Raw genomic sequence first — 72,089 nt, 5'->3', positions numbered from 1 at the left:
CATAAATGGGTTTAAACGAACCTAATCGGCAGGAGTACTAGGTAGTTTTCGGCGTGGATTAAGAAATTTTGGGTATGTTTTTGCTATTTTTTGTACAATAGATTCTTCCTAGGGCTGGTTGAAAGTGGTAGTTTTTTGCTAAATACTCTACATATTGTAAGTAGGAGTGAAAGTTAATCTTTGGAAGCCAATAAGCAAGGCTAGTTACATAGTGCATATGTGTACATGATTGAAAGTAAATATCAACCATGAGTGACTAATATCTTGATGGAAAACTCGAAACTATGGAATACTAGGAAAAAATGCATGGTTGGGAATACTAGCAATGCTCATGTCCGTTGCAACAAATCATAATTAGAATAATACTTATTAACAAACTTGGTACAAAACAATCTAATTTTGATATACATATGTCACTAGAGATATATTATGTTTCAATTAGAATATATTCCTTGGGATGTTTTGGTGAGGTCAGGGATGGATGTGGTTTGTTTTAAGATACTAATTATGGGTTTTTCTGCAAATTGGTAGACAAGTGAGATGTTGGTGAGAAAATGCAACAACTTACCTCACAATCGTTAGATGTAGATCTAATGGTCAGAAACGACGGATGGCAGACACACCAGCATCACCAACTTAGTCTTGTGTAGGAGTACTAGCAAGATCCGTGCATTGCACGGAACATCAAGATGCTTTTTTTTATAAAACACTTGTTGTGATTGACCCTTGCGGGAGTAATCCCATGTGTAAAAACTAATGATATCTCGAGAAATATGAGATAAGGTGAAGAGGAGTGGGGTGTGGTGGTGGTTGGTGGTCGGACTGAGAGGAGGCATGGGGATTGACGACGCCGGCAGCGGCCACCAGGCCAGTTTGTTCCAGAGGCTTCCTTTCTTAATTGCTCAACAATGAGGTTTGTTGGAGATAAGGATGAACGAGGGAAGGCCTTGTCTACAAATGTGGAGAGGGGTGCGGGTATCTTTTAGTTTAATTTCCATCCGTCGGATATAGATCGGACGGTCTATATTGCAAGATGGCACACGTACCATCATCACCAACTCGGGTTTTTATAAGAGAAGAAATATAAGTATGGAGATACAAACGTATTATCGATACTTGCTTCGGTAAACTAGCATCTACATTCTATTCAAAGTCTCGGCATGTGGGGCCTTAGCACAATGACTTCTCGACTGTGTAAAACGAAGATTTTCCCGTCGCCGACAAGGAGGGGGTGACGGCGGCGCGCTTTTTGGCTTGCTCTAGTCCTAGTAGTCATACTAGGTGGTCTAAGCACGTGTAGATTTATTCTTTTTCACGTCTCGTGTTCGCCGTACTGCCACTACTGTTAATGAATAGACGGTAAGTTATTCACGGGGAAACCCTTGTTGAGCGTGTTTGCGAGAGAGAGAGAGAGACAGTGTGCGTGTGTGATATGTTAGAGACTGAGGCAATGATAACAGATTCTTTGTGTCTATGTGTGTGGAGGATAGAGAGAGACATGTACATGGGGCTTTGTGTTGTGTAACATGGAGACACATATACACAATTAGAGAGTGAGTGTGTGAGATACACATGCGGACATGAGGAGAGATGAGGATCCAGATAAATGGGTGTTTGTGCGTGTCTGTGTGTGTTTGTGCACGCATTTGTGTGTGAGAGGGAGAGAGTGTATGTGGAGTAGAGAGACCACTTATGATGTAAACCTAGTATAAGGGAACGGGGAATGGTGTGACATGTGTAGTAGAGAGATAGCACGGGTGCGGGGGGGAGCAGACTATTTGGAAGAGACATCGAGTGTGTGTGTGGGAGAGGGGTGTGAGAGAGAGAAAGAGAGAGCTAGCGACGGAGAGAGAGAGAGGAAGAGAGGGGGCGAGAGGGGTCGTTTGTGTCCATAAATGGCGTATAGATAGGGAGACAATGTTGATATTGTCCGAAATTGGCCTATGAACGGAGACACAAGGGAAGCGAGTCATCGTGTGTGTGATAGGGACTTCATGAGAGATCAAGAATAGATGGTGTAGAGAACAATGTGCGAAATCGAGAACGATTATACATTAGGGAGCTATGCAAAGAGTCACGACATATATGTATATAGGGAAGGAGCTGGGGCGGGTCCGCATGTGGGAGAGATAGAAAGAGGATAGTGGTGCACAAGGAGACAAAGTGTGCTTGTTTGCAGTGGAGGTGGTGTGTGAGGTGAGTGCGCGAGAACCACATAACTAGGGAGATAGACGTTTGGGGGCGATGTTTTGTGTGTATGGGAAATATACACTCTACATAGTGCGTGTGCTTGGGTAAGAGAGATAGCGGGAGACCTAGAGAGTGAGGGAAGAGATGTGTGCATGCCCGAGACTCCGAGAGACAAAGTGATAGAGACCTATGTTGGGGTCCGGACTTTACAAGAGAGAGGGGTGTTAATGTGCTCGTGTGTTGGTGTTTGGGGGAGATAACGACTTCTCTATGTGTGTGTGTGTGTGTGGTGGTGGGGGGGGTTGACTTCAGATAAAGAGTGAGGTGTTTATATTTGAGGGACTTTAGCGTAATTGAGATATTGTGCACTCATGGTTGATCAATTTGTTTCACAGTTTGTACTATGAGATAACGATACTTTTGAACATGCGTGATATACCTTGATGTACCAGAATTACAAACCTAAGATTGGAATTTTGGAATTCGACTCCATCATTAGCTTTTGTAATTCATTTAAACGGAGGTACATTTTTTAAGCCGGGATTTCGTGATTTCAAATTCATATATCAAACCTAGAGATATACACATACGGCATGTTCAAACTTTATAATCATCCACTTTATTCATACACATACACATTTTTGCTTTTGTCATCATATTTAGGATAAACACATTTGGAATTTCATTTGAATTGGACCGTATGATGGTATTTGCTTGTAGTAGCTCAATGATCCATATTTGAATTGAATGGACAATCTAAGTTTCGAGTTGGAGACATTGATTTTCAAAACTTGCACATTTTTTTTGCGTGCAAAACAAACAAATTGTCGGCCATGATATCATAGTCGGCCGTATGAGAGCAGAATACTTATAATTTTAGGCACCAAAAGCTTTCAAACTTCCCGCTCACATCGAAATATCACGCGTCCGAAAGTTTAGCCCTGCGATATTCCTGTTTTACCCCTGCCACATGAACGGAAAAGGGCTGCTTTGGTAACTCCATTGTTTTCCCCTCTTTGCCCCCAACATTCTTCCCCAGAGCCCCTCCCCTTCCCCTCCCCGACCCCCCCAACCACGGCAAGCCGCCGAATCTAGTCCTCCGCCGCAGCGGTGGACCTCACACCCCGCCGGATCTACCTTCCGCACCTTGGAACCCCCAACTGCCAACTCACCACTTCACCGGAGCCGCTTCAGCGACTGGCTTGTCCAGCGCTCCAGATCTCCTTGACCGCCATCATGGTCCACCACACCGGATATGCTTAACCGGCGCCCTCGTCCACCACAGCGTAGGCCCTTCACTGACTCCCTCGTCCGCCCCTTCGCTGGCCCTTCATACAAGCCCTCGTCCGCCGCAACAGATCCGCCTCACCGAAAGCACTGTACAACGCGCCCGCTGAAGCCTTCGTCCACTGCACCGGACCTGCTCCACGGACGCCATATTCAACTCCACCAGCCCTGCTTTACCGACGCTGCAGCCTCATCAGGTTATTTCGATTTTTACTCCTTCGTTTTTTCTCTTTATCGTGCAACCGTTCACTTACCACAGATGAGCTTTCTTGTATGTCGACAGGCGCCGCAACCGTAGCACCGGGGCCGCTTCAGCGACGGCGACAGCCGGCCCAAACTCAACCGCAACACGAGCACCATCGATGATCCTTAGCTATCAAGTATGACAACGATACCCATAGGCCGCCGAGAATCAGGTACTATTATCCAACGGCCGGCGCCTACGTTCACTTTCCTAGCATAAGCACCGCACCTTTGAATTTCTTTAGGGAATCATTCAGTTTTTCATGAGACACGTTATTCTGCTTGCACCTGTAGGGCCATACTTCTGGCAGTGAACATGTTACATGTTCTAAATTACATACCAGTGCACATATAGTTACTATGCTTTAGTTTTGTTCTGATGCCGCCCATTGTTTCCATCAGACTGCTTAATGTTCTCTATGCTTAATTACACATCAGCAAACTAGCATGTGGTTCCACTGCTTTTTGTTCAATTTACCCTACATTTTCTGATGCTAGCTATTACATCACTGCTCAGAGCCTCTGTTCATTACTTGTTTGTGTGTTCTTGATCTTCCCAAGTTGCATGACTAATTTGATGCTTCTATTAATTATGGAGCTGCCAACCCCATCAAGCAAAATATTTGTTCTTTTGGGGCTGGCACCTCGAACAAGCATAAAAATAGAGGGAAGCAGATATATTGTCGTGTATGCACACACCCTTCTTTCATTAGTTTAGATGAACCATTGATGATCAATTCGGACCAGTGCATGCAATTAAAATTAATTTACCTAAATAGATGGTGCAGAATAAACTACAACAACTAGATTTGCAACCACGGGATGCTGTCGATATCTTCAAAGAACATTGCAACAGCAGCTAGGCTTCACAGCAACATATGGTAAGCCAATGTGTTTTAGTACATGTGAAATGTAATGCGAGTGGGTTGCTTTCTTGGCTTGTGCCCACAACGTGTAATCCTACCGAATTACAAATAGTTCAGTTGTCTACTTTGCTGTATTGCTTGATTCGAATGCTTATTTGTTGTTATGCTATACCTGAGTTGGCCAATATGTCAGCAATGCCTGCTGTACTATCGTAAAGAAATGCATGCCTATTTCATTTGAGTCCTTAACTTTTCCTCTCAACTTCATCACAAGACTGTCTTCGTAGTTTATATGAGGCCACACTGTTAAGTGCTTTCTCAGATTATTTCAACTGCTTAGATGCCTTGGCAACTTAAATATAGCGGTTGTACACTCCCTTTCAACTAGGGATGTCAACTGGGTCCCGTTTAATCCCGATTAAAGTCCACTAGTGGTATGATAGTTCAAAAGAGTTTTTGTTTTTTTGAGGAAAATGAACTAGCGAGGTAGCAAAAACTAACTAGATGCGACTGGCGGATGTCGTTTATTTGCCACTTACATCCCTAGTTTCATCTTACCATTTTAATTTCTTTTCGGCTAATGCTGCTTCGAACCATTTAAATATAGTTTGCCATGCTCGGCAATAATTCGTCCGTCGTTTACCATGTAAGCTTACTGCCTGCATCATACGATAACTATCTCTTACTGATGTCCAGCAAAAACCTTTCAGGATGCCGTTCACACTAGGACACAATGTACAACCCTAGAATCTATTTGTGGAAGCAGTGCGCCATCCATGTTACCAGATGGTAGCAGTTCAGAGGCAACACCGCCGGAGAGCAGTCCGAGCACAGATATTATAGTGCTTGAGGCTCTACTAGAGGCAGAAAGAGATGGTGTGGCTGCCATGAATGAGGTAATCTTTATCTTGAGGCTGGAAATTACGGAATTAGTGGCACACATTATGCAAGCAACTGAAGAATTGGAGGAAGTAAGAATGTTGCATTTGAAGACGGAGGAGGCCCTGCTGTTTCTGCTATCTGAAGCCCAAGGTAATCCCGGTTCTTCTTTAGATACTAGTTGAAATTGTCATTAGATTATTGTACTTGCATGTTGTGTCATGTCTCTGAATGGATTATGTTGCAAGACCCCCTATTTTGTCCATGTGTTGTAATGATCCGAATTTTTTCGGCGAGGTAATCCTCAGTACTTGTATGATTGACATAAGGTGAACAGTTTTTCGTGTGAGCATATTGTATTGGATGAAATAACTGTTTGACTCAGAGTGTATCCAACCTACTGAATTCAAAGATCACGGCATTTCTAAATCATAATCATATATAAAGGTGGAATAAATCTTTGTTGTGGTTTTGAAGAAATAAATAACAAAACGTATAATTATCTATGGATATTCGTAATCGAATACAAATTGGATTTGAATTTAGTATGCCAGGTCCCAGGGCAAACATGAATGCTAATTCTCCGAAGTTTTGAACGAAGCGGCTAAACACCCACTATAATTTGTGGGCTGCCCGAAGCAAGTGTTTGTGAGATGGAAATTACTGTCTACCCCTGACACTTGACATCCTTATCGACCGGATTTACACTGCTGTCGATAGGGGTAGACTAGTAACTTTAATCAGACGTGACATGACGGCCTCTGAGCCCATTCAGACACAGTGGGCGCCAAACATGGGCGGCAAAACACATTTGATTCAAGCTCGTCTGAAAGACATGTGTCTCTTCCTCCATTTCCCCATTCATACACGGTGGGCGGCAAAAGAAACTCTCCTCATCCGAAATTGATGTAGGCTAATATTTTAAATAGGGGCAGATGTGTAACTTCCATCAGACGTGACACAACCGTCCTACCTGTCAGCCCCGTTCATACACCGTGGGCGCCAACCGTGGGCGGCAACACACCCTCTCCTCGCCTGAAATAGTTACCGGCAAATATTTGGGAGATGCGAGATTACCAACCTATCCCCAACCGACGCGATGTCCGAAATATTAAACGGGGGATAAGTTCGTAACTTTCCCCCATTTCAGAGAAGCGCGTCCCAAAGTTTGAGATCCCCCCTCCCCTCCATTTCCCCATTCATACACCATCGGCGGCACGACAACCTCCGCACTGCGGCCAGCCTCCTCCGTCCGCCACCCCATCCTCCACCTTGCCGGAGCCGCTACCCCTACCCCGTCGTCCACTTCAAGAGATGAACGTCTCTCATCCACGACGTTGGACCAGGATCCTTTCATCGCCTCCTCTCGCTTCATCGGCGCCGTCGTCCACCTTGCCGTTGCCGCTCCTATGACCGCCTCGTCCACGGCAACAGGATATATCCCCCGACCCGGCCGTCTGCCGTCTAAAGTCTTCTTCCCCGCCACCGACAGCCATCGCACCCGCAGCATCCTCAACGTATCAGCATAGGCCTACACGGCGTCGCAAGAGAGGTGGTACTCTTCCATATGTGCTTAAGTTATTGATCTCACCCAGAAAATAGATCGTAATTTGTTTACTATACTTTTCTTGTCCGTACCAAATCGTAGTGGCTAGTTGAAAGCAAACATTGGTTGCGAAGTAGCTTTGTCCGGTTTGCACCTTCAGATCCGCCATGGCACGGGCACTATACTCGTAAAGCTTATGGTTTTCCCCCTTTATATTCACTACCATCATCGTAGGTGCTTCGTGTCGTGCTAGCACTGCTCCTCAAGACCTCAACCCAAAGCTTACGTGTTGAAATACGAATCTGATATGATGCTCATATCACTAAAACAGAGAACGTTTAATTGGTCACCTAATGTTCCTATATTCGTTTCGAAAAGCATGTGCGCCACCCACTGGTCCAGCTAGTTCCACTTTCCTGATTTTTCTCTTGATGCTTAGGGCTTTCCCCTTTTATCTACTCTACTATGATCTGCGTAGGTTCTTTCTGTCGTACTAGCATTACTGCACCCTTCAAGCTAAACAACACAACACTCAGAATTCGAAAGCTTAGTTGTTCAAATATGATTGTGATATGATACTGATATTAGCTAACCGACAGATTTAATTGGTTAGCTAAAGGTCCCACTTGAGTTTCCAAATGCATGTCGCGACATATAGAGAGACAACATAATTGCATTTCTTTGTCACTTGTTGACCGTACTTTCTTGTCCATACCAAATCTTAGTTGTTATTTCAAAGCAAACATCAGTTGCTAACTACCCTTTGCGCGGTTTGCAGCTTCAGATCTGCCATCCCACTGCCACGGTCAACACTGTACTCATCATGCTTATGTTTTCCCCATTTTATGATGACTACAATCAGCCTACGTGGTTCGTGTCGTAATACCACAGCTCCACCCATCGAGCTAAACCAGCTTAGTTGTACAAATTCATATCTGATATTATTGCTGATATTAGTAAAACTGAGAGATGTTTAATTGGTTCGCTAAATGTTCCTACTTTAGTTTCGAAATGCATGTGAGCCACATATGGAGAGACCGGAAAGAACAGTATTTCTCTGTGCGCTCTGGTTCATCATGGGTGGCCAACCGACATTGTATTGAAAGACTTCTAATATCTTCAATCTGCTTGCTCTTCTGCTCTTCTTTAAGATGATACTCTTCTCTTGTGGTCGACTGGTCAGGTCGAGTTGCTCTCCCTTAGTACATTTTGAATCTGTCAGGTCAGGTCGACTTGTTCTTCTTTACTACATGTTGAAGCTATCATCTGCGAAGTATCATCACTTCTGGAGCTCCCATATTTTGAGTAGTAGGCCACATTATATTAATGCACACAACAAATTACAGCATGCACGGCATCTTTTAAAAGAATTGCAGAGATAGCTCAAAGGGGTTTACAGGGAGGTAGTATTGGATTAGAATCACTTCTGCATTACAAAGAAAATCTCACTTGTTTTTATGTTTTCATGCATGTCAGATATTGAACATTATCAAAATGAATATGAGAATGGGCGCACGAGAGGAATATTGCGGAACGATCCACTGGCTAACAAACTTGGCATGGTGGAGGATGGCCTATCTTATTCACCCATCAAGGTGCTTGCTCTAACTTTGCAAAGTTGTATTGGTCGCACATGTTTTGCATCTGACCTCTTGCATTACTTCTACTTTGTTACACCATCTGCTTAGTTTAAGCATCATATATGAGTATATGCCATACCTATCCATTTTCTGTACCTATTCCATGTGTCGTCACACTATGTTTTTCCAGTCAAATGTTGTTCTTTCGTAATAGATGTCCAAAATGAAGAGGGTGAGTGCAGATCCTCAAGGAGTACAAACTAGGTATTTGGAAAAGGTAGTGATACCTGTTAAATCAGATAGATCAGCAGCCACAGAAAACACAGGCCCAACTGTACCACACTTTACCCCTACTCCAGTGGCCAAACCCCTATTAGAACTGCTGGGAGCCCAGCGTCAGGTACTGTCTATGATATCAATTCAAAATTTGAACTCCTAAATTTCTGCTTGTGCCTTACCTTCTCTCTTGTATGAAAACTAATTTCAGATGAATCTCCTTTCTCAAAGGATCATACGATATCAAAACAATAATGGGCTCTGCATTGTTCTTGTCAGTACCTCTCTCCCTTTTGCCTTGTAACGCTGTACTTAATTAATTGCTATTTGATTATGTATCATCAGTCTGCACCTGAGCTTCATTACCTCTATTTCTTCAAATATTATTTGATCTATATTTACTCTTTGCAAAATGTAGAATAATGGCAACGCTTATAAAGAATTTTCTTTGGGGAATTTATTGAATTATCCTTCCATCAACATGGAGAAGGGCTTTGTCCAGCCCGTGTTAACATGTAATGTAAGTTCATCCTTCTCAAGCCTTCAAACTTTGTTCTAGTATAGATTTGCATAGGCATCATTCCCTCCACTGCTGTTTGCTTTGCTGTTTACATCTGATTGGATGTTTGCAACAACTACCACTTTCAAATTGTAGTTGTAAAAACATGTTCCTTATGCAGAACAGATCCATTTATTTGCTTATATAATTGTGAAACCTGTTACGTGTCTCCTTGTTTCTCTTTCAGACTTGTATCTCTTATGCTAGGCAGAACTTTAGGGAAGATAGTGAGCCAAACCATCTTGAGGACAGCGAGATGACCCCAAGGTCCTGTCTTGATGAAGACAGTGAGTTGAAGCTACTCACCAGCAGGTGTGAGACAACCTCTGTGCAGTCGCTGCCTCAATCAGTTCGACTTCTTCAGTCTCAACTTAAAGCGGAAAGGCTTGCTTCAGCTCAGCTCCGACTTGAAGTCAAAGATGCAATGAAGATGTCAGAGGACTGTCGTGCGCACCATCATGCCTTAAATCTAGTGTTGATGCATCTATCATTGACACAACTGAGGTCTACTCAACTTCTTCAGCTGTTTGGGGGGCCCGACATGGCCAGGCCTAGTGCCTTCTGAAGTGCTCTCAGTTTTGTATATTCTTTTGTCGGCGCGTTTATTTGCACTGGTGGCGAACTTTGATGCCCAGTGGATGTAATATGTGTGATAGCCGTGATAGCCTAGCGTAAGTTTCTTGCTTACTTATTTCCTTGTTGTCTTGTTTATTTGTTTGCTTGTAGTCATTGCAGTTCTTTTTCCGCGGTTTGCTAGTGGCTGCAATAACCTATTTTTTTAAAACTAGGCCACAATAACCATGGGCAAATATTTACTGTAGTGAAACTGGGCCTCCTACGGGCCGTAGAAACAGTGGGCCTTCTACGGGCCGTAGAAACAATGGGCCTTCTACGGGCCGTATTATCAATGGGCCTTATACGGGCAGTATGATCGATTGGCCAAACATGGGCCAATAACAGGCCGCATTATGGCCGTAAACGGGCTAGAGTTGGAATCGTCCATTCATGGGCCGACCATAACGGGCCATCGTTAATAGGCCGTATTTGATGACGCTATGAAAACGGCCCAACATATTAACGGACCACAAACGGGCCGACTGTAACCACGGGCTGAATTTGGCCTACAAGCAGAAAATGATAGTAACGGGCCGTAAGTGAACAAATGCTGGAAATGAGCCCAAGAATAAATGGGCTCTGAGAAGGCCGAAAGATAATATGGGCTGGAAATGGGCCAACGGAATAACGGGCCGTTAATGGGTATAAAGTGATAGACTGTTCATTACAGGCCAGTTTCACCACGGGCCGTTAATGGGTGTAAAGTGATACACTGTTCATTACGGGCCAGTTTCACCACGGGCCGTTAATAGGCCAAGAGTTACATAGGGCCTCATATGGGCCGAAAGACGTCATGGGACATACATGGGCCAGAAGTGAAAACGGGCTGGAACCATATTGGGTGGCCCAGATGACGCTACTGGGCCTAATTCGGATAGGGCGTAACGGGCCTTGGGTTAGCGGGTTGTAAATGGGCTATATGCGAACAGACCGTTAACAGGCTTTACATGGGCCAGCCCGCCACCTTTTGACCAAGTCAAACGGGCCGGCCTTTTCACAGGAATGGGCCTCTGTTGGGCCATGCCACGTGTTGACGTATCATAGGCGCCTTCTGTCCAATGAGTGGATGACATCTGTCCCAACGATGAGCCGACACGTGTGTCCTCCAGCCAATGATGATTTTACACGTGGAAAATCCCCATTGGTCGGGGCTGTTAACGGGTTATCGGATCCAAAACCCGACCCGATAGCTTAACGGCGTTCCGTTATGGTGGATGCCACGTGTCGGTCACCCTTGACGAAAGCACTTCTGTGACGCGGGATTTATCGTCATGGAAGTGCACACTTCCATGATAATAATTTTGGTAATGTCATGGAACACTTCTACGACAAGACAGGTATGACTATCTTGATTCTGTCATAAAATCGTCATGGATGTACATGCATGATAGAAAATGCGACCTACTGTGACAAACACGTATCATCACGGAAGTGTATTTTTTTTGTAGTGATAGGCCTTGCCTCAGTTCCATGTAACCCCTTGTACAAAGCCATGCGCAGACCCTAAGCAACAGAGAAATAAATGAAGCGCTGGGGGCCCCCGACAAGTTGCATGCATGCATAAGCATTTCATGAGCATTGCATATGCATATAGATAAGATCGCATCTTGCATCATTTCCATCTGCATAATACTGCAGGTTCCTGCCATGATCATGGCCTCTACAGGAAGTTGGAAAGATGAACCAATAGTGCAATCTCCGGCAAGCCAAATAGATAAGTTCGATCTCTTGTCCATACGTGTTCTGTAAGCAAATACTTGTGCATAAGAAAACCTCGCTGCTTTTTCAAACTTAGGTGCTCCCGTCACTTGACACGAACATTGCTTCGGTCAGGATAGTCGCAGTGGCCTTTGATGAAAAAAGATTGGTGGGGGGCTGGTCCCTCATCGCAATTTTCACCTGGTAGGCTTAGTCCCCGGTAGCAAAATAAAGGGTACCAGCAGGATAGCCTACCGGGGGAAACTTGTTTATTTAAAATATAGAGGCATTCCACCTCTGCATGGACATATACATGCACGAGTCCCCGGCAAGGTTCATCTTTTTCATTAATATGCTGATCAAACGAGTACAAACCTTACATGACACTAACATGGATACAAGAGATTACATTATTTGAACTAAAATTTGGCAAGTGCCTACAGATTAAAGATTGAAAAAAGATAAGTGCCCCGTAATGCCCTTTCTTGTCCCTCTCCTCCTTGGCACGGCGGTAGAAGGCAAAGGGGGCAAAAGGAGTGCCTGGGCAGAAGCCCAGCCTGACCTCATCGGGCTCCAGGAGAGGTAGCCTTGCGGGGATGGGAGGATACCGGCGGACGCATCGACGGAGAGCATGGCGGAGGCGGCCCGTCAACCGCCACCACCAGGGCCAGCAGGACGCGGCAGGGCTAACAGAGCTACAGCCCGTGAGGAAGCCTGCCGGGGTCCAGCTGGAAGGCTGCTGGAGGAAGCCGGGAGGCATCATCCCCACCTCTGCATCCAACTCCCCGGCAAATCACCTTGCCAGGAAGGAGATGCCGGTGCAGATGATGGTGCTGCCACCTGATGAAGATGGTGCGGGCGACACTCAGCCGGAGTCAGAGTTGTTTCCCTCCCGGTCGCTGCCATCGTCAGCACCGTCGCTGTCCTCCTCATCGCTTTCGCTCGAGGAGGAGCTTTAGTCGTCGGTTGAGCTCTTCGCGCAGCAGCCTAAACGAGGTCCCGAGCGCCAAAAAATCTTGGCGGAAAGCAGGCCGCTCTCCATTAATTTAAACTGGAGAACGTGCCCCTCCGACAAGCTATGGGCTCGAGCAAAGGTCTTCCAGCCACGGCGGAGGTACATAACATGAGGAGCAGGGAAGTCAACATCTACCCACATGTCGCCATTCCCACAGCCCCTCATGTGCAGCCTCAGCGCGCGCGGCTGTTTGAGCTCCATTGCCCGTGCAAATGGAGTAGGGAGGCGAAGATGGCCGCATGAAGGCTTGTACAGCCTGATGACGAACTCCTAGGGCTGGTCTCCGACGTGGCCTTTCATCGGAGGAGGAGCCTCCGGTGGGGGCACGGCCAGAGCGCCGCCCCGTCCTCGTCCTCCTCGAGCACCATGACAACCACGACCTCGCCCCCTCCCTCCTCCTCTCACGGCGGTTCCACCACCGTGTGGTCCGGAGGAGGAGGGATGCGCTGTCGAGCAGAAGCCCTCGTCGCTGTCGCTAGAGTACCACCGCGCCCTCGTCCCCTCACCATGGCGAGCGAAGAAAGATTGAGGAGGGGGAGGAAGAAGTGTGTGTAAGCAAAACACCACTCCTTCCCCCTTTTATAGAGGGACGGGGCAGGGGCTGGCCTCTCGCTCAGGGAGCGGTCGCCCCGCTCCCCCAATACGGCCTCCTTGCGCCTTCAGTGACTCAGGGAATCAGAGCTGACCCTCTGCTCCAACCAACGACGCTTGGTTCTGCCATGGCACTCGCCCCCGCGCTCTCCGCATCCACCACCTACCCTACCCGATGCATGAAGTACACATGGCAGGTGCGCATGAAGCAGGGAGCAAGTGGGATGGCAGTTTCCGCTCCGTGATCGTGGGACGTGGGAAATCCGCTACCATGATCTGAGTTTTTCTGTAATGTTGCACACGACGCATGGGAAAAACTGAAACTGGCCCGAGCTCAAGATTAATGAAGAAGCAAAGAATATCTCAAGGGGCCAGCCGCTTCCACGCCCCTACATGTGCACTTATTAGGGCCTACCCCGACGACGCTCTACAGCACATTTGGGACAGGCCCGGGGGCTTCTGTCAGTGCAACAAACCCTGGGTCTGTTGCCTAGACCATGCACAGGCACAAGAACATGATTACAACACAAAGTCCAGAAAGAAGCACAAGGAATCAGTTCTTCAAAGGACCAATGTGCAGCACAAGAAGACTAAGACTAGCCCGAGAAGCAAGATATTACTAAGGGAAAAGCCTCCCTTGTCGGGCAGGCGAACCTGGCAAGGACGAGGTCACCCTCGGAAGCAAGCCTCCAGGTCGGCCCGGTAGGCTTGCCGAGGCCTACAAAAGCATAACCACCTCACCACACCACCTCCTCACGACGCACGTCGTCGGTCGGTGCGGTGTCAAGCTCCAAAGTGATTAAGTGGCTGCTATTCACCACATGGCAGCCACTTCCTACAGGAAATACCCCCAAGGAACACCCGTCCTGCGACGAGTCGAGCGAGCAGCTGCGAAGCTGGCAAAACAGCCCAGCAAGGCCTGCCGGGCAAGCTATGATCTGACGTTGAGCGACACATTTAATGTGCTCTGTCAGCCTGCAGAGTTAGGTATGATAGCACTGTTTGTTATCTAATCAGTGCATTATGACTGATTTCCACTATGGTGACTGATAACCCACAGGTATAGGGGATCGCAACAATTTTCGAGGGTAGAGTATTCAACCCAAATTTATTGATTCGACACAAGGGGAGCCAAAGAATATTCTCAAGTATTAGCAGCTGAGTTGTCAATTCAACCACACCTGGATAACTTAATATCTGCAGCAAAGTATTTAGTAGCAAAGTAATATGGAAGTAACGGTAACGGTAGCAAAAGTAATATTTTTGGGTTTTGTAGTGATTGTAACATTAGCAACGGAAAATTAAATAAGCGGAGAACAATATGTGAAAAGCTCATAGGCATTGGATCGGTGATGGAGAATTATGCCGGATGCGGTTCATCCTGTAACAGTCATAACATAGGGTGACACAGAACTAGCTCCAATTCATCAATGTAATGTAGGCATGTATTCCGAATATAGTCATACGTGCTTATGGAAAAGAACTTGCATGACATCTTTTGTCCTACCCTCCCGTGGCAGCGGGGTCCTAGCGGAAACTAAGGGATATTAAGGCCTCCTTTTAATAGAGTACCAGACCAAAGCATTAACACATAGTGAATACATGAACTCCTCAAACTATGGTTATCACCGGGAGTGGTCCCGATTATTGTCACTTCGGGGTTGCCGGATCATAACACATAGTAGGTGACTATAGACTTGCAAGATAGGATCAAGAACTCACATATATTCATGAAAACATAATAGGTTCAGATCTGAAATCATGGCACTCGGGCCCTAGTGACAAGCATTCATCATAGCAAAGCCATAGCAACATCAATCTCAGAACATAGTGGATACTAGGGATCAAACCCCAACAAAACTAACTCGATTACATGATAAATCTCATCCAACCCATCACCGTCCAGCAAGCCTACGATGGAATTACTCACGCACGGCGGTGAGCATCATGAAATTGGTGATGGAGGATGGTTCATGATGACGACAGCGACGGATTCCCCTCTCCGGAGCCCCGAACGGACTCCAGATCGGCCCTCCCGAGAGGTTTTAGGGCTTGGCGGTGGTTCCGTATCGTAAAACGCGATGAATCCTTCTCTTTGATTTTTTCTCCCCGAACACGAATATATGGAGTTGGAGTGGAGGTCAGTGGAGCGTCAGGGGGCCCACGAGGCAGGGGCGCGCCTAGGGGGGCAGGCGCGCTCCCCACCCTCGTGGACAGGTGGAGGCCCCCCTAATGTGGATTCTTCATCCAGTGTTTTTATTATTTTCCAAAAATAAGTTCCGTGGAGTTTCAGGTCATTCCGAGAACTTTTGTTTCTGCGCAGAAATAACACCATGGCAATTCTGCTGAAAACAGCGTCAGTCCGGGTTAGTTCCATTCAAATCATGCAAGTTAGAATCCAAAACAACGGCAAAAGTGTTTGGAAAAGTAGATACGACGGAGACGTATCAACTCCCCCAAGCTTAAACCTTTGGTTGTCCTCAAGCAATTCAGTTGATAAACTGAAAGTGATAAAGAAAAACTTTTACAAACTCTGTTTGCTCTTGTTGTTGTAAATATGTAAAGCCAGCATTCAAGTTTTCAGCAAAGATTATGACTAACCACATTCACAATAACTCTTAGGTCTCATGTTTACTCATATCAATGGCATAATCAACTAGCGAGCAATAATAATAAATCTCGGATGACAACACTTTCTCAAAACAATCATAATATGATATAACAAGAGGTATCTCGCTAGCCCTTTCTGAGACCGCAAAACATAAATGCAGAGCACCTTTAAAGATCAAGGACTGACTAAACATTGTAATTCATGGTAAAAGAGATCCAGTCATAGTCATACCCAATATAAATTAATAGTAATGAATGCAAATGACAGCAGCGCTCTCCAGCTAGTGCTTTTTAATGAGAGGGTGATGACTCGACATAAAAGTAAATATATAGGCCTTTCGCAGAGGGAAGCAGGGATTTGTAGAGGTGCCAGAGCTCGGTTTTAAAGCAGAGATAAATAATATTTTGAGCAGTATACTTTCATTGTCAACATAACAACCAAGAGATGGCGATATCTTCCATGCTACACACATTATAGGCGGTTCCCAAACAGAATGGTAAAGTTTATACTCCCCCTCCACCAACAAGCATCAATCCATGGCATGCTCGAAACAACGAGTGCCTCCAACTAACAACAGTCCCAGGGGGAGTTTTGTTTGCAATTATTATGATTTAGTTTGCATAAAGCATGGGACTGGGCATCCCAGTGACCAGCCATTTTCTCGTGAGTGAGGAGCGGAGTCCACTCCTCTTGAGAATAACCCGCCTAGCATGGAAGATAGGGACAGCCCTAGTTGATACATGAGCTATTCGAGCATACAAAACAGAATTTCATTTGAAGGTTTAGAGTTTGGCACATACAAATTTACTTGGAACGGCAGGTAGATATCGCATATAGGAAGGTATGGTGGACTCATATGGAATAACTTTGGGGTTTAAGCGATTGGGTGCACAAGCAGTATTCCCGCTTAGTACAAGTGAAGGCTAGCAAAAGACTGGGAAGCGACCAACTAGAGAGCGACAACAGTCATGAACATGCATTAAAATCAATAATCATTGAGTGAAAGCATGAGTAGGATATAATCCACCATGAACATATATCGTGAAGGCTATGTTGATTTGTTTCAACTACATGTGTGAACATGTGCCAAGTCAAGTCACTTAAATCATTCAAAGGATGATACCACCCCATCATACCACATCACAACCATTTTAATAGCATGTTGGCATGCCAGGTAAACCATTATAACTCATAGCTAATCAAGCATGGCATAAGCAATTATAATCTCTAATTGTCATTGCAAACATGTTTATTCATAATAAGCTGAATCAGGAACGATGAACTAATCATATTTACAAAAACAAGAGAGGTCGAGTTCATACCAGCTTCTCTCATCTCAAACAGTCCATCATATATCGTCATAATTTCCTTTCACTTGCACGACCGAACGATGTGAAAATAATAAGAGTGAACGTGCACCGAGCATTCAATAAACAGGAGAAGACAAGGCAATATGGGCTCTTGGTTAAATCAACAATAATGCATATAAGATCCACTTCAACAATTTATCATGGTCTTCTCCTATCGACCCCCAAAGAAAAGAAAAGAAATAAAACTATTTACACGGGAAAGCTCGCAACAAGCAAAAGAAAAACAGGAAATCTTTTTGGGTTTTCTTTTAATTATTACTACTACAGCAAGAAAAGTAAACTAACTAAAAGCTACACTAATTTTTTCTGGTTTTTCTTAAGGTTTATTAAACACACAAAAAGAAAGCAAGAAAAAGGAAAATAAACTAGCATGGATATTACAGTGAAAAAGTATGAGCACCGACGTCTAGCAATGAGTGTGTGAACATGAATGTAATGTCGGTGAGAAATACGTACTCCCCCAAGCTTAGGCTTTTGGCCTAAGTTGGTTTATTGCCACGGATGGCCTGGCGGATATCCATAGTTATAGCCGGGGTCGTACTGAGATGCAGCGGTCATTGCATCGTGTGCTGCAGCTTGGAGGCGAGCTATCTCAGCCCTCCTCCTATACTCCTCCGCCTCCTCTCTGGTTATGTAATGTCTCCCTTTTTCCTGAAAGTCAAAGAGAGTAGGGGCAGGAAGAACAATATTGACGGCGAGACGCCTGTCAAAGTTTAGTCTGTACTGGAGAGGTGGTTCATTCCTCTCGACAACCTGATGATGAACCATAGCATTAAAGTCTAGATAAGTAGGAGGCAGTTCAATATCATCATCACGTATGGTTACACCAAGAAAATCAGCTAAGCGGGTTGCATAAATTCCACCAAAGAAATCTCCACTAAATCTATTATGATGCAACCTACGTGCAACAATGGCTCCCAAATTATAAGATTTGTCTCCTAACACAGCACTCCTAAGAATACTGAGGTCAGGGACACACATATGACATGCTTCATCTTTACCATTTATGCACCTACCTATGAAGAGAGCAAAATAATGTATAGCAGGAAAATGAATGCTCCCTATGGTAGCTTGTGCTATATCTCTAGATTCCCCCACAGTTATACTAGCAAGAAAATCTCTAATTCAGATTTGCGAGGTTCACTAGCACTACCCCATTGTGGAAGTTTGCAAGCAGTGGTAAAATCCTCTAAGTCCATCGTATAAGATTTTTCATAAAGATCAAACAGGACAGTTTGAGAATTGCGTGAAGATGAAAATTCAAACCTCCTCACAAAGGAACTAGTGAGATAGTGGTACTGGCGGCACTTTTCCTCCTCGAAGCTCACAAGATCAGCGTTCCGCAAATATGCATTAAATTCTTCCTTGATTCCCGCTCGATCCATAAAGTCCTCTGAAGGCCATTCACAAGGCCGCACTGGAGCGTTCCTTGGTGGCTCATCGTCAGCATCACGCATTGCAAGCCTGGGTCCTTGCTTCCTTGAAGAACCACCTTGGTACATTTTCCTAAGCATATTTCTTCCTCTGAAAAATTTCTGAAATTTTTAGTAACTTCAAATAAAAGTGAACCAAGCTCAACAAAATTCATAGCAACTACTCCCACAAGTGCCTAGAGACTATATCATGCATTAGAACTACTTGGAACCATATAAATTTGACATGCAAGGTCAAGAACATGGTCACCTAGGCAGCACAAATTTGCAATGAATAAAGCGCTTGAACAAAAACTAATTGGACCAATGGAGGAGTCACATACCAAGGAACAATCCCCCCAAGCAGTTTTGTGAGAGGTGCTTTGAGCAAGGAGATCGAAAATCGCAGCAAAATGACCTAGAACTTGTGCTTGAGCTGGATGGTGAATTTTTTGGGAGGAAGAGGAAGTGTGTGGGTGCAGGAATAAGTGGAGGGGAGCCACCACGGGCCCACGAGGCAGGGGGCGCGCCCTGGACCCTTGTGGCCAGGTGCTTGCTCCCCCTGCTGTGTTCTCAGTGCCAGATATTCTCAAATATTCCAGAAAAAATCATATTAAATTGGCACGGCATTTGGAGAACTTTTATTTTCAAGGTATTTTTATATTGCACGGACAAATCAGAAAACAGACAGAGAAATACTATTTTTACTTTATTTCATCTAAATAACAGAAAGTAGAGAGAGAGTACAGAAGGTTGTGTTTTCTAGTTTGATCCATCTCATGCTCATCAAAAGGAATCCACTAACAAGGTTGATCAGGTCTTGTTAACAAACTCATTCCGAATAACATGGAACCGGAGAAATTTCGAATAACACTATGTTACCTCAACGGGGCTATGCACATCCACAATAATAAGAATATCATATTTCTTCTTGACAGTAGGAAGAGGAAATTCAAAACCTCCAAAAATAATCGATGGAATTTTTCCAATAGAGTTGATACTATGAACTTGAGGTTGTTTCCTCGGAAAGTCTACCGTATGCTCATTGCCATTAACATGAAAAGTGACATTGCCTTTGTTGCAATCAATAACAGCCCCTACAGTATTCAAAAAAGGTATTCCAAGAATAATAGACATACTATTGTCCTTGGGAATGTCAAGAATAACAAAGTCCGTTAAAATAGTAATGTTTGCAACTACAATAGGCACATCCTCACAAATACCGACAGGTATAGCAGTTGATTTATCAGCCATTTGCAAAGATATTTCAGTAGGTGTCAACTTATTCAAGTCAAGTCTACGATATAAAGAGAGAGGCATAACACTAACACTGGCTCCTAGATCACATAAAGCAGTTCTAACATATTTTCTCTTAATGGAGCATGGTATAGTGGGTACTCCTGGATCTCCTAGTTTCTTAGGTATTCCACCCTTAAAAGTGTAATTAGCAAGCATGGTGGAAATCTCAGCTTCCGGTATCTTTCTTTTATTAGTAACAATTTATTTCATATACTTAGCATAAGGATTCATTTTGAGCATATCAGTTAATCGCATACGCAAAAAGATAGGTCTAATTATTTCAGCAAAGCGCTCAAAATCCTCATCATCCTTTTTCTTGGATGGTTTGGGAGGAAAAGGCATGGGTTTCTGAACCCATGGCTCTCTTTCTTTGCCATGTTTCCTAGCAACAAAGTCTCTCTTATCATAACGTTGATTATTTGATTGTGGGTTATCAAGATCAACAGCAGGTTCAATTTCTACATCATTGTCATTGCTAGGTGGAGCATCAACATGAACATCATCATTAATATTATCACTAGGTTCATGTTCGTTACCAGATTGTGTTTCAGCATCTGAAATAGAAATATCATTTGGATTATCAGGTGGTTCAACAATAGGTTCACTAGAAGCATGCAAGGTCCTATCATTTTTCTTTTTCTTCTTTTTAGAAGGACTAGGTGCATCTATATTATTTCTCTGAGAATCTTGCTCAATTCTCTTAGGGTGGCCTTCAGGATACAAAGGTTCCTGAGTCATTTTACCAGTTCTAGTAGCCACTCTAACAGCATAATCATTATTCTTACTATTTAATTCATTGAGCAAATCATTCTGAGCCTTAAGTACTTGCTCTACTTGAGTGGAAACCATAGAAGCATGTTTACTAATGAGTTTAAGTTCACCTTTAACTCTAGACATATAATCACCCAAGTGTTCAAGCATATTTGAATTGTATTTCAATTGTCTACTAACATAAGCATTAATGTTTTCTTGTTTAACAATAAAGTTGTCAAACTCATCTAAGCATTGTCTAGCAGACTTATAACGAGGGATATCACCTTCATCAAATCTATAGAGAGAATTTACCTTTACTACCTGTGTCGGGTTATCAAGACCATGAGTTTCTTCAACAGGTGATGAATTAAGATCATATGTTTCTTCAACAGGTGGTAAATTAAGACCATGTATTTCTTCAATATGAGGTAAATTCTTAACATCTTCTGCTTTAATACCTTTTTCTTTCATAGATTTCTTTGCCTCTTGCATATCTTCAGGACTGAGAAATAGAACACCTCTTTTCTTCGGAGTTGGTTTAGGAATAGGCTCAGGAGTTGGCTCAGGAAGTGTCCAATTATTTTCATTTGTCAACATATTATTCAATAGAATTTCAGCTTCATCCGGTGTTCTTTCCCTGAAAACAGAACCAGCACAACTATCCAGGTAATCTCTGGAAGCATCGGTTAGTCCATTGTAAAAGATATCAAGTATTTCATTTTTCATAAGAGGATGATCAGGCAAAGCATTAAGTAATTGGAGAAGCCTCCCCCAAGCTTGTGGGAGACTCTCTTCTTCAATTTGCACAAAATTGTATATATCCCTTAAAGCAGCTTGTTTCTTATGAGCAGGGAAATATTTAGCAGAGAAGTAATAAATCATATCCTGGGGACTACACACACAACCAGGATCAAGAGAATTAAACCATATCTTAGCATCACCCTTTAATGAGAACGGAAATATTTTAAGGATATAAAGGTAGCGAGTTCTCTCATCATTAGTGAACAGGGTGGCTATATCATTTAATTTAGTAAGATGTGCCACAACAGTTTCAGATTCATAGCCATAGAAAGGATCATATTCAACCAAAGTAATTATATCAGGATCAACAGAGAATCCATAATCCTTATCAGTAACACAGATAGGTGAAGTAGCAAAAGCAGGGTCAGGTTTCATTCTAGCATTAAGAGATTGCTGCTTCCATTTAGCTAATAACCTCTTTAGATCATATCTATCATTGCAAGCTAAAATAGCTCTAGCAGATTCTTCATCCAGAGCATAACCCTCAGGCCAGAAAGAAGCACAAGGAATCAGTTCTTCAAAGGACCAATGTGCGGCACAAGAAGACCAAGACTAGCCTGAGAAGCAAGATATTACTAAGGGAAAAGCCTCACTTGTCGGGCAGGCGAACCTGGCAAGGACGAGGTCACCCCCGGAAGCAAGCCTCCAGGTCGCCCTGGCAGGCCTGCCGAGGCCTACGAAAGCATAACCACCTCACCACACCACCTCATCACGACGCACGTCGTCGGTCGGTGCGGTGTCAAGCTCCAAAGTGACTAAGTGGCTGCTATTCGCCACATGGCAGCCACTTCCTATAGGAAATACCCCCAAGCAACACCCGTCCTGCGACGTGTCGAGCGAGCAGGTGCGAAGCTGGCTAAATAGCCCAGCAAGGCTTGCCGGGCAAGCTATGATCTGTCGTTGAGCGACGCATTTTATGCGCTCTGTCAGCCTGTAGAGTTAGGTATGATAGCACTGTTTGTTATCTAATCAGTGCATTATGACTGATTTCCACTGTGGTGACTGATAACCCACAAGTATAGGGGATCGCAACAGTTTTCGAGGGTAGAGTATTCAACCCAAATTTATTGATTCGACACAAGGGGAGCCAAAGAATATTCTCAAGTATTAGAAGCTGAGTTGTCAATTCAAGCACACCTGGATAACTTAATATCTGCAGCAAAGTATTTAGTAGCAAAGTAATATGGAAGTAATGGTAACGGTAGCAAAAGTAATATTTTTGGGTTTTGTAGTGATTGTAACAGTAGCAACGGAAAAGTAAATAAGCGGAGAACAATATGTGAAAAGCTCGTAGGCATTGGATCGGTGATGGAGAATTATGCCGGATGCGGTTCATCATGTAACAGTCATAACATAGGGTGACACAGAACTAGCTCCAATTCATCAATGTAATGTAGGCATGTATTCCGAATATAGTCATACGTGCTTATGGAAAAGAACTTGCATGACATCTTTTGTCCTACCCTCCCGTGGCAGCGGGGTCCTAGCGAAAACTAAGGGATATTAAGGTCTCCTTTTAATAGAGTACCGGACCAAAGCATTAACGCATAGTGAATACATGAACTCCTCAAACTATGGTCATCACCGGGAGTGGTCCCCATTATTGTCACTTCGGGGTTGCCGGATCGTAACACATAGTAGGTGACTATAGACTTGCAAGATAGGATCAAGAACTCACATATATTCATGAAAACATAATAGGTTCAGATCTGAAATCATGGCACTCGGGCCCTAGTGACAAGCATTAAGCATAGCAAAGTCATAGCAACATCAATCTCAGAACATAGTGGATACTAGGGATCAAACCCTAACAAAACTAACTCGATTACATGATAAATCTTATCCAACCCATCACCGTCCAGCAAGCCTACGATGGAATTACTCACGCACGGTGGTGAGCATCATGAAATTGGTGATGGAGGATGGTTGATGATGACGACGGCGACGGATTCCCCTCTCCGGAGCCCCGAATGGACTCCAGATCAGCCCTCCCGAGAGGTTTTAGGGCTTGTCGGCGGCTCCGTATCGTAAAACACGATGAATCCTTCTTTCTGATTTTTTTCTCCCCGAACACGAATATATGGAGTTGGAGTTGAGGCCGGTGGAGTGTCAGGGGGCCCACGAGGCAGGGGGCACGCCCAGGGGGGCAGTCGCGCCCCCACCCTCGTGGACAGGTGGAGGCCCCCCTGACGTGGATTCTTCTTCCAGTATTTTTATTATTTTCCAAAATAAGTTCCGTGGTGTTTCAGGTCATTCTGAGAACTTTTGTTTCTGCACATAAATAACACCATGGCAATTCTGCTGAAAACAGCGTCAGTCCGGGTTAGTTCCATTCAAATCATGCAAGTTAGAGTCCAAAACAAGGGCAAAAGTGTTTGGAAAAGTAGATACGACGGAGACGTATCAGTGACCCCTTTGTCTATAAAAGGAGGCCCAAGGCAACCGTAGAAAGGGTTAGCGAATCCACCCCTTCACACATTCATATGTGTGTAGCCCTTTTCGCCCTGAGGTAACCCTGCCGGGCAAAGCGTGTTGCGCTCACCACCATTTTTCCACCATCAATCCACCAAAGCGGGAGTAGGGTTTTACGCCTCGCGGCGGCTCGAACCTGGGTAAAGACTGCCTGTGTGATCTCTGTCGTGCTGTTTGAGGCCCCTCTGCTCTTTGTGCAACGTACCATCCCCCCCCCCCCCCCCGCCGAACCAGCAAGGGACTCTTGGTGCCATAGGTGCCCGTGGTTTCCCACGACACCACTGGCTGCTCTGGGGCAGACGATGACATGGCCTGTACGGCACAAAGTTGGGCCAGCTGATCATAGGTTGATGCATCAGCCGTCAGATTACGAGTGTTAGGTTCTTTGGGGGAAGCACGCGAGAGCTACTGTGGCAAGGAGAGCGTCACACGTTGAGGGGCTACATTGGTTGCTCTTGGCGGGGCTTCAGGGATCTCATCCATGAACCCTATTTCCTTTCGTGGCCACTGGATGTGATGTAACCGTGTTTCTCCCAAGGTCCTTTGCTCATCAAAGTCTCCTAGGACATTTTCAGGGAAAATTCATTGAATCTAGGCTTTACTTCAGTCACGTAGCACTTCACACAGCCTGGCTTCAATGGCACATTGTCCAACAAGAGGCCCTCTTCCAAGAAGGGCAAACCCAGGCTCTTACACATTTTAATGTACCTTCATAATGTGTAAGCACGCCCTTCAGTCTGTCTTTCGTTCCAGATAGATCAGATATAGCATCATCATGAGTAGCTGCAGTGATGCGGAGCATCCCTCATCTAAACCCATTGACTCTAGTACGGCTACACAAGCTCCCAAAGGACCCATGACAAGAGCTAGAGCACGTGCTATGGAAACTGAGGTGAACTCCTTCCTACTTGACATGCATATGGACACGAGTGAAACTTGGTTGCTACCTCACCAAAATGCACTATGTATCATTAGGTACAAAGAGGAACACCACCAAGGAGAAGGAGAAGCACCCCAAGTCCATCAGATCCAAGGAGAAGGACACGGAGGCCAGCAGCTGGAAGAAGAAGAACTGCCCAAGCACCCTGTGCCCACGGGCTCTTCGGACCCCCGTGCGCACGGGCCACCCAGAAAGTCTCTGGATACCCCGTGTGCACGGGCCCAGAAGACCCCATGCACACGGGACCCCTCACTGTGATGCTGCTAGCCCATGCGCAGGGGCGTGTACCGTGCCCACGGGCCCCCGTGCGCACGGGCCCAACTTACCCCGTGCGCACGGGCTCATCAGGATGGATGGTTGTGATCCCCTGTTGGGCCTCCACTTCACCCACCTCGTCCCCAAACCTATATAATCTGTATCTAGGTCATTTGTTTGGTTTAGCAAAGCATATGTGAGATATTTGTGAGCTTTGCTCCTTCTACCTTCCCTCTTGTGGATCAAGACCCCTTTTGGGAAGAATCCTTGTGGATTTCAAGACCTCCACAAGGATGTTTTTTAGTTGCTTGTTGATATGCTTGAGTATTTAAGTTATCATGTCAAAACTAGACTATTGCTTTGAACCATATAAAATTCCAAATGTCCATGCTACAAAGAAAAGAATATGAGTTGACATGTTAGGCAACATTCCATAAAAAATTCTGTTTTTATCATTTACCTACTCGAGGATGAGCAGGAATTAAGCTTGGGGATGCTGATACGTCTCCAACGTATCTATAATTTTTTATTGTTGCATGTTCTTATATTATCATTCTTGGATGTTTTATAGTCATTTTATATCATTTTTTGGTACTAACCTATTGACATAGTGCCAAGTGCCAGTTTCTATTTTTTTCATGTTTTCACATCGCAGGAAATCAATACCAAACGGAGTCCAAACGCAGCGAAACTTTTTGTGGATGTTTTATGGACCAGAAGACATTCAGTGGGTTGGAGAAGCACCTGGGGGGTGCTCCGAGGGGAGCACAACCCACCAGGGCGCGCCCTGGTGGGTTGTGCCCACCTCGGGTGCCTCCCGAACCGCCTCTTTGCTATATAAATACCCCAATATTCCAGAAACCCTATGGGAGTCGACGAAAATCAATTCCAGCTGCCGCAAGTTCCAGAACAACCAGATCCAATCTGGACACCATCACGGAGGGGTTCATCATGTCCATTGGTGCCTCTCCGATGATGCATGAGTAATTCTTTGTAGACCGACGGGTCCGTAGTTAGTAGCTAGATGGCTTCCTCTCTCTCGTTTCATTCTCAGTACAATGGTCTCTTGGAGATCCATATGATGTAACTCTTTTTCCGGTGTCTTTGTTGGGATCCGATGAACTTTGAGTTTATGATCAGATCTGTCTTTTTATCCATGAAAGTTATTTGAGTCTTCTTTGATCTCTTATACACATTGCTTATAGCCTCGTATTTCTTCTCCGATATTTGGTTTTTTTGGCCAACTTGATCTATTTATCTTGCAAGATGGGTTCGATCTTACGGTCCTTGATCCCAGTGACAGAAGGGGAACCGACACGTATGTAACATTTCTATTAAGGATAACAAGATTGGGTCTATTTCTACATAAATAGATCTTGTCTACATCATGTCATCGTTCTTATTGCATTACTCCGTTTCTCCATGAACTTAATACACTAGATGCATGCTAGATAGCGGTCGATGTGTGGAGTAATGGTAGTAGATGCAGGCAGGAGTCGGTCTACTAATCTTGGACGTGATGCCTATATAATGATCATTCCCTGGATATCGTCATGATTATTTGAAGTTTTATCAATTGCCCAACAGTAATTCGTTTATCCACCGTTTGCTATTTTTTCTCGAGAGAAGCCACTAGTGAAATCTACGGCCCCCAGGTCTCTTCCTTATTATATTTGCCTTCGTGATCTATTTTCCTTTGCTTTTATTTTTAGATCTATTAAACCAAAAGTACAAAAATACCTTGCTGCAATTTATTTTATCTCGCGTTCCCGCGAGATCTATCTATCAACTTATTACAACTTTCTCATGTCCGTTTGCCAATTTCTGGCGCCGTTACCCGAAAGGGATTGACAACCCCTTTAATACGTCGAGTTGCGAGTATTTGTTATTTGTGTGCAGGTGCTTTTTACATAGTGTTGCTTGCTTCTCCTACTGGTTTGATAACCTTGGTCTCATCACTGAGGGAAATACCTACCGTCGCTGTGCTGCATCATCCCTTCCTCTTTGGGGAAATACTGACGTAGTTCTAGCAGACATCAAAAGGAATTTGTGGAGCCATTTCCGGGGAGACATCATCAACATCTACCAGGTTCCTAATCACAAATCTCATCTCCTCGCAATTACATTATTTGCCATTTGCCTCTCGTTTCCTCTCCCCCACTTCACAAAAATTTGCTGTTCTATTCGCCCTCTTTTTCGTTCGTCGTTTTCTTGCCGGAACTGTTTTTGAGTGCAATCTTGTTGCGTAGTCATAATGGCTCAAGAGAACACCAAGTTGTGTGATTTCTCAATACCAACAACAATGATTTTATTGGCACTCTGATTGCTCCCGCCACTAGTGCGGAATCTTGTGATATTAATACTGCTTTGCTGAATCTTGTTATGAAATATCAATTTTCCGGCACTCCTAATGAGGATGTCGCATCCCGTCTTAACACATTCGTGGAATTACACGATATGCAAAAGAAAAAAGATGTGGACAATGATGTTGTGAAAATGAAATTATTTCCGTTTTGTTTGCAAGATCATGGAAAAATTTGGTTTTCTTCTTTGCCTCGCAATAGTATTGATTCTTGGAATAAGTGCAAAGATGGTTTTATTACTAAGTATTTTCCGCCTGAAAAATTATTTCCCTTAGAACCCAAATCATGAATTTCAAGAAACTTGAACATGAGCATGTTGCACAATCTTGGGAAAGGATGAAAATGATGCTAAGGAATTGCCGAACTCATGGGTTAAATCTTTGGATGATCATACAAAAAATTTATGCGGGGTTGAATTATGTTTTTCGTAATCTTTAAGATTCCGCTGCGGGTGGTACTTTTATAAAAATTACTTTGGGTGAAGCGACCAAATTGCTTGATAATATCATGGCAAATTATTCACAATGGCATACCGAAAGAGCTCCTACTAGTAAAAAAGTTAATTCAGTTGAAAAATTTCTTCTTTGAGTGAAAAAGTTGATGCTCTTATGAAATTAGTTGCTAGTAAAAGTACTCCTATTGATTTCAATGATATGCCTTTGTCTACTTTGATTGAGCAAAATAGTGATGCCGTAGATGTGAATTTTATCTCGCGAAACAATTTCAAGAACAATGCTTATAGAGGTAATTTTAATGCTAGGCCTTTTCCTAGTAATTCCTCTAATAATTATGGTAATTCCTATGGAAATCCTTCTTATAATAATAATTAGAACACCTCTGATCTTGAGAATAATATTCAAGAATTTATCAATACTCAAAAAGTTTTCAACACTACAATGGAAGAAAAGTTGAATAAGATTTATGATTTGTGTAGAAGTGTTGATAGAATTTCTCATGATGTAGAAAATCTCAAGATGAATTTTTTTGTGCCTAAAGTTGAGGAATCAATAAAGCTCTTTATGTTTCCATGGATGAAAGTAAGAAAAGAACCGCTATGCTTAGAGCTAGAAGTGAATTTTTAGAAAAAAAAGTGTTTTCTAGTGATTGCTTTCATAAAAATGATGAAGATCTTAAAATGATTGGTGTTTCATCTATTGATTCCTCGTTTATTCAAATTAAGATTGATGGCAAAGGGACTAGAGAAGAGTCAACTTTAGCTAGAAGGCGTCACGATAATTCGGACGGTGAAAATCTTGTTGAGAAAATTGATAAAAGTGAGTTTGAAGAGGTCAAAACTTTAACTAGTGATGTGCCCACTCTTTTGGATTACAAAGACTTTAATTAGATAGTTGCTCTTTGATTGATTGTATTTCTTTGTTGCAATCCATGGTAAATTGACCCCATTCCTATGAACAAATAAAGCTTTTACTAAACATATTGTTGATGCTATGATGAAAGCTTTAGAAGAAAAGTTGGAATTAGAAGTTTCAATTCCTAGAAAATTACATGTTGAGAGGGAACCTACTATCAAAGTCAAGATTAAAAATTATGAGTGTTTTGCTTTAGTGACTTGGGTGCTAGTGTTTCTACAATTCCAAAATCTTTGTGTGGTGTGCTTGGTCTTACCGATATTGAAGAATGTTCTTCAAATTTGCACTTGGCGGATTCTACTATTAAAAAGCCTACGGGAAGAATTAATGATGTTCTTATTCTTGCAAATAGGAATTATGTGCCCATAGATTTTATTGTTCTTGATATTTATTGCGATTCGTCTTGTCCAATTATTCTTGGTAGACCATTTTTACGCACTATTGGTGTCGTGATTTATATGAAATAAGGCAATATTAAGTTTCAGTTTCCACAAAGGAAGGGTATGGAACACTTCCCTATAACAAGAATTAGGCCACCAGATGAATCAATCATGAGGGCACCTTATGGATCTGGAAACAAAGATGACAAAACTTAGATCCTTGCTTTATGCCTAGCCAGGGGCGTAAAACAATAGCACTTGTTGGGAGGCAACCTAATGAATAAAATTTATTTTTCTCTTTTGCTTTCTGTTCTTGAGTGTTTGCACAATTATGCTACTATTATGATTGTGTTTTTTCTGTTTTAATTAGTGTTTGTGCCAGTCAAATCCTTTAGGATCTTCTTGGGTGATAGTTGATTTGATCATGCTGAAAAACAGAAACTTTTGTGCTCACGAAAATAATTCGTATTTTTAACAGAAGCATGATAAAATACCAATTATTTTTGCAGAACATTAATTTACAAATTTCTCAGGTCGTCCTAATGTTTTAGAATTTTGGAGTTGCAGAAGTATTACTCCGTTTCTCCATGAACTTAATACACTAGATGCATGGTGGATAACGGTCGATGTGTGGAGTAATAGTAATAGATGCAGGCAGGATTTGGTCTACTAATCTTGGACGTGATGCATGTCTAATGATCATTGCCTGGATATCGTCATGATTATTTGAAGTTTTATCAATTGCCCAAACAGTAATTCATTTACCCACCGTTTGCTATTTTTCTCGAGAGAAGCCACTAGTGAAATCTACGGCCTCCGGGTCTCTTCCTTATTATATTGCCTTCGCGATCTATTTTCCTTTGCTCTTTGTCGGCGTTCTGGGAATGGGGGTACCCAGACCTTCCTGCCTGCGGCCCACGGTGTGGCTCCATCGACAGCCTGGTACGGCCCACCTTCAGCGCCAACAACTCAAGATCCTCGCGAGGGGCCAAGCCTCGTGAGGCACACGACGCGAAGACCTCCAGAAGGAGCGGCCTCCTCAGGCCGGCTCCTGAGGAGCGGAGATTTCTATGCAAGCCCTCACCTCGTGTGGTTTGGATGACGCGAGCAATGATGACCAAGGCCAGGCGGGCGCCAGCAGGCGCAGTACAACAATTTCCTCCTTGGTGCTAAAGAGGCAAGCGCAGGCGTGGAGTCCCGAGGAATCAGCCAAAGGTTTCCATTTCCATGGAACAAGACCAAGATCACTAGGACGGAGGTCATCGCCGAGCCCACCACGGCGTCACGACCAGAGGCTTTGCAGGCGAAGACTACCTTTTGTCAGGATAGGATGTACTAGCTGTCTCCCTTCGAATTTGGCCGTTGTGGGATCCGTTCCCGCCTCCATTTTGGGGGAAGAGGACCAAAGCCAGTATAAATAGGGCCTAGCCACCACCGTGGGAAGAGGAGGATTCATCAACTCACCAGCTCACACAAACACAAGAACACACCTCCTGGGGTTGTTCTCCCACTGTACTAGTTCATCATCAGCCACAAAGCAGGAGTAGGGTTTTACACCGCAAGGTGGCCCAAACCTGGGTAAACTGCCTTGTCCCCTTTCCTTCCAGTTCGTCGAGTGAGGCCGTGGGATCGACGGGTAGGCAGACTAGGGAAGTTGAGTTCTTCGCACGCACCCCAGAGTTCGAATCTATCCAGGGTCTGTGGAGCCTGGAATCCGACATTTGGCGCGCCAGGTAGGGGTGCGTCAGAGCCTCTCTTCCTCCAATCGATTCGTCACCGTTCCGCCGTCCCCATGGCTGATGCTCGTCAGGTTCGCGCTGAGCACCGGGCCATCCTCGCCGCCCGCGTCACCCAGATGGCGCCCACAGGCGATGGTGCTCCCTGCCGTTCCCCATCGCCCGCGGCAAATGCTGCCACCGGCCCCGCGGCCCATGAGCAGCAGGCTTCATTGATGCAGCCTTTTATGCGGCGTGATGGGCGCACCGCCACTCCGTCACTGACTCCGACGGCTGCTTCGTCTTCTCACGCTCGTCGCGGGCTGGTGAACGTGTAGGCTGCATTGCTCATGGCATGCGAGCTCCTGCGCTATCGCCCGACCGACGACCTCTATGAGGACCGGCTAGACCGCATCGCCGAGCTCGTCAGTACCACCGGAGAGGCCCATGCACCGTCCCGTTCTGTAACGCCCACGATGCGGCTATATCTCCCACGTGTCGAGGCACAACTTAGAGGCATAACCGCATAGTGGTTTTGTCGCAAGAAGGGTCATCTTCACACAATCCCATGTAATGAACAAGAATGGGATAAAGAGTTGGCTTACAATCGCCACTTCACACAATACATAAATATAATCCATACATCATCCAAAATACAAACATATAGACCGACTACGGCCAAAATCCAGATGAAAATAAGACAACCCCAAATGCTAGATCCCCGATCGTCCCAACTGGGCTCCACTACTGATCATCAGGAAAAGACACATAGTAACGACCACGTTCCTCGTCAAACTCCCACTTGAGATCGACCCCATCATCTGCACTGGCATCGTCGGCACCTGCAACTGTGTTGGTAGAATCTGTGAGTCACGAGGACTCAGCAATCTCACACCCGCGAGATCAAGACTATTTAAGCTTATAGGAAAGGATGGTGTAATGAGGTGGAGCTGCAGCGGCAATAAGCATATGGTGGCTAACATACGCAAAAGAGAGCGAGAAGAGAAGCAACGGAACAGTCGTCATCTAGCAATGACCAAGAAGTGATCCTGAGCTCCTACTTACGTCATACATAACTCAGACCGTGTTCACTTCCCGGACTCCGCCGAGAAGAGACCATCACGGCTACACACGCAGTTGATGTATTTTAATTGGGTCAAGTGACAAGTTCTCTACAACTGGACATTAACAAACCCCATCTGCCTCATAACCGCGGGCACGGCTTTCGAAAGATAATACCCTACAGGGGTGTCCCAACTTAGCCCATCATAAGCTCTCACGGTCAACGAAGGATAAACCTTCTCCCGGAATGACCCGATCAGTCTCGGAATCCCGGTTTACAAGACATTTCGACAATGGTAAAACAAGACCAGCAAAGCCCCCGAATGTGCCGACAAATCCCGATTGGAGCTGCACATATCTCGTTCTCAGGGCACAACGGATGAGCCAGACGTCGTGTTGGCATAGACCCTGGTTGCCCAGGGGGCGCCGGACATCGCTCGGTTTGGGCCAGCACTCGAAGGAGCACTGGTCCGGGGGTGTAAGATAAAGATGACCCTCGGGCTCGCGAAAACCCGGGGGAAAAGGCTTAGGCGGCAAATGGTAAAACCAAAGTTGGGCCTTGCTAGAGGAGTTTTATTCAAGGCGAACTGTCAAGGGGGTCCCATAAATCACCCGACCGTGTAAGGAACGCAAACTCAAGGAACATAATCCCGGTATAACAGTAACTAGGGCGGCAAGGGTGGAACAAAACACCAGGCATAAGGCCGAGCCTTCCACCCTTTACCAAATATATAGATGCATTAATTAAATAAGAGATATTGTGATATCCCAACATATCCATGTTCCGACATGGAACAAACTTCAACTTCACCTGCAACTAGCAACGCTATAAGAGGGGCTGAGCAAAAGCGGTAACTTAGCCAAACAAGGGTTTGCTAGGAAAGGGTGGTTAGAGGCTGACATGGCAAATGGGAGACATGATATAGCAAGTGATAGGTAGCGCAGCATGGCAATAGAGCGAACAACTAGCAAAGCAAAGATAGAAGTGATTTCGAGGGGTGGTCATCTTGCCTGCAAGGTTCTCAGAGTTGTCGAAAGCTTGATCCTCGTAAGCGTACTCAACAGGTTCCTCCTTCACGAACTCGTCTCCCGGCTCTACACAAGATAAAAACACAAACAAACAGAACCACAATCAACCACGCGAAATGCACAAGCAACATGATGCAAAACATGTATGATATGCAAGATATGATATGCGATGCATATGCGTGCTCCGGAAGGAAAATGATGAACAAGGCAGTAACTTGGAAAACCAAGCATGCTACTGGAAAGATGAGATGATTTCGGTCGAAATCGATATAAAGATCACCGGAAACGGATGCACGGTTTGCAAATGGCAAGCAAAACAAGAATGACACGGATCTGCGATTAACAGCATGATAGCACTTAAAATGTAACAAGTAACAATGCTAAAGCACTCCAATGTAGCAACAAAGCATATTACAGTAATCTACAGGAGATGCTTGACAAAAGATGAACACTGAGCTACGGCTAGATCACAACATATCAAGCTCAAACAAGCATGGCAAAAGTGCAAAAGATAACAGGATCACAGACTTGGTGAAAAACTGGACATGGCAGAAAACAGCATCAGGTAGCAATGTTCAGAGCACGAAATCAACATGCTACATGAACTTAACATAGCAAAACAAGGCAGGGCAGTGTTCTACTAAATGCATATGACAAAAGTCACTCACTGACCCTAAACCAAAAAGGACCAGAAGATATGATGGCAAGCATGTGAACATAGCAAGTTTCGTTATCAGGTTCCAAACTTAGCAGAAAACAGAGCATGGCAGAAATAATAATACGAAGGCCTCTTTGTGAGCTTGATGCACTCACTACAGAGCAATGCATGACAAACCAAGCATACCTACAGCAAGAGGCATGTTTATGAAGCTAACCATGGCAAGAACAATTGCATAGCATGTATGGATCAACTACAATAATCTTGGCAAAAATGAATATCATGTTAAGAATCTGCCAGAAATATTTTATAGCAAAAGTAGAGCAAGATTGAGTCATGCTATGGCACTCCATAATTGCAAACAAGGGCAGGCATGGATCAATTACAACTATATCTACAAAACATCCTTAATGAACATCTCCAAAATATGCATGGATCACTCTGTAGCATCAAGTTTACATGGCAACAAAATAACAGCAGACAAGGACTTAGAGAAAACACTAAGTCCCTGAAATCAGAAACATTATGGAGCCTACTTTGCATGCTTGTGCTAGTCACCACAGAGATCACAAAAATACATGGCATACACCCTTGGAAATATGGCATGGCATACTTCAAAACACATGTAGAGCTCATGCCCATAAGATGCACAGATTAAATGATACAAAAATGACAAATCTCCAAGTTCTGCTAAGAACCAGAAGATAACAGCAACTAGCCCTCTTCCAACAGAGATTTTGGCATCAAGATGACCTCTAATGAACATGGTGCAATTGAACAAAATGTAGAGCATCACGAGACAAACAATTTGACATATTACGCGCGCCAATCAGAGCTACATGCGAGGAGTTATGCAACGATGAACATGGACACTTAATAAGAAAATGCAAAAACTTGGAAAAAAATATGGGGGTCTCGGTCAACCTCTGCCTTTGACCAGATCGGGATCGAGGGAAAACTCGGGCTCGGGCTCTGCCTCCTGTTCGCCGGCGACGGGAGGGAGAGAGCGGAGGTGAGGCGGCGCCCGGAGGAAGGGGAAGAGGCCGGAGGGGACGGCGTGGAGGCGGCGGCCGGCGGGCAAGGCGCGGCGGCGGCGGCGGCGCCTCGGACGGCCGGGAGGCGGCGGCGGCCGGCGGGGTTACCGGCGCGGGAGCGGCGGCGGAGGGAGCCGGCGGGCGGCGCGGAGGCGATGGCCGGGCCGGGAGGCGACGGCGGCGGGCCGCGGGGGCCTCGCCCGGGCCTCGCGGGTCGGCGCGGCGGCGGCAATGGGCTGATGACGTGGCGCGTGCCGATTCGTCGGGCAGCGCGGGCGGACTTTGTCCGGCGGCGCGAGGTGGAAGACGCTAGGGTTGATCTGCGATTCGTTTTCGGGAGGAGGTGCTCTTTTATAGCTAGAGGGAGCTAGGAGGCTCCAAATGAGGTGCGGTTTTCGCCCACACGATCGTGATCGAACGACCTAGAGCATAGAAGAGAGTTTGGTGGTTTTTGGGCTGGTTTTTGAGGGGGTTTTGCTGGACACTCAAATGGACATTGCGGATGCCCGGTTAACCGTTGGAGTACCAAACGACCTCCAAATGGAACGAAACTTGACCGGTGGTTTCCGGGTGGTATATGAAGGCCACTTGACAAGCCTCGGCCCATTCCGAGAAAGTTTGACACCCGCTCACGAAAGAAAACAAGAGGGGTGCACCGGAGGCGATAGGAGCGCCGGATTGCAAAACGGACAACGGGGAAAATGCTCGGATGCATGAGACGAACACGTATGCAAATGCAATGCACATGATGACATGATATGAAATGCATGACATGAACAAAATACAAAACGAAAGACAAAACCCGTCCACGGAGAGAATATCATAACACATAGCTGAAAATGGCAAGAGTCGGAGTTACAAATACGGAAAGGTACATCCGGGGTGTTACAACACTCCACCGCTACGAGAGGATCTCGTCCCGAGATCTAGGACTGGAAGAACTCCGGATATTCGGAACGGAGATGGTCCTCGCGTTCCTAGGTGGCTTCCCGGTCGGAATGGTGCGACCACTTCACTTTCAGGAATTTGATTGACTTGTTGCGAGTCTTGCGCTCAGTTTCTTCAAGAATAGCCACGGGGTGCTCATGGTAAGACAGATCTTCTTGGAGGTCAATCACTTCGAAGTTGATGGTGCGCTCAGGCGTCTTGAAGTACTTCCGGAGCTGTGACACGTGGAACACATCGTGCACGTTCGCGAAGTTGGAAGGAAGCTCAAGTTGATAGGCGAGGTCGCCTCTTTTGCCAATGATCTTGAAAGGACCCACGTATCTAGGGGCAAGCTTCCCTTTGATACCGAATCGACGAGTGCCTTTCATTGGAGAGACGCGGAGGTAGACATGGTCTCCAATCTCGAAAGCCAAATCACGATGCTTACTATCATAGTAACTCTTCTGGCGCGATTGCGCGGCTTTGAGATTATCACGGATGACTTTACACATCTCTTCAGCTTCAGTGATTAAGTCATTGCCAAGAAGTTGGCGTTCACCAGTCTCTGACCAATTGAGAGGAGTACGGCACTTTCTGCCATAGAGAATCTCGAATGGGGCCTTGCCCGAACTCGCTTGGAAGCTGTTGTTGTAGGAGAATTCAGCATATGGAAGACAATCTTCCCATTTCATGCCAAAGGAAATGACACAAGCCCTGAGCATATCTTCAAGAATTTGATTGACTCGCTCGACTTGGCCACTAGTTTGAAGATGTAAAGTTGTGCTGAAGCGAAAGTTAGTGCCCATGGCCTTCTGGAAGGAGTCCCAGAACTTGGAGGTGAAGATGCTTCCATGATCTGAAGAAATCAATTGTGGAATGTCGTGCAAGGAGACAATTCTGGAGGTGTATAGCTCTGCCAGCTGAGCTGCTGTGATGGATTCTTTGATTGGAAGGAAATGAGCCACTTTAGAAAGCTTGTCGATGACAACGAAGATAGCATCATTTCCGCGCTTGGACTTTGGAAAACCAGTCACGAAGTCCATTTCGATATGATCAAACTTCCATTCTGGGATAGCAAGAGGTTGGAGGAGACCAGCTGGTCGTTGGTGTTCTGCTTTCACTCTTTGACAGACATCACATTCATTTACGAATTGAGCAATTTCTTGCTTCATTCGAGTCCACCAATACGACTGCTTGAGGTCATGATACATCTTCGTACTTCCAGGATGAATGGAAAGGAGAGAATTGTGCGCCTCGTTCATTATGACTTTCCTTAGATCACCTTTAGGAACCACAATCCGGTCCTTGAAGAATAAAGTGTCTCTGTCATCAATGCGATAGCACTTGTATTTGGAAAGACCCTTGTCGATACCACGTTTCACCTTCTTCACCATGGCATCAAGGAGTTGTGCCTCACGAATTTGATCTTCCAAAGTAGGAGAGACTATGAGGTTGGCAAGAAAGCCTTGAGGAACAACTTGGAGATTGAGCATGCGGAAAGCTTCACAAAGATCCGGTTGGAAAGGCTTGAGGATTAAGCTGTTGCAATAAGCCTTTCTGCTTAAAGTATCTGCAATGACATTGGCCTTGCCTGGAGTATATTCAATACTCGGATTGTACTCTTGAATCATTTCGACCCATCGAGTCTGCCTGAGGTTGAGGTTGGGTTGAGTGAAGATATACTTGAGACTCTTGTGATCGATGAAAATGTCCACTTGTCTTCCCAACAAGAGATGTCTCCACGTTATTAATGCATGGACAACTGCCGCCAACTCAAGATCGTGAGTGGGGTAGTTCTTCTCGTTGGGCTTCAACTGACGAGAGGTATAGGCCACAACTTTCTTCTCTTGCATTAACACAGCACCGAGACCTTGGAGAGAAGCATCACAGAAAACTTCATATGGCTTTGATTCATCAGGAGGAGTCAAGACAGGAGCTGTGACAAGTTTCTCTTTGAGAGTGTTGAAAGCAACGTCACACTCAGGAGACCAGACATACTTCACATGCTTCTGGAGGAGGTTGGAAAGGGGCTTTGCAATCTTGGAGAAATTCTCAACGAATCTTCGGCAATAGCTTGCAAGACCAAGAAAACTGCGGAGCTGCTTGACATTCTGAGGAGGTTCCCAATTCACAATTGCGGACACCTTCTCGGGGTTAACAGCGATGCCGTTGGCAGAGATGATGTGACCAAGGAAAAGAACTTCATCAAGCCAAAACTCACATTTGGAGAACTTCGCATAGAATTGATACTCTCTGAGCTTGTCGAGCACCAATCGCAAATGTTTGGCATGGTCCTTCTTATTCTTGGAGAAGACCAAGATATCATCGAGATACACCAGAATGAATTCATTGGTATAGGGGTTGAAGATGAAATTCATCATCCGAGAGAACACTGGAGGAGCATTGACAAGGCCGAAAGACATGACAGTATATTCATAAGAACCAAAGCTTGTTCTGAATGCTGTCTTGGGAATATCTTCTTCACGAATGCGAATCTGATGATAACCCATACGGAGGTCAAGCTTCGAGAATACTTTAGCCCCTTTGAGTTGCTCAAATAGCTCATTGATGTTGGGAAGTGGATACTTGTTCTTGATAGTCTTCTTGTTCAATGGACGGTAGTCGACACAAAGTCGGTCCGTGCCATCCTTCTTCTTGACAAAAAGAACACCACAACCCCATGGAGAAGAACTCGGTCTGATCAAACCCAGACGCTCTTGTTCATCGAGCTGTTTCTTCAATTCCTTCAGCTCGTTAGGTCCAAGCTTGTATGGACGCTTGCAAACGGGTTCAGTGCCTGGCTCTAGTTCGATAACGAACTCAACTGGCCGATGAGGAGGCATACCCGGAAGCTCTTCTGGAAATACATCTTGATACTCACAAACGACTGGAATTTGCGAGATGGCATTCAATTCGCCCTTCTCATTGAGAGAGAAAAACCGAATGGTTTCATCACGAGCGGCATAAATAATCACATCCTCAGAAGAATGTGTCAATTTAATTTCCCTGGCAGCACAATCAAGTTGAGCCTTGTGCTTAGAAAGCCAGTCCATCCCGAGAATAAGATCAATATCCGAGTCACCAAGAACAACTAGAGAAGACTGAAATTCATAGTTGCCCATCTTGATGGAAACATCCGGAACCATGGAGCTTGCATTCATGAATTTACCCGGAGAGACAACTGATAACGGTCTAGGCAAATCTTGATAAACCAACTCATGCTTAAATGCAAATGGTCTTGATATGAAAGAAAGCGATGCACCAGTATCAAAAAGAACTTTTGCAGGAATATCATTAACAGGAAGATTACCCATTATCACATCAGTAGATTCCTCCGCTTGAGCTGCATTCATCATGCTCACCTTAGCAGACTTTGGATTATGCTTGACCACTGCATTGCTGGAAGATCTGACAGGAGGAGGAGGAGGCAGGCGCCTTTGGTTGAAGCACTTGTTAGCATAGTGACCTTTCTGCTGACACTTGTTGCAAGTCACCTCTGAGAGTGGACGGTGATAAGGAGCATTGGACTTTGGAGCTTGATTCTGAGACTTGTTCTGATAGCCAGAGTTGGAAGAGTTGGAAGAACCATGGCCACCTTTGTTCTTCTGCTGGTAAGGCTGACGAAACGGAGGAGGAGGAGGCAACCAGAACTTCTGTTGCTTAGCTGTCACAAGTGAGGAAGAAGAAGACTGAACTGCGTCCCTGACTCTTTTCTTAGAAGCCTCACACTTGAGCTGAGCAGCCTCTTGCTTCAGTGCCAAATTATAGAATTGATCAAACTGAGTAGGCTCAACAAGAACGAGAGCTAACTGCAGATCCTCTTTAAGGCCACCTCTGAAGTGATAGATCATGCTCTTTTCATCAGGAACGTCTTGTTTAGCGAAGCGAGCAAGTTTCTGAAACTGAATGTTGTATTGATACACAGACATGTTGCCTTGCTTGAGATTGCGGAACTCCTCACGCTTGCTCTCAACAACACTTTGTGGAATGTGGTGCGCTTTGAAGTCCCGACAGAAGTCAGTCCAAGTGATCACACGACCTCCTCTGGAATCTTTGTATTGTTGATACCAATCAGCAGCTTGGTCCTTGAGCTGGAAAGAAGCGAACTTGACATAGTCCTCAGGCCTGACATTGCTACATTCAAAATGCTTGTTGATGTCCACGAGCCAATCATCGGCATCCGTGGCCTCGGCATAGTAGCTGAAAGACTAGGGCTGATTTGCGAGAAACTGGTTAAGAGTGGCAAAGTGAAGCTGATTGTTGCCTTGACCTTGATTGCCTTGATTGCCTTGCCCTTGAGTACGTTCTTGCAAGAGTTGCAGAATCATCTGAGCATTGGCGTTGGTGGCTGCCATGATAGCTTGCCATGCCTCCGGAGGCGGAGGTGGTGGCGGAGGGTTCGCTTGACTCCCTTCATTGCGATCCGGATTCTGACGCGTTGGCGGAGCCATCCTAAAGAGGGTGACATCCGTTAGCATCTTGATAGACAAATAGATACGTAGAATCAACAGATAGAAATTGCAACATATAGTCTTCACAATAAACATTCGAACGAAGATGAACGAATGAATTCCGTAGTAAATCATCACACTTCCAAAAGTTGAGAAGCCACTTAGAAAAAGATATGGAATCAACATATGACTTCGAAGCAACTCGAATATCACAATTCAAAACAAAACAAGTATTGGCTTGCAGAATAAGCCGGAACAAACATATGATAGATATTTCGTCCGAAGTTTTCGTGGTGGGGCCCACACGGGCTCAATCGTACAGCACCATCATGTACAAGGCTGTGCACATGACATACGAAGCGTCCCCGAGTCGGCATAGCCATGGACTCTTTAAGACACTACGAGACCACTGTAAAACTAACCGTGTACAGGCGGACCACTAGACGTCGAACCCCAATCTCATATCATGCATCTGTCGGAAAGATATCATAAGGCTACTAGAATTCCCACTTATAAACTCCCGAAACTTTCTGGTTATGCAATCTGGTGTTGGGGATACAGGGGACACAAAATATATCACCCAAACTAGCAATCCTTAGATCCAGCTGTATCCATCCGTCAACAGATAACCAAGAAACGTTCGGAAATCGTTTACCTCAACCTTCGAAAAGCATCTGTTATACGAGTTATGGCAATACTCCCGAACTCCCGCCCCAGTACTGGGTGGCGTCGAGGTGATCTCACCAACAACTGCATAAAAGAGATTTCGATGTCGGCGAAACTCAGGTATTCCAGAACTGTAACGATAAAATTGTGACGACAACACCTCGGAGCTCAACTCCCCGGGACACTGCCACAACCCCTAAATGACAGGAGGCACCAAGAACAATGTTCTCGTCACAAAACCATCAGAACGATTCCAAGATGCCCGCGTGATCCTAAAAAAAATTTAGTGAAATTTGAGGAGAGAATAGTCAAAACTTCTACGTCAGGAGACCTCACCAGAGCGACGAAGGGACTGAGGAGTAAAAAGAATCCTACTCTCCGATATATATAATCCTAAGACTCAAAACATTTTTGTTCTAGACTCAACAACGCCAGCGATTCGATCAAGCAGGGGGCTCCTAAGTCGGGGATGGCTCTGATTACCAACTTGTAACGCCCACGATGCGGTTATGCCTCTAAGTCGTGCCTCAACACGTGGGAGATATAGCCGCATCATGGGCGTTACACGTTCGCTACCTCCCCTGCCGCCTCTCGCGGGCGACGTGGCCCACGGCGCACCTCCTCCATCTCCCAGGCAAGACGTCGTCCCCGAGCCAAGGCGTGAGGCTCCACGATGCAACCTGTCACGCAGGGCGCCGACACGTGACGAAGAAAGCTGCCAAGTGGTGCAGTGGCCGCAAGGAGATGCGCGTGCGCTCCCAGCACAGCCACACCAAGACCGCGTGCTGCCCGAGGTGGTGGTGCGCGGGTGCCAAGATGAGGCTTCACGTCCACGGCGGCTTCCTGTAACCACGGAGGGATGTCGTGCGTTTGCTCCAGAGCTGCGCGGCGTCGTCTGGCCAGGGAAGTTCAAACCCAACCTACCTCCGCGCTATGACGGCACCGCCAACCCTATCGAGTTCCTGCAGCTCTATGAGCTGAGCATCGAGGCGGCCAACAGCGATGAGAAGGTCATGGTGAACTAGTTTCCCATGGCCCTCAAAGATGGCGCGCGCTCGTGGCTGCTGAACCTCCCCGTGGGATCTATCTCCTCCTTGGACGAGATGCGAGAGCGTTTCATCGCCAACTTCCAAGGCACTCGGGACCGCCCGCTGGCTGCGGGTGACCTGCGGCGCATCATGCAGCAGCCAGGAGAGACCTTGTACAAATACATCCAGCGCTTCAACAGCGTTCGCCTCAAGGTTCCCAAGGTGTCGGACGAGGCCATCATTTCAGTGTTCACTGATGGCGTCTGGGACATCAAGATGAAGGAAGAACTTGCCAATACACGAGGATCTATGCACGGCTCTGGAGATGTTCAACATGGAGAACAGGTGTGCGAGGGCTATGGAAGGTCGCCTCTCCCTTCTGGAGCTTTCGGAGGCTGACCCAGAAGACAAGAAAGCCAAGGCCAAGGATGTGAAGCGCAAGGGCCTAGCCGTGCTCGCGACCGAACCAGACATGAAGCATGGCTACGACCACCCAGAGTCATCCAAGAGCAGCCACCAATTCTGCATCTTCCACAGTGTGCACAACCACAACTACAATGACTGCCAAGAGCTCAGGGCCATCCGCGATGGGCGCCTTGGTCGCCGACCCGAGCGCAACGACCGAGGCTATGACCGTGGAGGAGGCCGAGGCGGAGGACGCTGGGACAGCCGCGACCCTCACCAGGATTGGCGCGATCAGCCTCGTGAGGACCGCTGGCAGGGACAGCCTCGTGAGGGCTCTTGAAGAGATCAGCCTCGCGAGGACCGTCCTCAGGGCAACACTAGCCTTCCTCCGCTGCTGCCACCGCCAAGAAGGAATGATGACCACCACCAAGATGATGGGGCCGGGGGCTTCCAAGAGCCTTGTGCCATCACTTCCATCCTAGGCGGAGCTCAGGCCCCTGACTCCCATCGCATCTTCAAGCAATTCGCTCGCGAGGTGAACGCGACCCTCCCCAAGTCCGAGGCGACGCGTCCGCTCAGGTGGTCCAAGTACGCCACCACCTTCGACTCTTCTGACCAGCTCAAGTATGCGGCCACTGCCGGCGCCCTCCCGATGATCTGCTCTCCTACCATCAGCAACGTCCTCGTCACAAATACACTCATCGATGGCGCCGCGGGGCTCAATGTTCTATCCATCGAGACGTTCGACGGGCTCCAAGTGTCGTACGACCAGCTTCAGCCTACCAAGCCTTTCTCAGGAGTGACCGACGGCTCCACCACCCCGATAGGGCAGATCCACCTCCCTGTCACCTTCGGCAAGCGCGACAACTACCGCACTAAGCTCATCGACTCCGATGTTGCCCACATTCGCCTCCCGTATAATGCCATCCTTGGGTATCCAGACCTGGCTAAGTTCATGGTTGCAACTCATCATGGATACAATGTCGTCAAGATGCCACGGAGCTGTGGCATCATCACGGTCGCCTGCGATGAAAAGGACGCGGTGTGCTCTCTCGAGCGCGCCTACCAGGCTATGGAGGTCGAGAACCCAGATGATGAGGGTGCCGTCTATCCTCCCGAGGTCGTCCCCAAGAAGAAGAAGCAGCTGCTCCACCGAGGACCTGAGGAGGATGGGGCGGCCGGTGGCCCTGCCTCAGGACCTATGCCCACTCACAGGGCGCCTTCCCCTCTCGCATAGGAAGGTGCGCCCAGCGCCCCTCTCAGGCTGGGCTCGACGGATCTCCCCTGGAGGGCCTCAGACCTGGCCAACGTCACGAGGGAGGCGCTCAGACACTATGTGGAGGCGTGCTTCAGTGTGCACTTCCACGAAGAGAGCGCATGGGCGAGGCGCCCAACGCTCAGGAGTTCATCACCAAGGCAACCAAGGAGCTTTAGGAGGCAAGAGCTATGTGAGGCAAGCGTCGCCCCGCACCACCCGGCGGAGCTCCCTACTCCAGCGAGGACAGCGAGCTGCAAGCCTGCGTCAACATCCCAAGGATCAACAGGGCCGCGTCTCAGGAGCTCTTCTAGCCGTCCCATGTTGGCTGGTCCGAGGGCCCCCCCCCCCTCACAGCTACGTTCGCATGCCTTTCGGTTTTCTAAACAGTGCTGCCACACACCAGTGCCACATGCGGGACGTTCCGGCAGCTCATGAGACCAGGCACCAAGCAATCCTATCGGAGGCGGTGATGGATCCTCGCAAGCCCCCAGGGCCTCCAGAGCCTTGCGAGGTTCAGGACCTGGGCGACTCATGAGGAGCGACTTCTGTAGCATGCATCTTCAGCTACTTCAACACTTCTTCAGCAACGGTGCCAGGTGACACTTTTTGGTTTGTGCAGTTTGGGGCACCCCTCGGGCTGTATCGTAGGAAACCACGGCCACCTATGGGACGAAGGGCCCCTTGCTGGTTCGGCAGGGGGGATGTCGCGTTGCACAAAGAGCAGAAGAACGTGGGGGCAGCGCGACAACGATCACACAAGCAATTTTAGCTAGGTTCGGGCCGCCGTGAGGCGTAAAACCCTACTCCTGCTTTGGTGGATTGATGGTGGAAGAATGGTGGTAGAGCGTAGTACACTTGCCCGGCAGGGGTGGCAGTGGCTACGCGCATATGGGTGTGTGTGTGTGTTGTCCAACCTTCTAACCCTTTCTATGGTTGCCATGGGCCTCCTTTTATAGATTAAGGGGTTACCATAATGGCAAAGTAGTCATTATGCACTGATAAGATAGCAAACAGTGTTATCATACCTAACTCTGCAGGCTGACAGGGTGCATTAAATGCACTGCTTAACGTCACGTCACTTGTTGCCCGGCAAGCCTTGCCGGGCTGTCTCACCACCTCCACGCCTGCTTGCTTGACACGTCATAGGACGGGTGTCATCTGTAGACATTCCCTGTAGAAAGAGGCCGCCATATGGCAAATGGCTGCCACTTAGTCACTTTGCGGTTTGACACCGCACTGATTGACGACGTGGGCGTGGCGGAGTGGTTGGGTGAGGTGATTTTGCCTCCGTGAGCCCCGGCAGGCCTTGCCGGGATGTCTTCTTCCGGGGGTGACCCTGTCCTTGTCGAGCTCGTCTGCCCGGCAAGGGAAGCTTTTCTCCTGGTGGTATCTTGCTTCTCTGGCTTGACCTTGGTCCTCTTGATCCGCAAGTTGGTCCTTCGATGATCTCGGTCTCTCATACTCTGGCACGGCCTGGTGCTGTACTCTTGTTCCCATGCCTGTGCACAGTCTGGGCAACAGACCCAGGGTTTGTTGCACCGACAGAAGCCCCCGGGCCTGCCCTGATCACGCTGCCGATCGTCGTCGGGGTAGGCCCTAATAAGTGCAGAGGCTGGGGTGCTGAAGAGGCTGGCCTCTTGGAGTCTTCTTTGCTTCTTCATTAATCTCGAGCTTGGGTCAGTTTCCAGTTTCCCCGCGCGTCATGTGCAACGTATTGGAGAAAATTTGATCATGGCCCGCTGATCACCCAAGTTCCACGATCACGGGGCAGAAACTTCCATCCCACTTGCCCTCCGCTTCGCACGCACCTGCCACGTGTTCTGCATGCATTGGGCGTGGTAGGTGGTGGATGTGGAGGGCGCGGGTAGGAGTGCCATGGCCGAAAACCGACCGCCGATGGTTGGAGCAGAGGGTCGGCCTTGATTCTGAGAGCCACAGAAGGCACATAGAGGCCGTATTGGAGGATCGGGGTGGCATTTTTTGTGTGAGAAGCCAGCCCCTACCTCATCCTCCTATAAAAAGGGGGCTGGGGCAGTGCTTTTCTGCACATCCTTCCTCCTCTCCCCTTCAGGAACTCTTCCCTTCTAGTCATGGTGAGAGGGCGAGGGCGCCGCGGTGTCCCAGTAGCGGTGACGAGAGTTTCTTCTCGACAGCGCATCCCTCCACCTTTGGATCCTGCGGTGGCGGAGCCCACCGGAAGAGGAGGGAGGGGGCGAGGTCGAGGTCGCCGTGGCGCCCAGGGAAGAGGAGGGCGGGCTGGTGCCTTGGTTGCGCCCCCACCGGCATCCCCTCCCCCAATGGAAGGCCAGGTCAGGGACCAACCTCGAGAGTTCATCATCAGGCTGTACAAATCCCTGTGCGATCATATTCGCCTTCCCACTCCCTTTGCGCAGGAGACGGAGCTTGAACAACCACGCGCTCTGAGGTTGCACATGAGGGGTTGTGGGAATGGTGGCATGTGGGTTGATGTCGACTTCCCTGCCCCTCACGTGATGTACCTCCGCTGCGGTTGGAAGAGTTTGGCCCGTGCCCACAGCTTTTCGGAGGAGCACGTCCTCCGGTTCAAATTAATGGAGAGCGGCCTGCTCTTCGTCAAGATCTTCAGGTGCTCAGGAAGTCGCTTAGGGTGCTGCGCCGAGAGCTCAACCGACGACGAAAGCTCCTCCTCGAGCAAAAGCGACAAGGAGGACACTAACGGTGATGACGACGGCAGTAGGCGGGAGGGCGACGACTCTGACTCTAGCTGAGCGTCACCTGCACTATCTTCATCAGGCGGCAGCACCATCATCTGCATTCGCATCTCCTTCCCGGCAATGTGATTTGCCGGGGAGTTGGATGCAGAGGTGGGGATGGTGCTCCCTGGCTCCTCCAGCAGTCCCTGAGCTGGACCCCGGCAGGCTTCCTCTCGGGTTGCTGCTCCGTTAGCCCTGTCCTGTTCTGCTGGCCCTGGTGGCGGTGGTCGATGGGTCGCCTCCGCCGTGCTCTCCATCAACGCATTCCCCGGTGCTCTCCTGCTCCCACCGGGCTACCTCTCCTGGAGCCCAAGGGGGTTGGCTGGCTTCTGCCCAGGCGCTCCTTTTGCCCTCCTCACCTTCGATGGTCGTTCCTAGGAGGAGAGGGGCAAGAAAGGGCATTACGGGGCACTTATCTTATTTCAATCTTAAACTTGTAGGCATTTGCCAAATTTTAATTCAAATAATGTAATCTCTTGAGTCCATGTTTGTGTTTTGTAATGCTTGCACTTGTATTACCAGCATACTAAAAAAATATGAACCTTGCCGGGAACCCGTGCACATATATGTCCATGCAGAGGTGAAATGCCTCTTTGTTTTAAACAAACGAGTTTTCCTCGGCAGGCTATCCTGCCGGTACCCTTTTCATTTTGTTGCCGGGGACCTGAGCCTTCCGGGCAAAAAATAAAGGGACCATCCCCCAGCCAACTCTTCTCCATCAAAGGCCACTACGACCACCCTGGCCGAAGCAACGTTCGAGCCGGGGTGGGAGCACCTAAGTTTCGAAGAGCGGTGAGGTTTTCTTATGCACAAGTTTCAGCTTACAGAACACCAATGGACAAGAGGTAGGACTTATCTGTTTGGCTTGCGTGGGATCGCAGTGCCGGGCTATCTTCTCAACTCCTTGTTGAAGCCAAGTTCACGGTAGGAACCTGCGGCTTCATGCAGATGAGGAAGAATGCAGGATGCGATCCTATCTATATGCATATGCAAATGCTCATGAAATGCTTATGCAGTGATCTTGGAATGCTTATGCATGCATGCAACTTGGTCGGGCCCCCCCAGCACTTCGTTTATTTCTCTCTTGCTCAGGGTCATCACCCTGGCTTTGTACAAGGGGTTACATGCAACTGAGTCAAGGCCTGTACAAAAGGGTGGCTGCCGGGCAGGGCCTGACAGTCGCGCCTTACAGGTAGAACTTGCGGAGATGCTCAATATTCCATGAGTTTTGCAATTGAATGCTATCTCTAGCCTCCAAACGAACTGTGCCAGGTCTGGTCACTCGTACTACCCGGTAAGGGCCGTCCCACTTCGGTGTCAACTTGTTTGTATCCTTGGTGGACTGAACACGCCAAAGGACAAGGTCGCCTTCCTCAAAACACCGGGCATGAACACTACGGCTATGATAGCGACGCAGGGCTTGCTGATAGCGTGCAGCACGCGTAGCAGCCCGGAGACGATTCTCCTTGAGTAGCACAGAGTCGTCATGTCGGTGCTGATGTTGCGCTACTTCATCGTAGGCAAGCACTCGAGGTGACCCGTAAATGAGTTCCATGGGGATAACTACTTCTGTCCCATAGACTAGGGAGAAGGGAGTCTGCCCTGTAGCTCCATTTGGTGTCGTTTTGAAGGCCAGAGAACTACCGGCAGCTCATCGATCCACCGCCTGCCGTGCTTCCGCAGCGTATCAAAGGTTCTTGTCTTGAATCCTTGCAGCACTTCAGCGTTCTTCCTTTTAGCTTGCCCATTGCTCCTTGGATGTGCAACAGAGGCAAATGAGATCTTGCATCCGAGGGCATGAACATATTGCATGAAGGCACGATTCGTGAACTATGTGCCGTTGTCGGTAATGATCCTTGTCAGGACTCCAAAACGACACACCAATTCTTTCAAGAACTTGATAGCTGACTGAGCAGTCACCTTTGTCACGGCAGTCACTTTTGGCCACTTTGTAAACTTGTCGATAGCAACAAACAAGAATTCAAAGCCCCTGATTGCTCGGTGGAAAGGGCCGAGGATATCGATTCCCCAGACTGAAAATGGCCATGATAGAGGGATTGTCTGAAGAGCTTGGGCAGGCAGGTGGATGTTCTTGGAATGGAACTGGCAGGCTTCACATTTGGTGACTAGCTCGACCGCATCTTGGAGCATTGTGGGCCAATAGAATCCTTGCCAGAATGCTTTCCTAACTAATGACCTCGATCCAATGTGGGAGCCGCACATGCCTTTGTGCATTTCAGCTAGCAGTTCCTTTCCTTCTTCCCGGCAGATGCACTTCAATTTCAATCTGTTGGGCCTCCTTCTGTATAGAGTGTCATCGACAAACTGATAAATACTTGCCCTTCGGACTACTCTATCAGCTTCATCTTGGTCGCCGGGAAGCTCTCCGGTTTGGAGGAAGTGGACTATGTGCCTTTCCCAAGTTTGAGCCTGGGGCTCGGCAACGAGGACTAGCGGCACCTCCTCTACTGCGGGGCCACATTCCTCATTCGTAGGGACCATGGGCCCGGCTAGAGGGTGTGGCCCGGAAGATGGTGAGGAGTTGCTTCCGGCAGGGTCTCTGCCAGGAGCGGACGGCTCTACTGGGAGAGGCTTACCGGAGTCCAACTTTCTCCTTTTTCGGGCCATTGTTGCTGGGGATATGGAGGGTTGAGTAAGATGGAGAACAAAAGTCCCTAGTTCCACAGGAAGCTTCTGTGCAACACACTTTGACAGATGATCAGCTATGCTGTTTTTCGCACGGGGTACGTGCTCTGTTTGGAATCCGTCAAAGCGTTCCTCCAATCTTCTCACTTCCTCAACATATGCCTCCATCAATGGGCTTTGGTAATCCTTGTTGACTTGTCTCACCACAAGTCGTGAATCTCCTCGAATGGTCAGCTTCTTAATTCCCAATTCTGCGGCAATCCTGAGCCCGGCAAGGTGCCCTTCATACTCTGATGTATTGTTGGTTGCCTCTTCCCGGGAAAAATTCATCTGGAAGGCGTACTTCAAGTGCTCCATAGAGGGGGAGACAAGAAGCACACTAGCCCCTACACCTGGTAGGGAAAAGGCACCATCGAAATACATAATCCGTTCTTGGGGTGATTCCTTGCCGGGGATAAATGTCTCTAGTACCTCCTCATCAGGGGTTGGCGTCCATTCTGCAATAAACTCTGCCAATGCCCTGCTCTGGATAGTTGATGTGCTCTCAAACTTCAAACCAAAACTGGGTAACTCCAAAGCCCACACCACTATTTTGCCGGTAGCCTCAGGATATCGGAGTATCCTTTGCAACGGGAAATGAGTGACAACCGTAATCTCGTGAGATTGGAAGTAGTGGTGCAGTTTCCTTGAGGCCATGATGAGACCAAAGATCAAATTTTGCACGCTAGAGTACCTCGATCTAGCCCCTATAACAAGGAGCTGACGAAGTACACTGGGCGCTGCACCACATTCTTCTTTGCCGTGTCCTTGGGGTTGCTCTCCCTGCCGTGTTCATTGCTTTATTGATCCTTCTCTGGCTCTGCCGGTTCTTGCTCACTCCCTGCCTCATCCACTTCCTGTTGCGCCACCAAGGCTGCACTAACCACTTGGTTGGTTGCCTCTAAGTATAGTAGCAACGGCTCTTGTGGTTTGGGGGCAACCATGGTAGGCACCGAGGACTAGTAGGTCTTCAACTCTCGCAAAGCTGCATCTGCTTCTGGAGTCCACTTCATGGGCCCTGCCTTCTTCAAAAGTTTGAAGAATGACAGGGCATGCTCGTCAGACTTGGAGATGAATCTACTTAGCGCGGCAACGCATCCTGTCAGGCGCCTCACATCCTTAACTGTCCTTGGCGTCTGGATCTACTCGATAGCTTTAATCTTGTCAGGGTTGGCTTCGATCCCCCGATGGGACACAAAGAACCCAAGAAGCTTGCCGGAGGGAACGCCAAACACACACTTCTCCGGGTTGAGCTTCAAGTTGATCTTGCGCAGATTAGCAAATGTCTCCTCCAAATCATGAATAAGGGTGGCTCTATCCTTGGTCTTAACCACAATATCATCCATATAAGCTTCAATGTTTCTGTGCAGCTGTGGCTCGAAACCAATCTGGACTGCCCTTGCAAAAGTGGACCCGTCACTCTTTAACCCAAATGGCATGCGGATAAAACAGTACGTACCACATGGAGAGATGAACGATGTCTTCTCTTCGTCTTCCTTGGACATTAAGATTTGGTGATACCCAGAATATGCATCCAGAAAGGAGAGCAAATCGCACCCTGAAGTGGAATCCACAATCTGATCGATGCACGGCAAGGGAAACGGGTCCTTCGGGCAAGCTTTGTTGAGATCTGTGAAATCTATGCCAAGCCTCCACTTCCCGTTAGCCTTCCGACTACCACTGGATTTGCCAACCATGTGGGATGTAGCACTCCTCTGACACAACCAGCTACTTCAAGTTTCGTGATCTCTTCCATAATAACCTGTTGCCTCTCCAAGGCCTGCTTCCGGACTTTCTGCTTGACAGGTCGGGCGTGTGGGCAGACAGCAAGGTGGTGCTCGATTACCTCCCTGGGAACACCGGGGATATCAGATGGTTGCCAGGCAAACACATCGATATTCACCCGCAGGAAGGCAATGAGCATGCTTTCCTATTTTTCATCGAGGGTGGCGCTGATAGTGAAAGTACCATCAACGCCAGCCAGCCCTGCCGGGACCTTTTTTACTTGGGTGCAGTGACCTTGAATCTCTTACTGTTGGAGCTCTTCGGCAAGTCATCGACAGGCACAACGCACTCCGAAGAAGTATGCTTCCCGGATTCCTTGCCAGCGTCCTTGCTACCCTTCTTCTTCTTTCCTCTGTCCTCCTTGGCGGGAACTACTGATGCTGCTGCCTCTGCTGCGACTGCGTCCCGATACATCTTGTCCATGCAAATGATGGCATCCTTCTCATCTGATGGGATGGTAATGACTCCCACAGGCCCAGGCGTCTTTAAGGTGTTGTAGGCATAGTGGGATGCCGCCTTGAATTTAGCTAGGGTTGGGCGTCCAAGAATCCCATTGTACGACAGGGGGAGGTCGACCACATTAAACACAACCATCTCAATCTGGTAGTTCAACTCTCCCCCAAACGTCACCAGTAACATGATCTTTCCCTTAGGATGACTCCTACCGAGATTAACTCCTTGAAACGTTCCGGTGGCCTTCAACTCATCTTCTGCTATCCGAAGTTTGCTGATGACTGCCAGGGAAATCAGATTCAACCCGGCCCCGCCGTCCACCAACATTTTTGTGACCTTGAGGTTGCGAATTGTTGGAGAGACCAACAATGGCAAACACCCTACCGCTGTGGTGTGGTCTGGATGATCCTCTTTGTCAAAGATGATGGACGTGCGTGACCATCTGAGTGGCTTCCGGGCCTCTGGCGCTGGTTCCACGACATTGACTTCTCATACCCACCATTTGAGCTGGCAGTGAGAGGTGTGCAAAGATGCACCCCTGTCAATGCACAGGGCGTCAGTGGCCATCTGAAACTCTTGCTCACTGGTTCCCTCTTCATCCCCTCCATCGCTCTCATCATCACAGGTTTCCTTCTCTCGACCTCTAGCGGGTTTTCCTTGGTTCTGGAAGGGTTTGCCGGGGTGATTTACTTCACCGCCTCGGCCCTTACCGCCAGCGACATTCTAACCCTTTTCCTTGTCGCGCTTCTCATATTCTGCTCCTTGTCTCTTAACAAGATGCTCAACCTGATAACACTCTTGAAGGTCGTGGCCTTTGGTCCGATGAATCTTGCAATACGGTCCATCACCTTTCCCGACCTTCTCGGCAGCCGCGGCCTCCCAGCAGTCAGCGCACACGACAGCTTCCTTGCCGGGGACCTCAACCTTGGACTTCTTGCCAGTACTAGGTTACCCGATCCTTCAATAGTCACCACTGCCTTATCCTTCCGCTTCTTACTGCGCTTCTTGCTCTTCCTCTGACTGGTTGATTCATCATCATCCTCTGAATCGATGTTGGTGCAATCTTCCTCTCCGGGCAACTTCCTTCCCTCCTCCATCCGAGCACACTTATCCACCAAGGTGTAGAGCTCCTTCACAGTCTTGGGCAACCGCATGTTCATCTTGGAACGAATCCGGCGATTGCGCACATTGGACTGGAAGGCAGCTATCACAGCTGTCGGATGGATATTTGGGATGTTCCTATGGACCATGCTGAATCTCTGTAAATATTTATGGAGGGTCTCTCCTTCCTTGCGTTGGAGAAGCTGCAAGTCGCTGGGTCGACCTGGCTCTTGATGGCCGCCAGTGAAGGCGCCAATGAATTCATGGCACAGGTTAGCCCATGATGAGATGGAGTTCTCCGGCAAGTGCATCAGCCAAGACCTTACATTGGACTTAAGGGACAAAGTGATGTAGTTGGCAAACACCTTCTCATATCTTCCCCCGACAGCCTGAACAGCGATGGTGTATATGCTCAGAAACTCCGTCGGGTTCAGCCTCCCATCGTACTTCTCGGGTATCTCTGGCTTGAACGTACGAACGAACGGCCAACGGACTTGCCGTAGCTCACGAGTAAAGGCAGGGCACCCAACCTCGAAAGGTAGGGACCCGCCAATACCGAACGCAGGCTCGTCGACATCGGGGCCATTGCACCCGTTGGTCTGGTAGTAGTTGTCGCGGCGTCTCTCGACGACGACGCGCGCGTCCCCCCCCCCCCCCCCCCCCGCGCGCCTATCGTCCGGGGCTCGCCGTCGGCCTGGATGCGCTCGTGGGTCAGAAGAGGCCATCGAGACGTCGTCAGGGTCTTGATTCTGCTGCGCTCGCGCTGGCTGCCATGGTGGGGACTGCACCGTCGGGGTGGCCCCTTCCGTACGACCAGCAGCATGAGCCGTCGTTGTCGCTTGGGGACGCTCTAACGCCCGGATAATTATGCTATAGTAACCCCAAGGGTTAAGCTAGTTATTTTTGCTTATTTCATATAGATCAGTGCATGTTCATCTTTGCTTCTATCTCATTTCAAATTCCGGTCAAATTCATTTACAAATACTAAGTGAAATCCAAAAGTTCGCAACAATGAACACAAAAATGTTGATCTTGTGACAAATATTCACTTCTTAATATCGGTGGTGAACCAACTTTTTTATAAAGTGTCTTAGTGCCCTAAAATAAAAGGAAACAGAGGCGGCAAAATAAAAAGAGAAAAAGGCTACAGCAAGAAATAAGAAAAGGAAAAACCGCCCTGGGCCTTGACGGCCCACCCGAGCCGGCCCACCGGCCCACTCCCCCACCCCACCGGTCGTCTCCCTGTTCGGCCGACCGTGCCGCTACAGGGACATGGTCGCCACCGAGCCAGCTCGCCGTCGCCGGCGAGGGGATAAGGAACCCCCTCGCCCCCTTGATTCCCTCTCTCGTTCTCATCCACTCCGCCTCCCCCTCTCTCCCTAGTCGCTCTCTCTCCCTCTCCACAGATCCACCCGCGCCGTCGTCGCCATGGCCGAGCTCACCCGTGCGCCCTCCGGCCTCCCTGCAGCCTAGCTGCGTGTCTGTACACATCTCCGTTGTCGACTACGTTGACCGCGCGGACCTCTTCGACCTCGAAGCCCCTCTGCCTCGCCGGATCGCCTTCTTCCTCCGCTTCGGTTGCCGCCGTCTTCTTCAACACCGACGCCACTGCAGCTCCTAAACCAACCACCGAGCCTCTGTGTGCCCCCGTGGTGAGCTCCTCGTCATTTCTCCTCCATTTGTGCCGCGTATCCGTGCCCGTTGCTGCGTTGCATTGAGAGCCGAAGCTCTCTGCCGTCGCTCGCGTCACCCCGTAGCAAGAGCGCTTGCCCGCCACAACCGAGCGCCGCAATGTGCTCCTGGGCTCCCCGGGAGGCCAACGAGCTCCTCTGTGCGGCTTTTCGTGCACTACAGCCAAGCCCGCTACCGCCCGCACACACACCGCTGCGGCCGCCTCTGTTGTCGTCCCTGTGCTCGCCTGGTGCCCTCCCGCTCACCCCGCTCACCGCGACCGTGTTGCCCGCTCGCCAGCCCTGCTGTGCGCTCTGGCTTGCCCCGCCTCCTTCTACTACTGCCGCCGCTTGCTCTCCCTGCTGCGGCTGCTAAGGGCCGCCGGCGCCCGCGCATGCCCCGCGCCAGCAGCGCCCGCACCCCGCGCTTGGCCACCCATGGCCGCGCCCCTCGTGCCGCTTTCCGCCTTCCCCTGCACCACCCCGGCCGCGCCTCCCCTCCGCCGCTTGCCCGCGCCATCGCCGCTCGCCTCGCCCCGCTGCTTCTGCGCGCCCCCCAGCGCCGTGTCCCCAGCCCCGGCGCGCGGCCCCGCTGCCCGGATCCGGCGCCCGTCCGCCACTGCTCCCCGCTGTCCCCGCGCCTGACGGAGCCCCTCTACCGCCACTGCCGCTGCCTCGGCTCGCCGCTGCCAGGCGCTGCTCCGGCCAGCCTCGCCGCGACCGCGCCCGAGTATGCCTCGCCCGTTAGCCCGTGCCCTCAACCGGCATGAGGCACTAACGAACGGGACCCACACCCCTGTAAAAAACGAAAATTAGAAATTAAAATAAAAGATTTTAAAAATATATATAACTATTAATTAATTTAATAATTAATTAAGTTGGCTTAATTAACTTAACATCAATTAACCTGCTAATTAGCTAATTAAAACTGTTAATTAGTAAATCAGAGAATGACAAGGGGCCCCACCCCCTGTTGACCAGTCAAACGTTGACTGGTCAACTGGGACCCCCTCGACCCAATGTCAGCTCCTTAGTGTATTTTTGTATGCACTATGCTGGGTGCACTTAGCTTTTTATCCATTTATTTGCGAATTAAATAAAATCCAGGAAAATGCAGAAATTGTTTAAATCTTTGGAAAATCATATAAATTAATCCGTAGCTCCGATGAAAATACTTTGTACATGAAAGTTGCTCACAACGACGAGACGAATCCGAATACGCGTTCCGTTCATCCGCCACACATCCCTAGCATAGCGAACATCGAACCTTTCCTCTCTGGTTCGTCTGTCCAAAAATGCCAAACTTCGGGAAAGCATTCCCGGATGTTATCCCCTTCGCCGGTAACGTGTAGCACCACTTTAGAACACGTCTAGCTCTGCCTGTTGTCCTGTTATGCACTTGCCATCTATGTATTTACTGTTTCTCCCCCCTCTTCTCTTCGGTAGACCCCGTGACGGCTGTCGATGCCACTGTGATCGACTACGTCTGAGCAACCAAGCAAGCCCCCCCCCCTTTGATCATCCCAATATCGCCTATTTCCTTTCTCTCATGCTTGCATTAGATTTTGCTACTGTAATTGTTTGCTCCTATTCTGATGCATAGCCTGCTTTTGTAACCTTCTTATTGTTACCTACCTACTTATCCTAAACTGCTTAGTACAGTTTGGTTAGTGATCCATCAGTGACCCCCACCTTGTCCTTGTTGCACCTGCTTCATCATTGAAGACCCGATCAACGGGATCGAAGACCAGGCCCCGGCACCGCACATCACTTTCCCCTTAGTTGCTCGACACTACGGGGTTACTATCGAGTGCCGAGGGTGAGACCACTACAGCACTTCTGATGTTAACCCTGTAGTGTAGCTATTCGGTCGTGGTCATCGAGGGTGATTCCGCCTTAACCACTTCCGATACAACTCTGTCGTGCAACCCCTCAGGTGTGAAGCTCAGGGGTGGTTCCTTGGGTTTTCCCCTTGATGTTTGGACACACGGATACTTGGACTTTACCATTGTTACTTGGAAAGGCGGGTATGTGGAGACGGGTTCACCTGAAGGGTGCCCGCGAGATAATTATGAGGTGTGGCCGGGCATTCCTAGCCCTTGCCGCAAGTTCTCGAGACGGGGCAACGGGGTCAGATCTTTCGTGAGTCTCTGCTTGTTACCCGGTGCTCCTAATCCACTACGATTTGAATATTTGATCCGAGGGGCCTCTGGCCTGATAGCACTAACCATCACGTGGGCATAGGGCGTTCTGCGTCGTATGCATCAGCCGAAGCTTAATAGACGTCAGCGACTGAGTGGCGCGCGCCGGGTTGGACAGGTAAGCACCTGCCTTTTTTAAGGAGGTAGCTAGGTCTGCTCACCGGCCGCGTACGCAACATGCAGGAGTTCCCGGGGAGATGGCCCATGACCCCTGGGGGCATAGGTTTAGTCCGGTGTGCTGACCTCTCTATTAAGCCTAGGTCGGGTTGCAGCGTATTGTTTGGCCGAGGCCGGGCATGACCCAGGAAAGTGTGTGCGGCCGGAGTTAATCGAGCGTGGTGGGTAAGTTGGTGCACCCCTGCAGGGAAGAAAACAACTACCGATAGCTTGTCCTACGGTAATGGACACTTGGAGTTGTATCCCGATCGATACAACTAGAACTGGATACTTGTGATGAGAATTGGATAGTACAGCTCTGGGATTGCTTTCTCGCAGGGAGTCGAGAAAGGATCTCTGGCCGAGGTTGATAACACTACTACTACTTTACTTTATGCTACTCTTATCTCTCTTCTGATGCTGCAAGATGCTTGAAGATGCTGAAGATGCTAGTCTTCGATAGGACTAGGCCTTCTCTCTATTCTGGCATTTCTGCAGCCCAGTCCACATATACAGCCTTCCTTTTATAATAATTAATATGTAGTGTAGATCCTTGCTTGCGAGTACTTTGGATGAGTACTCACGGTTGCTTTGCTTCCCCTTTTCCCCTTTCTTCTTCTTTCCGGTTGTTGCAACCAGATGGTGGAGCCTAGGATCCAGATGCCACCTTCGACGATGAATGCTACTACACTGAGGGTGCCTACTACTACATGGAGGCCGCCGACGACCAGGAGTAGTTAGGAGGCTCCCAGGCAGGAGGCCTTGCCTTTTCGATTGATGTTGCTTTTGTGCTAGCCTTCTTAAGGCAAACTTGTCTAACTCATGTCTGTACTTAGATATTGTTGCTTCCGCTGACTCTTGTGTATTCGAGCCCTCGAGGCCCCTGGCTTGTAATATAAAGCTTGTATTATTTTAATTTGTGTCAAGAGTTGTGTTGTGATATCTTCCTGTGAGTCATTGATCTTGATCGTACACATTTGCATGTATGATTAGTGTACGATTGAATCGAGGGCATCACAGACGCCGTGGTGGGCCAGCTCGCTTTGAGCCCCCGACTTTGATGAAACCGGGTAGACTTTGGATGATGGCACGCCATTCGTCCATCTACTCGGCCGCTGGCGGAAACCTCGGCAGCAGCTGAGCCCGCGCCCTAGCCTCCGTGGCTGTACTTGGCATGGGTGATGATGAAGTAGATCGCACCGTCGCTCGGCTCCTGATGGTGCCAGCAGTGGCAGCACCGCGCCCCCGCTATTGTGGGGCGGCCACCTGGATGGCAGGGTGGCGCGGTGAAGGCGCTCGAGGGCTAGCGGCTCTGTCGGGCGCAGCAACTTCGTCGACCCGTCCCGAGGGAGGCGCACGCGCCGTGGCCGCTCCCGTGGTGGGGGCGGCCAGAGGGCAGCGATTCGCTCAGGACCAAGCGCCATTGTGCGGTTGTGCCCGTGGTGGGAGGAAGGGGCGCGAACGGAGTAACCTCTTCACCCGTACCTTGCGGAGCATGGCCGTCGGGGCACTGCTGATGTTGTTCTCCTTCGGTGTTTCCCGCTCCTGCGTCGGCTACGCGGCAAGTGGTGGCGGTGTCACCTGCTCCAACCACGTCCCCTGCAGCGTCCACGTCCTCGCGTGCCTCCGTATCCCCCGCAGCATTAGAGGCCGCGGGTGGCGGACCCTTCAAACTGGATGGATGAGCCGAAGCACCGGATTTCTTCTTGGGCGCCATGGTCGATGGCGCTGTCGAAGGTGAAGATGGTGATGAAGATGACACGCTGCACACACTTTCAGGTTCACGCAAGCGATCCCCCTAGCTACCTGGCGCGCCAAAGATGTCGTGGGAAACCGTGGCCACCTATGGGACAAAGGGCCCCTTGCTGGTTCGGCAGGGGGGATGTCGCGTTGCACAAAGAGCAGAAGAACGTGGGGGCAGCGAGGCAATGATCACACAAGAAATTTTACCCAGGTTCGGGCCGCCGTGAGGCGTAAAACCCTACTCCTGCTTTGGTGGATTGATGGTGGAAGAATGGTGGTGGAGCGTAGTACACTTGCCCGGCAGGGGCGGCAGTGGCTACGCGCGTATGGGTGTGTGTGTGTTATCCAACCTTCTAACCCTGCCATGGGCCTCATTTTATAGATTAAGGGGTTACCACAATGGCAAAGTAGTCATTATGCACTGATAAGATAGCAAGCAGTACTACCATACCTAACTCTATAGGATGACAGGGTGCATTAAATGCACCGCTTAATGTCACCTCACTGGTTACCCGGAAGCCTTGCTGGGCTGTCTCGCCAGCTCCACGCCTGCTCTCTTGACACGTCGTAGGACGGGTGTCATCTGTAGGCATTCCCTATAGAAAGAGGCCGCCATGTGGCAAATCGGTGCCACTTAGTCACTTTGCGGCTTGACACCGCACTGATTGACGACGTGGGTCATGGCGGAGTGGTTGGGTGAGGTGGTTTTGCCTCCGTGAGCCCCGGCAGGCCTTGCTGGGACGTCTTGGACGTCTTCTTCTGGGGCTGACCCCGTCCTTGTCGAGCTCGTCTGCCCGGCAAGGGAGGATTTTCTCTTGGTGGTATCTTGCTTCTCTGGCTTGACCTTGGTCCCCTTGATCCGCAAGTTGGTCCTTCGATGATCTTGGTCTCTCGTACTCTCGCACGGCCTGGTGTTGTACTCTTATTCTCGTTCCTGTGCACAGTCTGGGCAACAGACCCAGGGTTTGTTGCACCGACAGGCTGCATCATCCCCAAGTCGCGTGGGTCCATCCCTGTGACATGTATCGTTCTTTGCATCTATCAGAACTGGCTTTACCCTCTTCCATGAGTTGCTTTATGATTATTTTTTTGACTATAAACGGTAGAGTAAAACCCCACTGCAACTTTTATTAATAAAAAGGCAAAACAGAACAATAGTCTAAAGGGCTTGAGCTAAGCCCAAAGAAAAAGAAAAGAAAGAGGAAGAAACTAAGAAAAAAACCTAAAACAACCTAAAAGAAAAGGAAAAGGAAAGAAAAAGAAATGAACTAGAACTAAAACTAGAAGAAGCTAGAATAATTACAACAAGGTATCCAACCAGGTAGAGAATTGCACTTCATAGTTCTTCTTTATCCTGAATTTTAGAAGCTTGAGCTCTTTTGTGAATATAAATTTCTAGCCTCAAAAAGATGGTGTGATGTTCTCAAAGATTTTGTTGTTTCTGGATATCCAGATGGCCCATGATCCCAGTATGATGATCTCCATAAAGGAATGGTAGTGGAGCTTGTCTTTGAGGTCTTGATATGCTTCCAATACAGACAAATTAGATTTTCTGGTGGGACAGATAAAATCCCAACATCTATTTGCAAAAGGACACCCCCAAAAAAGATGGTGCAAAGTTTCTTCTTGCTGGCAATCCATGAATGCACAGTTGTAAGTTTCCAATTCAAAGTTTTACCTTCTTAAGAGATTCCTTTTGTTTACTCTCTCATGTAGTAACATCCAGAAGAAAACTTTGTGCTTAGGCTGACAAGAGCTTTTCCAAATCCAGGAGAAGTGAGGTGGAGTTTGTTTGTGTCCAATACGTACATTATATGCTTTGATTGATGAGTAAAATTCATTTCCCCATATGTAGCTCCAAGTATCCATTGCATCCAAGTACTTAGATTGCCTCAAAGAATTACATATGTCTTCCATTTGTAAGAACTCCTCATATGCTTGTGTAGTCAGAGGCAAGTGGAAAAGATCTTGAAGATATTCTGTGCTGATCACTTGTTGTACACTTGTGAGTGGATCTCTGACGAAGGAGTAAAGGTGGTCAAATTTTTGCTTTAGGAAATAATGATGCCACATAACATCCCAGAACAGAGCACTTTTCCCATCACCTACATTACACTTGGCAATAGCCTTGAACTGATCAATGAGGGCCAGATTTGATTTCCACCAGAAGGAGCCCACCTTTTGATCCCCTGGGAGCTGACCATTGTTGTAGTAAGTTTCCCAAATTAGGTTCACACAAGGAATATCATGTCTATTAAAAAAATTGTGTAGATTCTTCATGAGCAGAGTTTCGTTTTGTGTGAAGATATCTAGGACTCCTAGTCCACCCTGATTTTTCGATCTGCACACTGTGTGCCAAGCCACTAGTGCAGGTCTTGTATCTTCCATGCTAGGGCTCCTCCAAAGGCAGTGTCTCAAATATTTAATGATCTGGTGTTTTATAGTGATTGGAATGTCCAAACAGCACATAAAGTAGACTGCTAAAGATGCCAGCACAGATTTCGCCAGCAGCACCTTCCCTGCCTGAGTCATAAATGTGGAAATACCAGCAATCTTCTTAGCAATTCTGTTGACTAGAGGCAAACACTGCTCCACAGTTGGTTTATAAATCCCCAATGGTAGTCCCAGGTAAGTAAAAGGAAAGTGTCCCCTGGCACACTGCAGAGTATTTGTGAAAATGCTAACCCTATCTTCTTCAATATTTATTGGCACCATGATTGACTTTCCATAGTTAACCGTTAGTCCTGTAGCATCTGCAAAGGTGTTTAGTAGAGCTTTGAGGCACACTAACTGCCTAGCATTAGCTTGCATGAGAACTAGTGTATCATCTGCATATTGAACTATGGGGAAATCTGGGCAAGAGTTAACTTGGAGTGCTGGTGTTATTAAATTTCTTCTCATTGCTTTGTTTAGAATTGATTGCAACAGCCAGGACAAAGATTAAAGGTGAAAGAGGGTCTCCTTGCCTTACTCCTCTTAAGCAATAGAATTTTTTGCTTGGCACTCCATTTAACATCACAGCAAATGAAGCAGATGAGAAAAGAAGTTGCATCCAAGATATCCACTTGTCTCCAAATCCCTTAGCTCTCAGAATGTCAATAATAGCTTGGTGTTCAATAGTGTCAAAAGCCTTTTCAAAGTCCAGCTTGATTACTAACATTTCTTCCTTTGATTTATGACACTGGTGAATATACTCATAGGCCCAACCAAGACAATCTTGTATCACTCTTGTTTTTAGAAATCCATACTGATTGATGTGTACCAGCTTGAGGATCACCTTTTGCAGTCTATTTGCCAAGAGTTTAGTAATGATTTTGAGCACCCCATTAAGTAAAGAAATTGGCCTAAAATCATTAGGTGAGATTGGGTTTTCCTTTTTTGCAACGAGGGTGATATAAGAAGTGTTTATGCTCTCAAGATGTACATTTCCATCATGAAAGGCTTGAATAAGTGCAGTAACATCCAGTTTGATAATAACCCAACAAGCTTTGAGAAACTCATTGTTAAATCCATCAGGCCCTGGCGATTTTTCTGTGGGCAAGTTTTTAACCACCTCATCAATTTCCTCCTGAATGAAAGGTTTTTCAAGATCTTTGAAAAGTTGGGGGGTCCACTCTGTTATCATACAGATCCTGTAAATCAAAGTGCATGGTATGGCCATTGGAGTGTCCAAGTCTTTTTCTGAAAGCCTCCCAAAGAATTGCAGCCTTACCACAATTCATCAGGGATATGAAACAAAATAGTCTCTTCAGAAGCACAATTGGCAGTAAGCAATTTCCACATATCAGATTTTAGCAGATGCATTACCCAACCAAATTTATCTGGTGTCAGAAGAAGATGTATTATGAAGTTAAACCAACTTACAAGAATGTAAATTTTGAAAGTGTTGACTTCTCCCTGTGTAGCTGGAGCAAAATGCTGAATCCACAGGTCCAGACCTTCTTCAGAAATCAAATGAGAACCATCAATAATATCCATAGCATGATTATCAGCAATTTGTTGAATGTCTATTAAACCGGGAGAGTTTAATAAAGAAAAACTCTCCATACCTTTTTTATGACCCCCAGATGAAGTGCCAACCTGTGGGATGGGAACATCAGCTTTGCCTTTCATTGCAGTCTTATCACCCAAAGTCTGAATTTCCTCTGTTTCTTTGGGAACAGCCACAGTTTCAGCCACCAGAGGGGTACCACTGTTATGAGAAGTAGCAGTAACATTGTCCAAGTTTAATACTCCTTGTGGTATATCAGTTTCAATATTTCTCTCATTCCCAGCAATATCTTCAACCACAACTTCTTCTAGGACTGGTGGTGCAGGTTGTTGGACTTCTTGTGCAACCAGAGGGACAGCAACTTCTCCCTGCTGTAGAGCCTCCACCAGGTTATCATTAGGTAGCTGAACATCATCCTGTTCCCCTTCTACTTGATATGCAAGTAAAATATTCTGTAGGCCCATGACCATAGGGTTAACTGGAACTCCTTGATTGACCTCCTCACTAGTAGTGTGAGTATTAGACTAGATACCATCTGACAGTGAAACTGTAGTGGTTATGCTGCTATTTGGAGCACCATCCTCTGGCATGAGAGGCAATTCTACTTGTTGTTGAGGTGGAACTAGATTGTTCTCAGGAAATGCCCAATGACCTTGCTCTTCCTGCTCCTCCCAATCATCACAATCATCATTCTGAGCTGGTTCATTGTTAAGTGGCACTGGTTGAAAACCTGAGAAATCATTGGCATGTTGTGGAACGGGGTGTGGGTCACTCCAGGAGGTGGAATAGGGTCCTCATTAGCAGAGCCCCCTCCCAGCATTTCTTCTAATAGAACCTCAACAGAACTAGACCAGGACTCCACTTCAAAACACTCTCCTTCAAACCATCTGATGCTTTTTGGAATATCAGTGGGATCGGTCACTCTGGCCTTAACTAAAATTTTACCTCTCAGAGCATCTTCCCTTTCCCAACTAATGATTCTGCCCCACTTGGCAATAGCACCAGCAATATCTTCAGTGTTGCAATAATCAAATGGCACTCCAATAAACAGCAACCAGCAGGTTCTATTGAAATGAACTCTACGCCAGTTCCTACCCTCATTGTGCTTAGAGAATGAAATGAAAACATCCCCAAACTGATGTGGACTCTGCCCGATCAGACGATCTCTGTCTCTGACATGCATGACCTAAACATATGCTTCACCAAAAGGGCAAGGCTGGATTTCTCTGAACCCAACCTGCTCCACTCCTTGAAAAAACTCTTCTAGAACTTCTCGGACGTTAGGGAAGAATACCTCATTTGGATGCGGCTGAATGGTAGAAATCTCCCAATCTTCGTGCCTCCTTGGATGATGCGCCAAGATTGCCCTCGAAACCCCAGTTCGCCCTTCAACTTCGAGAATCTGAAAACCATGGGGGGCGAAGGGAACAGGGTCTATAGGAATGTTGGCCATGGCTGGCGCTTCCGCGGAACGGACCACCAATGCCTGCTCAGCCGATGTTGAAGAAGCCGGCAAGCTCGTCGAGGTGGAAGCAGAGTTGGTAAGAGCAGAGGAGTGCGGGGAGGCAGGTTGTGGTCTCGGTTGGAAATTTGGAAATGGGTCCTTGACAAGCTCCTTAAAAGACGATACCTGCCTAATTGGGGCAGCTGGGCCGACAGAATTGAACCAGGCCTCCACCTAACCCTCGGCCCATGCCTGTTCAGGGGGGCTCGGGAAAGTGTTAAACTAGATAAACGGCCAAAGCCCAGGTAGATTCGGTGCCATGCAGTTACGTGCGTAGTGTCCTTGCCCCCCCCCCCCCCCCGCATGCAAAACACACAACGTACGTGCCATGAGTGGCACATTGAGACATCTGAGGGGGATTATGAGACCTATTAAACTCAGAATTGATAGCTGGTGAATTGAAAACCTCCCCTTGATTGTCTCCGATTTGAATGGGACCCGATAACCGCTCGAAGACCGATCTACCGTCTCAGACCACAGAACTGTAACTCTGGCGATCACCGGAGTTGTTTGACACGGCCTTGCCATGCCTAGCGACCAAAGTTCACTCCTTATCAAGCTCACTGTAATAAGCAAGTTCTTCCCTATGCCAGTTCGGACCACCAAAGTTCCAAAAGCTAAAAACCACCTCAAAATCTTGCTCAACAATTCTACCCTTATTGTAGATCTCAAAACCAACGGACTTTGAAGCAACCGAAAACTTAAAAGTTCTATCTCTCAAAAGACGAACCCTCAAGCCTTGGGCATAACCACCAAACATGGCCAGGAGAGAAACACTAACCGTGTGCACATCAAGCTTGAAGGTTGAACGGCAGAAGGAAACCACCAAGGTGAACTCTCGTTGACGAAAACCCGGTGAAAACACCACCGGATGCCCAAACTTGGTTCTCATATCATCTTGGAACTTCCTGCCCTGATCAAAGTTGAGGGCAAAGGGAGCCATCTTGGGGGAAGGTGGCTGCCGTGCCCGGAGTGGCCACCAGCAGGAGGGGGGTGGCCGCCGGGGCCGGAGTGGCCACCGGCGCAAAATCACCTTGGAGTCGCCTAGGAGAGCCTAGGAGAGCCTTGGTTCTTCCCTTAATTGCTTAACCGGTGCTTTACAATTATCACCTGCCTATCCGGTGCTTCGCCGCCATGAACCTCGTACGCCCTTGCAAACCCACCCACGACCGCCTCATGATTAAGGACTGGCACGGCGTCTGTGCTCGGGTCCGTCCCTGCAGCATCGCTAAACCCAAGTGGCTGAGCTCTGGCTCGCTGACCAGCTCCCGTGCACGTCACCTCCCATGGTCCTTGGTGCCTTGTTCTCGCATGAGCTAATCGGGGGAGGATAACTTAGGGCCCGCGACCCGGTGCCTTGCCATCACGGGAGCCGCGCGCCGATTGTCTTTCTTCAGGACTTTTGCATGAGAAGACTAGGCACGGCGTCTGTGCTTGGGTCTGTCCCTGTAGCATCGACAAACCCAACGGCTGAGCTCTGTCTGGCAGGCCGGCTCTGTTCACATCACCTCCTGGGGTCGTTGGTGTTTGGCCTTCTCATGTGATAACCTCAGGAGATTCACTCGGTGCAGGTTGCCTAACCATCTCGCAGGACTATCACAAGTGTTCCGAACTACATTCAGGCGCAACCCGCATTGAGGTAGGGCCTCATGAGTCCCGCTGTGGCTCACGAGTGCCGATACACACCTCCTCTAGCCTTGCCATGCAAGCCACGTGTCAGGGCGGGGTTGTACACGCCCCGGAGTCTCCCCTCAGAGGGAGCTCCCACCCACGTACTAGTGGAAGCCCCATGCTCCGCGCTGGCGGATGACACTGTCGAGGAGCGGCTATGCCCGTGCAAGAGTGGAAGCACCATGCTCCGCACTGGTGAATAAGCAACTGAGGGTAGCCTCACGGCTGCAGTAACCTCAGGAGAGCCGCCAGGCTCGCTGCTCAGCCTCACCGCGTCGCTTTTCCCTCGGGAGAGTTGCGCGAGGGGGCTGGGCACGGGGCTACGCTCAGGCCACGCCTAGCGTACCCCACCTCGCCAGGTACATGATCAGATCTTGCTGCCAATTTGTGCTCAAGTGTAGTGGCTAGGAAATCAAGCATCCCCGCTGGAGTGGCAACACAGCGATCCAGTCTGACTCTTGTAAATGTATCGTCTATAACTTTTTTCTCCCAAGTCTAGTCTAAACCCTTGTAGCCTATGTTAGAGAGTCCACATGTGTCCAACGCATCACGAAAGGCATCCATCTGAGTTTGACTCTACTGCCCTACTCCGTCATGTTCATTAGCATGGAGCACCTCGTTAAAATCTCCTATCACGACCCAATGTAAATTGCTAGTTCTGACAATGCCTCTTAGCATGTTCCACGTCTTGTATCTTCCGTTTACTTGTGCATCTCCATACACAAAGGTTATTATCGTTTGTGATTCCACCATTTCAGCAACAGGGAAATCTATGTGATACTCAGAGTAACCAATAACTTTGAGTTTTATTTCCTCATTCCAGAAAATACCAATACCACCGCTCCTACCATTACTGCTTACAACAAAGCTTTTATTGTACCCTAAAGTTCCTGCCATATTCTCTACTCTAGAGCCCTCTATTTGGGTTTCAAGGATACAAACGATAGAGGGGGCAAGTTTCTTTGAGTCACGAACTGTCGCAGGCTTGTCGGCCCCGCGACAGTTCCATACTAGGGTACTCATTGCGCTAGGCGCGACCACCCTTGGGGGCCCGCCAAACGCGCATCAGAAGTCTTGTTCCCATTGTTGTCCTCCCTGCTATTCTTGTCACTAACTGTTGATGTGCGTCTGTTCCTCTTGGGCTCCTGTTTCGAGGAGGGGCTTGAAGGTACAGCAGTCTGATCGGTTTTACCACCCTGAATGAGTAGTGGAGTTTTACACGTGAGGGTCACCGATGGATCGGTGACCTGAGAAACACTCCTCTTCTTGCTATCCGCATCCAGCATCTCTAAATCATGATCGTTCCTCATATTTTGTGCCAAATAGGATCCTTCTACGACTGTCCACGGCCAAGTCCACGACATGTTCTCCCCCTTCCTTCGCTGCCTCCTTGCGCCCATCCAGCTTAAGGGCTGCGACCTGGCACTCTGCACCAGTCTGCTCTCAAGCCTTTAACATCAATGCCGATGGGGGATGAACCCTGTCGCCGCATTCTTTGTGAAATTGCCTCAAATTAAGGAGGTTAATCATAGATTAGCAAAAACCCTAGAATAAATTCTTCCTGTTTCCATAGATCGATCACCAATCGGGCAGCCGCTCGTACTTCACATGAAATATCTCCCTTTTCTGCTTGGTGATCAGTGAGACTGCATTCTTCAGGGGTTTGGTGACATCAACCTTTACCCTAACTCTTAAGAAATTCCCTTCAAATTCAAAACTTTTCTTCTCAACATATATGAAATAACCAATTTTACTAGCCAAAGGCTTGATCATAGGGTAAAGCAGGTCAGGCAAATCGTGGATCTGAATCCACATCTCAATCTTGTTCAGCTGGATCAATGACGGCCTCATGATGCCGTCATAGGGTTCAATGACCACTACCTTTCCTTTGAACACCCAAGGGCCTTCCTCTATCACCCATTCTGAACCGCCTAAGCAAGAGAATTGCATAGTGTACAGGTTTTCATTGAGCGGCCTGATCTTGACTTCTTGCGCCAGGTCCCAAGCCACACACATGTTTCTATAGAACCAATACTGGTTGTAAGATTTGTTCGTATGGACCCTAGCCACCGCCATCCATCTGGCCGCGTCTTCTAGAAGATCGTCATCCTCCAACACTATGTCAGTCATATCCACCTCCTTGAGATCAAGTTCCTTCATCATCTTCTCCAACCTTCTCGTGCTGGAGCCTGTGGCTTCAGCCGAACTACCCATCAGATCTCTAGTCTGTGAAAGCTTTGTTCCGCGGATGGGAAACCCTAGCAGAACCCCCAGCTTACCACCACAATGGGAGCACAAGGCTCCGACCAGCCGGCGGCGAAGGGGGGGCCGGGGAGTGAGATCTCCACGTCGTGCCGAAGGCGGTATCAGGGGGAAGCTAAACCCTAGCGAGAGGGGATTATATGATCAGTAGGTTGCGACTTGCGATGCCGCTCCTTGTGGGTATTTTATTTGGGCCAGCGACGTCACCTTCGTTATAACATGTCTGGAGAACGGCAGGTTCTATTTAGCGTGCATAGCCTACGTTGGTTTTATAAGGCCTATGAGGCGATGGCTGCTTATACAGAAGTCACAACTGGCTTTTTACTGATGGTCCCAAACAGGTGACATAACAACAAGCTTTTGGCCCATCAGGCGTAAGGCTTATTGCCACCTTTTTTTGTCTTCTTCCTTTTTGTTTTTACTTTTTCAATTTTTTTCAAATTCCTGAACTTTTCTCAAATTCATGAACCTTTTTTGAATTCTTAAGCTTTTTTCAAAATTTCAAAGTTTTTCAAACAAAAGTTGTACATTTTTTCATCTGCGTGAACTTTTTTCAAAAAAATGTTTTTTAAATCAACCAAAAAATAGGTGAGAAAAAACAAGGAAGCCACCGAGCGATAACGAACCAATAGTGCAAGATGGGCTGGCCCATATAGGTGGCTTCATGCGTTAGAGAGGGCAATTGACGCCGGAAGCGTTGTATAGGAGGTCCCGAAAGAACATGTGCGCAAACTAGTCGGCCTACACACATATTGGGCTTTATTTACCACGTTATGGTTTTCCAAGCCCATGAGCTACTTCTTTGAAGTTATCCTTTGGGCTTTTCCGGTACCTTGTATGTCGTGAACACCATCTCGGAGGATTTCTCGCTCCAAAGAAAAACAAAACAACCACGATACTCCCTCTGTTTAAAATTACTTGTCGCGGAAATGGGTGTATATAGACGTATTTTCGTTCTAGATACATCCATTTTTATCCATTGCTACGACAAGTAATTTGGGACAGATGGAGTATTTTAATTAGAACCAGAAATCTAACATCCAAACAAGCTGACTTTATTTACAGACCCAAACGATTCTGTCGCCGCCCGCTCCGCATCACGCGCTACATGCGTTCGCTCCGTTTTCTCTCTCCCTCATGGTTTTCTGGCTTTACCTCTCTCGGATGGTCAACGCAAGCCCCGCTAATCTCTCCTGCCAGTCCCGCTCTTTTCTTTCCTTTTTTCAACTTGTGAAATTCCTATGAGGAATTTTTTTTGTGTGAATGCAAGTAGAGCTCTAGTCGTGCACAACTCAGAAAATCTAACGACCAACTAGGCTACCCTATGATTCACCTATGATGAAAGGAATCTATCAACATCAGCTCCACATCACAAAAATAAACATCAATTTGGACACTAAAAATTTGAACCAAATAACCGGCTAATGCCATAATTTTAGAGATTCGTTCGAGAAACCCGGGAGCTGCATGATCCGCATCTAACGCTCGCACGCTGATAACCCGGAAGTATAGGGGATCGCAACAATTTTTGAGGGTAGAGTATTCAACCCAAAATTACTGATTCGACACATGGGGAGCCAAAGAATATTTGCAAGTATTAGCAGTTGGGTTGTCAATTCAACCACACCTTGGGGTTTACGGATCATAACACATAATAGGTGCATATAACTTGCAAGATCGGATCAAGAACATAGATATAATGGTGATAACATAAACAGTTCAGACCTGAAATCATGGCACTCGGGACCTAGTGACAAGCATTAAGCACAACAAAGTCATAGCAACATCAATCTCAGAACATAGTGGATACTAGGGATCAAGCCCTAACAAAACTAACTCAATTACATGATGAATCTCATCCAACTCCTCACTGACCAGCGAGCCTACGAAGGAATTACTCACTCCCGGCGGTGAGCATCATGGAATTGGTGATGGAGGATGATTGATGATGACAAGATGGAAGATCTTCCTCTCCGGAGCCCTGAATGGACTCTAGATCTGGCCTCCCGATGAACAACGGGAGGTGGCGGTGGCTCCATATCGTAAAACATGACGAAACTTCCACTCCTCTTTTGCATCCAAAAATAGGAATTTATAGAGTTGGAATTAGGGTCAGCGGAGCCTCGTGGGCCCCACTACCCACCAGAGCGCACCAGAGGTGGGTGGCACGCCCTGGTACCTAGTGGGCACCCTCCAGTGGCTCTTGGTTTCAGTATTTTTTATTTATTCCAAAATAAATCTCCAAAAACTTTCGTCCAATTCCAAGAACTTTTCTTTTGCACAAAAACAACACCATGGTAGTTCTGCTGAAAACAACGTCAGTCCAGGTTAGTTTCATTCAAATCATGCAAATTAGAGTCCAAAACAATATTAAAAGCATTAGGAAAAGTAGATATAATGGAGACGTATCAACTCCCCCAAGCTTAACCCATTGCTTGTCCTCAAGCAATTCAGTTGACAAATTGAAAGTGATAAAGAAAAACTTGTGTGAACTCTTTTGTTCTTGTGCTCATATATATGCTTAAATAGCACCCAAGGTTTTAGCAAAGATCATGACTAACCATCTAAACAATAACTCTTAGAAATCATATTCACTCATATCAATGGCATAATCAACTAGCAAGCAATAATAAAATATCTCAAATGCCAACACTTTTTCAAAACAATCATGTTATAATATGATAATAATGGTATCTCGCTAGCCCTTTCTAAGACTGCAAAACATGAATGCAGAGCACCTCCAAAGTTCAAGCAATGACTAAACATTGTAATTCATGGTAGAAGAGATCCAGTCATGATGCATTCAATGTTAACTATACACAATGCGTGAGGATGACAATAGTGCTCTCACGACTAGTGCTTCTTTGAGAGGTGATGGCTCAACATAAAAGTAAAGTAACATAAAAGTAAAAGGATAGGCCCTTCACAGAGGGAATTAGGGATTTGCAGAGGTGCTAGAGCTCAAAGCTTAAATCAGAGATAAATATAATTTTGGGAGGTATACTTTCCTATCAATGTTACGACCAAGAGTTTTCAATATCTTCCATGCTAAACAAATTAGCGGCGGTTCCCAAGCAATAAAAGAAAAGTTTACTCCCCTCCACCAACAAACACAAGCCAGGGCTAGACGAATCTTCGGGGTCCCTCCATACCAACAACAGTCCAGGGGAGTTTTGTTTAATTATTTGGAATATTTTATTTCGGGACTGGGCATCCCTATTACCAGCCACTCTCGTGCAAGGACGAGTGAATAAACACTCATCATGAGAATAACCCGCTTAGCATGGAAGATACTGACCACCCCCTGTCGCTCCATGAGCGGTCCGGGGACACAAAAAGATGTTCATTTGAATTTTTAGAGGTGGCACATGCAAATTTACTTGGAACGACAGGGTAATACCGCATATAGGTAGATATAGTGGACTCATCTGAAATAACTTTCGTTTAAGGGTTTTGATGCACAAGCAGTATTCCCACTTAGTACAGGTGAAGGCTAGAAGTTAGGTTGAGAAGCGACCAGCTTGAGAGCGAAAACGGTCATGACCATGCATTATGAACAATTAACATTGAATACTAGCACGAGTAGGATATAAAAACTATGAACATAAATATCGTGGAGGCTATGTTGGTTTTGATTCAACTACATGCATGAACATGTGCCAAGTCAAGCCACTTGAAACATTCAGAGGAGGATACCATATCATCATACTACATGACAACCATTTTAATCCATGTTGACATGTAAGATAAATCATTATCCAGTCCTAGCTACTTAAGCAAGGCATGAGCAAATATAATCTCTAATTATCATAAACATGTTTAATCATAATATGCTGAATCATGGATACTGAGTTAAACATATTTACAAAAGCAAAAACAAGTTGAGTTAATACCCGCCTTTCCTTGCCTCAACCACTTCATCATATATCATCATTATTGCATTTCACTTGCACGACCGAATGATATGGAACTAATAATAGTGCAAGAATGTCGTGGACTAAGCTGGAATCTGCAAACATTTTATTTAAAGGATAAGACAAAATAATTTGGCCCTTTATTAGATCAACAATAATGCATATGAGAGCCACTCAACATTTTCATCGTGGTCTTCTCCTTGATAGGACTCAACAAAACAAAAGAAAAGAATTTCAGAAAACTCACTGGGACATTGTTGGAGTTTTTAGTTTTTCTTGAAAGAAGCAAATTGAAGAAAGAAAAACAAAAACGAGATAAACTATTTACACGGGAAAGCTCCCAACAAGCAGAAGAAGGAATGAGAAATCTTTTTTTTGGGGTTTATTTTAATACTACAACTAATTAAACTAGAAAGAAAAACCGAAAAGAAGAAAGAAATATTTTTTGGGTTTTCTCAAAGTTTTTCAAACACACAAGAAGAAAGCGAGAAAATAAAAACTAGCATGGATAATACAATGGAAAAGTATGAACACCAACAACTGGAACGAAGTGTGTGAACATGAATATAATGTCGATGTAAATACGTAGTCCCCCAAGATTAGGCTTTAGGCCTAGC

The sequence above is a fragment of the Aegilops tauschii genome, chromosome 7 (genome assembly GCF_002575655.3).
Source record: "Aegilops tauschii subsp. strangulata cultivar AL8/78 chromosome 7, Aet v6.0, whole genome shotgun sequence".
Classification (NCBI taxonomy): Eukaryota; Viridiplantae; Streptophyta; class Magnoliopsida; order Poales; family Poaceae; genus Aegilops; species Aegilops tauschii.
This window is presented reverse-complemented; position numbering follows the sequence as displayed.